Genomic DNA, 72089 nt, shown 5'->3' on the forward strand with positions numbered 1-72089 from the left:
TTCATTAAGTGTAGCACCACAAGGGCCACCTCAACGGCCAACGAAATAAGAACTTAAACCTGACCAGTGCTAGAGTGCTAGAATAGTGGAGAAAGTGGACATGACATGTAAAATTTTCCTTATGGAAGAGGTAAGTCGGGAATGCTAACTATATTCTATCATGTGACAAATGCAAGAAACCCTTGATGACAACCACTTGCTTGTAACAAAGAAACACAGAACCATTCGCTTCATGAAGTAAGGCCACCACCACCTATCAACAATGAAAGAAATATTGTTCCACCTCTACTAGACCCTAGTGTGCATGTAGTTGAGTGAGGTTATCCATCTCAAAGGAATGGGTAAGCCATAGAAGACAATGTGACAAAACAAAATTGTGATAAAGGAAAGGTGTAGGATGATAAACCAGAGTAGTAAGAAGAAGCGTAAGGAAGAGAGATCCAAAGTGAGAAGAAGAAGGCAGATAAATATACTAAAACTTTTCACTTGGTCATGTAATGGATCCATACAGTTTGATTGGAGATATGCAAGATAAGGGTCCAGCATTTCTTGGCCACAATTCTTAGCCCTATGTCTACAAGTGAGGAAGGAGATCACACGAACTATAAGCACAAGGGCAAAAGACAAGGATCCCAGAGGCTCAAGAGGATGTCACTCCAACACTTTATCGTTGCAGATACTTGTCAAAAAAGGGATTGTAAATGGAGGTGCTTATATCAATATCATGACAAAGAAATTAATTAAAAATTTGGGATTGACGATCCAGAAAACAATAGAGATTAAGGTAAAAATGGCAAATAATAGCAAGCCACCTTGCTTGGGGATTATTAAATATGTGGGGGTGGAGGTCCTTGAGATTAAACATCATGTTGATTTCTTTGTGATGACCACCAAGGGGAATGGATATCCCATTATTCTTGTTCTTCCATGACTAATGCAAGTGTACGCCTTGCATGAGTGGGAGATAGGGAGACTCGTATGAAAAGATGACAACCATAGAAAGATTGTCTACAACATGAAGGAGCAATACGAAGAAGATCTACAAGCAGAGTGACACCAATTGAGATTGAAGAGGAACTCACCACAACACCTTCAAAAGAAAAAGAGACGAACCTCACCTTTGAAGAAAATTCCTCTATAGAAGTGATGGGTATTAGACTCAGAATGTTTAGTCAGATGACAAAACAAGCACAATCACAAGAGCAGCCACAAGGAAATAATGAAGAGATGATATAGGATAAGTTATACAAGGTGAAAAAATAGATTACAAGCAAATATTATAGAAACTTTCTAACTTTTGTCAAAAAATACATTGATGTGAGAGAAGTTGACGTTATCTAATGTCAAACTAAGTTAGAATCAACAAAACAAAACCCTCCATCACAAAAGCTACAAAAGTTGGGTATTGGAAAGGAAGAGGCACTTTTGAAGAAGGTAAGAAAGCTAATATCTATAGGCTTCATCTACCTAGTGGACAATTCAAAGCGGGTATCCTCAGTGGACAGTTCAAAGTGGGTATCCCTAGTGGTGGTGACTCCAAACAAGAATGGCAAGTGAAGGGTGTGTGTGGACTATCAACCACTTAATGAAGCAATTAAGAGGGACCATTTTCCTCTTCTTTTATAGGATGAGATCCTAAATGAATTAGCAGACATGGAAAATACTTTATTTGTGATTGTTACTTGGGCTCTTTCCAAATACGCATAGCAGACTCAAGAGATCAAAAGAAAACCGCATTCATTACACCATCAAGGTGCTTTGCATTTCAAGTCATGCCTTTTGGCCTAACTAATGCACCAGCCACTTTCCAATGGGTCATAAATTATATGTTTCAAGGTTTCTTTGGAAAGTCAATAAGAGTCTTTATTGATTCCTTTTATATCTGTAGCCCAAGGTCTTTACATGTGAAAACCTTGAAGAAGGATTGCAAGGCTTACATAACCTTGGAGGACAACTTAACATAAACAAGTGCAACATTGGGAAAGAGTCATTTTTCTTGGCCACAAAATATCACAAAGCTGAATTGATGTGGTTCCATTCAAAATTAAAGCTCTCGTGGAATTAACATCCCTTAAAATCATCAAGGAGGCCACATCATCATGAAAAAGGTGAATTACATAGCAAAGTTTATTCATTTTTTTCAGCAGTGTCCAATGATAAGTTTCTCACCACCACCACCCAAAGTTCTTTCAAATACATATACTCTATTCTTTGATGGTGCTTTTCAAAAAGCCACTAGTAAAAAGGGGAGGGGGGGGGGGGGGGGGGGGGGCGCTTTTTTTTTGGTGAGCTAAAAGGAAAAAGTAGCAATGAAAGAATAAGTGACTCTAAAGGATCAACAAGAAAGAACGAAGCAAAGTATGATGTTCTACTCAGTGGTCTGAAGATGTGCTTCGCCCAATGAATACAAATACTTATGATAAAAGATGATTCTCTTCTCATTGTGAAAGGCATTTGGGCTTGTAAGGATGAAAGGCTAAGATCCAAATTTACTATCATTTGTAAACTTTTGGTCCAACTTGAGAAAGTGTAACTCTATCACATCCCTAAGAAAGAGAATCAAAATGAAGACTTGCTAGCTCAACAAGCTATCTAAACAAAAATGAAGTGCAAGTCATTATTTCAATTGCAACAATGAAAGGGACACAATATGTTGATATCAAGTCCTTTGCACTTATGGTTAACTACATCTTGGAGGGAGATTTTCCAAAGGATTTATAATGGCACAAAGAAGGAAGCTCATCAAGAAGGCAAGCTCATTTCTTTAGTTAGAGAGAGACTTATTACAAAAGTGCGAGGACCTTGTTGAGTTCCATGCAGTAGTGGAACTCCCAAATAACTAAAAGGGTTGCATAAAACATTTTGTGGGGGCTAGTTTCACATGAGCTAATAAAGAATATTTTGTTAGCTAGATATGTTTGACCAAGTATGCATGTGGATGTCAAACATTGGTATAGAAGTTGTCATTCTTGTCAAGTCAATGACAACAAGAGGTTGTTGTATGGACATTGATAACCAATCATCACCAACAACCCTTTTGAAACATGGGGGATTGATGCTACAGATTTGATGCTTAGGACAGCAAATGGTAAATTCGATATCCTTGTTTCCATCCACTACATGACAAAATGGGTAGAAGCACTAAGTGTACCACAAGTAAAGGAGAAGACTATGAGCACAACCACTTCTCTTGTAGGTTTGGTACTCGTTTGGTACATTGCTTGAAATAGTTTATGATAATAGTTCAAGCTTTTAAAATGTCTTATTCACAAAAGTTTATGAGGAGATCAAAATTAACCATATACATAGCATTCTTTACAATCCACAATAAAATGGTTTGGTAGAAAAATATAACGAAATCATTAGGGAGAGGATGTGTTTTGTTTATAGTTGTCGTTCTAGAATGGAAAGGCTTTTGGTAGTCTTGCAAGCTTATAAGAAGAGAGATGTCAATGCTGATCTCCATAGGTTTTATGAAAAGTGTGATAAAGATCTGATCTGGACAAAGGTACATAGGAAATTGGAGTATGCAAAACTTGTGAGAGCATATGAACTTGAAAATCATTAATCACCACATATTGCTAGAACCAAAACTCATTTTTTAATCCCTCTCCTCAAATTTGGGTCAAATATTTCTCTCTCTTGGCTCTCTCACATCAAAAAAGAGCTCTATGACCAATTACCATGACCCTGAGGGCTTAACCGAGCCTCTTGAGAGCCGTAAATTACACGTAGACACTCAAAACAACCCATCTTTTCTTTTATGTTCCATCTTTAGATGCACTCTTTCCATTTCACATACACATACTTCACTTTTAGTTGTATAAAAAAGAATCTCCACAAAGTTGGCTATAATTATCATGTATATACCTTTATATTCCATAGTTCCCAACCATAATTCACCTCTTCTACTTCTATCTCTCATGCATTAATTCCAATGCTCTTATTTTCCTATGAATTCCATCCATGGAAAAACCAAAAATTGAGGATAAATTTAGCAAAAGACCAACCATTTTCAATGGAAGGGATACACAACATGTGAAAAATAGGGGCCGTAATTCATCGTTTCATCAACACCAAAGCAAAAAAGGTTGACTTGCTAACTTAAATCCTAATCCTACCACCTAGTTCTCACCTAAATCCCTTATCTCCCAAAAAAAGCTTCTTCGATATAATTTAGTACGATCATCAAAATCCTTAGCACTCCAATACTTATAAAAGAAGGGACTTGCTTTGAAGAATTTAACCATAAACCATATGGAACACATGCAAAAAGCACTATGCTTGCAAAACGCCTCTGCACTATGCCAATGATAACATGCTAGTGAGCAAAATGCAAAGTGCTTTATGCTTTTCACAAAGTGCTAAAACTTGTTGCCTTAAAGTGTCTGCATCTCAAAGATAATGTTGCTTTCATTAAACAAGAGTGAAGAGAGAAATTGAGCGACCTTGCCTACAATTGTATGCTCATTTTGGTGAATTCAAAGAGGTAGTTGGGCTTCAAAGTTTCATGTTTTTCTCCTCATTTTTGTCAAAATTTTGCATTGTGGAGCCCCTACGAGAGTAAGTTGTCAAGTTGTCTTTTGGTTTTTTTTTTGTGTGTTGGTGTTTGTGAGTATGTTTGTGTAGCCTTAGTTCTTAGTAACCATTGTAAGAGGGTGGCAAGGTGGAGAGAATTTCCTTAGTCTTAAAACAATGCATGGGCATAAATTTAAGATTCCAAAATAGCATGGTTTTGTTCTCACTTTTTTTTTAATGTTATCCACTCGCTCTTCACATCCTAATTTGTGACCCATAAAACTAAGTGGTGTCCCTACATTTGTCAAATTGTATGTGTGATGTTTAAGTATGTTGTTGTTGTTTGGGGTTTGTGTGTTGTGTTTGTATTAGGTCCCAAGATCTATGAGAAATACGCGAGCAATGAGAGGTGCTTAGAAGCCATTGCTATTGTTGCTTTCCACCTCGAACCACTTCAACATGTAATCAAAAAGCTCCCCTACATTGCTACATAACACATTGTCTTCATTTGCTCATGGAGGATGTAAAAAAACTTAGGTGGGTGAAGAGGCTGATTTTTTTCTATGCCTTTCCACATTCATTGTCTTCATTAGAAAGGTAAGCGTCCTTGCGATGTTCCTTCAACATTATTCCCTTGCACTGAGGTAGCTTGCATTAAGATAATTTCCTTACATGTTGTGGACATATCAAATGTTTGTATCTTTACAAGAAAGTCACTACTAACTCTTAAGTATATCGTATTTGAACAGTAATATATATTTTCTTAGAGCAAAACATAAAACACAATATAAGAAACCAGCACATAAAAGATGACAAGTACATAAAAGATAATGATGTGCTTATACACAATATGATTGTACTAAACGTTTTTCCATTCTAAGTTTTTTCTCTTTGATCATCATCTTAGTATCAAGAACTAACTTAGATTTGAGAGACCAAACGACATCAACAATCATTGTTCTTCATCAACAATCGACAAATCCAATCGTATAGCTTCAATCCAAAGATATATTCTCAAGATTGCCTCTGCCCAAGGAGCATAGCATACTTAACAACATATTCATCTTTTGGGAGGTGATTGTCTAGAGGAGACCTGGAAGGAGCTACTGCTTCATTGGATTTGTGCCCAGGTCCCACAAACAGGAAGCCCATGGAGCCCTTCCACTTAGCTCGATCTTCACAGAGTTTTTGTAGAGTGGGCATGAGAAGGAGATGGGAGGACCGTTTCATTACGAGATTGTGGAGAAGGAGATAGGAGGACCGTTATGCTAGAAGATCGTTTTGATCTTGGGAGCAGTTGTCATATGCCCTTGAGCAGCATCATCTACGCTTCGGCGGACCAAGGCAGGGTCTTGTATTCAAAAAAAATTGAGCCCAATTCAGTAAAGTAGAATGTATACAAAAAATTCTAGCAAAGAAGGTTGCTTATATTGGCGGTCGTCTCCAAAGCTTGAAGAGTTATACCCAAATGGTCACACCAAGTTTTTCAAGCTATCAAAGTTCGGCTTGGCAGTAATGAAGGCACAGTTTTTTGTTTACTATGCAACTTTCAACACAATTACTTTGGAAGTTTGAAGCTACCCTAATTTCTTAGGGTTATTTGGCAAGGTAAGTTGGTGTAAGGGCCCTTCGAAGGATTTGTAATGTTTGTTACCGCATACATGGGCTTTGATTGTGGCAACTCATCTCGGTATGGGGCTTTGATTTGGCATGGTCAATCAACGTCCCTAGCTGCAATTTCTCATCTCAATAATCACTCCAGAAAAGAAAAGGCTTTGCCAAGAAGAATTTAAACAAGGTATTATTTTTTCTTTCTAGCACAATACTAGATTCAGAGATTGATATGCATCATCATGCTCACATATACTCTTCAGAGATTCCAAAATCTCACTTCTAAGTCCTATAAAGAGAAGAGAGTTTATCTCAAGCATTCGACTTTGACCATCCTATACCTGTTGCACCTATTGTTGCCTCACCATCCGCTACCCTCACAAAGGGTGCCCGCACGACAGCAAGCATGGAAGATAGCATCAAGCTACTTGATTTGCAAGAATTTAGGGCATTACAATCATGCATGTCTGTCACTAAAACAAATTTTTCACATTTGAATGAAAATGGCACTAAACTGTCTAATCTGGTAGTGCAATATCTACATCAATACGCCAAGGGCCCTGCAAGTGAGCAGCATGGGGTTCTATCAGGCATTGTCCCTGCAAACCCTACCCCTAGTATGACGGAAGAAGGCTCCTTGACAGGATCGTTGTCCATTCTCACCCAGAAAGAGGTGGACAAGTTTCTGAAAAACACAAACACCGACCTTGCCTGGGGAGGAGAAAGAACGCAACAAGAATGCAATGAATTTCTTCCTAAGTAAATGATGGGATGGTATCCATGATCTGCGTCGGACTCTGGATGCAATCAAGGCACTGCAAATAGTTTGACACTAGAAGGTCAATCATATAAATGGTGGATGCCATTTATAAGTTTATAAATGGTAGATTCCATTCATAAGCGTCGGACTTCGAATGTAGTCAAGGTGCTGCAAACTAGTTTGACACTAGAAGATAAAGCTCAAGGAGAAGGGCATCATGTCGCATTCATGGCCTTCCTTCGAGGATGTAGTTTGAAAGAAATTTATGCCCACTAATAAGAAGGACATAAATAAAAGTGCATGGGATAAATGTTCTATGCGCCAATGTAAGACATTGCTTGAGTATACCTCAGATCATATATATTTTATCCTCAAGCTAGAGTGTCTAGATGCCTTCCATCAAGTGAGAGGGTTCATCCATGGATTCAATCATGAGCTTAAGAAGCACGTTAAACTGTAGGATTCCAAAACGCTTGAGAAAGCTATAGTGCAGACTCATATCCATAATGATCCGAATGAAAAGACATGTCATAGCACACATATGCATGACACTTCAAATACAAGTGCATCTCATAGTCATAATAAGAGAAAAAATTTATTAGCCTCATCAATGCGTCGAAAGGCCATCTATCAAATGAGGATCTTGAAAAAACTATGTTATGCCTTTTGGCTTTAGCAACGCAGTCTGCACAACAATCTGATTTGAAGGGTCAAAAAGGCAGGTGAGCTAAGATGCTTCAGGAGTATGATGCAAAGCTCCGATACTGTAAAGCCCGATATAGTGCGGTAGTTGATGCTCTTAGTCAAATGTCTGATATCAATTCTCTTCTCTTCGTGGAGCTTAGAAGTGAGTTTTTGAAATCTCTCAAGGGCATATGTAAGCATGATGATGCATATTTCAAGGTGTGGAGCCACATCAAAAAAAAAAATCCTTCTCAGTCCAATGTTCGTAGTGTGTCCAATTCCTCCACACCCGATTCTCCTCTTTTGAGTAATGAGTGCATAGATGGAAGAACATTTTCATAGATTATGGGTACCTATTCCACAAGGGGAGAGATTTTTGTAATGACAATGGATGCATACATTCGGTTCCAAATTCTTTCTAAATGTCATGACAGTCCCAGTGCAGGGCACCAAGGCATAAAGAAAACTTATGGACTTGTAGGATGATAATTTTACTGGCCACATTTACATGGGTATGTTCAAGACTATGTCTTACACTGCCGAAAATGTCAAGTTAATAAAGCAGAGCTCCTGAAGGAAGAAGGTCTCTTGCACCCCTTGGAGATTTCCAATGGAAAATGAGAGAGTATCTCAATGGATTTCATAGTGGGTCTACCCCCCATCATACGCAGACATGACTCGGTTTAAGTAGTTATAACCAATTAGCTAAACTTTATAAGTTTATTCCAACCAAGTCTACTATTAAGACTCTAGATCTCGCCAAGCTCTTTGCAGACAATTTGTATCAATTATATGGGTTTCATAGTGGGTCTACCCACCATCATACACAACCATGACTTGGTTTAAGTAATAATAAACCGATTAACTAAACTTTATGAGTTTATTCCAACCAAGTCTACTACTAAGACTCTAGATCTTGCCAAGCTCTTTACGAACAATTTTTATCAATTATAGGGGTTTCTTAGGAACATTGTGAGTGATCGTGATCCCAAGTTTAGTGATCACTTTTAGAGGGATGTCTTTAAACGGCTAGGAAGATAATGTAATATCAATACTATAAATCATCTAAAGATGGATGGGTAGACGGAACGAGTTAATCAAGTGCTAGAGGATATGCTGTGAGCATGCATTAAGCAAGAAGCAATCTGATTGGGAAGATTATCTCTCTATTTGGAGTTTGCTTATAATAGTACTAATTACAACATGCTTTAGTCCTTTCATGCTTATGTACGGTTTTTCTACCTAAAAATTGCAATCAAAATGTTTGGCAAGCACAAGACCCGATACAAAAAGTTTGCTAATGAAAAACATCGGCAAATAACCTTCACAGGTATTCTTACACGTTCCAAAGCATTCAAAAAGTTTGAAAGTTGGGTCTATACCTAAATTATTTCTTAGATATTGTGGCCCATTTAAGATACTCAAGCGAGTTGGTGATATAGCTTAGGCAAAGCACATGGGCTCAATTCTATAAAGTGGGTCAAGGCAGGATAGGTGGAGTGTCTAGTTCCCAAAGTCTCCTTGGCATTAGCAACTGGCTATAGTTTACAACACTTCTTGAGTAGATTTAGAGCCTTCAACTTTAGTAGAGTAGAGAGCATGTGTCAAGATATTGTAGAGGCTATTTTATTAGAGCGGCACACCCCTCTTTAGGAGATTTACAACCTTCAGCTATAATTTGAGTTGAGTGGAGTGAGCATGTGTCAAGGTATTGTAGAGGCTATTTCAGTAGAGTTGTACACTCCTCTTGAGCTAGTGGCTTCCTACTAGATGGGGGCTTCCACTCGATTGGAGGTCCTCACTGCATTTAGGGCTTGCTCAAACACAGGTTTTTGCATATTTTTTGAGGTTCGGAGAGAGGGTCACCTCTACAGAGTCACTGTTGAGGCAGAGATGGGTGAGTGTTGTTTTCAGTGAGAGTTGTGGGCATCAGTGGGAGGACTTGTGTAATAGACTTTGACCCATTAGCTCTTGTCACGACACTAGCGATTATGGGCTTGGGAGTGCCGCTCTCTGGTGCGAGTATGCTATAGCCTACACCCTCACAAGACCAACACTTCGTTTCGAGACGAGGCATCCTTTTATAGATGCAAAGGAGTTTCTGTGAGCTTCTCTCTCATATGACAGGCAATCGCTCATGTGTAAACGCGTCCATTGATCACCACCCACCGACCATGTATCGATCATGCTATAGCCTACTCCACCCTGACAAGACCAACACTTCGTTTTGAGATGAGGCCTCCTTTTATACATGCGAAGGAGTTTGTATGAGTTGCTCTCTCGTATGACAGGCAATCGCTCATGTGTAAACGCATCCATCGCCCACCGCCCACTGACCATGTATCGATCGGCCACCATCCTACCAAAATATTCTGACAAAAAAAGAATATTCTAATTTTTGGTTTTTCAACGAGTGATCTTTTCCGTGCACAATGGCTTCTCCTCATAATGAGGGCCTTAAGAATATGCTTTTTTAGAATAAAAATTACAAGGGTAAAACAAACTCCTAGTTAACAGATAGCCTCTGCTTCAAGAAGCAATTTGGTAAGCGCTTGTCACCTAGGAGCTTTAAAATGGTTAATTCATTTTTTTCTAAATCTTTATTAATTTCATCATTACTTCGTTAGCGTAGTGGGCAATTCTCAATCACTGGCCTGTCATTAGCCCACGTGGCTCCAACACTGAAAAGCTCTTAAAAAAACTACGCCGTCAAAACCCCAGCGCTGAAAAAAAGCTACGCTGTCTAAAGCTACACCGTCTAAAGCTCCCTCTGTTCAGAATGTGATCTGTTTTCAGCGGATGCGAAGCGTTGGGCCTCTCTCTAGATGCAAATCACGTTTGGTACATCTGACACAATGAGCTACCATTGACCACTTGCACAGGCATGCTGACACTGAGGCGGGTTCTGTTTATGTATTTGTTGCTGCAATTGTAGAGCAAGAAGATGGTATTGCTGGAAACATAAATGGCAGTTTTGTTTGCATGCAATTGTTGCAGATCGATGGTGGTAGGGAAGTAGTTCGTGAAATTTGTTGCAGAGGAAAAAAGATGTCGTGCTTGGCACTGCCAAATGTGGTGCACTTGAGAAAGCATAAAAAGTGCTTGAAGAGCTTCTTGTACGAAATGTCGCCTCCTGAAATGCATTGATTGCAGGATGTGCAAAGCAAGAACAAGGTTGTTGAAAGAAGATGTCATGCTTGGGACTGTCTTGGTCGATATGTATGTCAAATGTGGTGTGCTTGAGAAAGCACAAAAAGTGCTTGAGGAGCTTTCGTCCGGAATGTCGCCCCTTGGAATGCATTGATTGCGGGATGTGCGCAATGAGAGGAGGGGCAGAAAGCTCTAGGTTTTTTTTAGCAGATGCAGAGCAAGTATATCTCTCCAAATTCAATCAAGGCATGTGACTCTATGCAAGTGCTCGAGGAGCTTCATGTCCTGAGTGTGGACTCTTGGAATGCGCTGATTGTATGATTTGCTCCACAAGGGCAGGGCCAGCAAGCTCTATTTTTTTTTCAACAGATGCGAAGCGAGGGCCTCTCTCCAAATGCAATCACGTATGCATGCATGAAGGCATGTAGCTCTATGCAAGAAGCTTATATCGGCACAAAAAGTGCTTGAGGAGCTTCCTTTCCAGAATGTCGCCTCTTGAAATGCATTGATTACGGGATGTGCACAGCAAGAACATGGCTATTGAAAGAAGATGCCATGCTTGGGATTGTCTTGGTCGATATGTATGCCAAATGTGGTGTGCTTGAGAGAGCACAAAAAGTGCTAGAGCGGTTTTCTGTTGGTTTTAGCGGATGCAGCAAGTATATCTCTCCAAATTTAGTCAAGGCATGTGGCTCTACGCAAGTGTTCAAGGAGCTTCATGTCCTGAGTGTGGACTCTTGGAATGCGTTGATCGAATGATTTGCTCCACAAGGGCAGGGCCAGCAAGCTCTATTCTGTTTTTAGCAGATGCGAAGTAAGGGCCTCTCTCCGGATGCAATCATGTATCCATGCATGAAGCCATGTAGCTCTACACAAGCTTGTATTGGCACAAAAATTCACAATTATATTGCTAGTCAGAGGCTGTTAGATGCAAAGAGAGGGCCTCACAAAACGTGCCTGAGGAGCTTCATGTCTAAATGCTAGGCAAGGTCTCTCCAGATGCAATCACCTACGCATGCTGGACAACAGATGCAATCGCAGGCAGGGTCTCTCTCCCGAATGCCGCCTCTTGGAGTGCATTGATTGCGGGATACACTCAACAGGAGCAAGGCCAGAAAGCTCTCGGCTGTTTTCAAAGGATGCAAAGCGGGGGCGTCTCTCCAGATGCAGTCACACACGCATGCATTTTGAAGGCATGTAGCTGTACGCAAGATGTCGATACGGGCTTCAAAATTCTCTTTAATAGTGTCTGTTGTAAAAAATTTCCGTGCTTGGCAATGCCTTGGTCGATATGTATGCCAAATGTGGTGCGGGATGTTGTCTCTTGGAACATTATGACTGTAGGATATGCCCGACATGGGCCATGCCGGAAGCTGTGGACAGTTGACATGGGCTTGAAATTCATGCTCATATTGTTAGTCAAGGGCTGTTGCAAGACATTTTCGTGCTTGGCAATGCCTTGGTTGATAAGTATGCTAAATGTGGTGCACTTCAGATAGCACACAACGTGCCTGAGGAGCCTCATGTCCGGAATGGTGTCTCTTTGAGTACATTGATTGCGGGATACGCACAACAAGAGCAGGGACAGACAGCTCTTGGCTCTTTTCAGTGGATGCAAAGCGGGGGCCTCTCTCCAGATGCAATCACACACCGCGTGCATTTGGAAGGCATGTGGCTGTATGCAAGATGCCGATATGGGCTTTAAAATTCGCTTTGCTATTGTTAGTTAAGGGATGTTGCAAAAAAATCTCGTGCTTGGAAATGCCTTGGTCGATATGTATGTTGAATGTGATGCACTTCAGAAAGCACAAAACGTACCTAAGGAGCTTCATATCCCTGATGCCATCTCTTGGAGTGTATTGATTGCAAGATACGCGCAACAGGAGCACGGACAAAAAGCTCTTGACTGTTTCCATCGGATCTGAAGTGAGGGCCTCTTTCCAAATGCAATCATATACACGTGCATCTTGAAGGCATATGTCTATACACAAGATGCCGATGTGGGCCTCTCTCCATATGGTATTACCTACGTGTACACATTCAAGGCATGTGTCTCTATGCAAGAGGCTGATACGGGCACAAAAAATCTGTTTTTCATTGTTGTTCAGAGGTTGTTGAAATAAGATGTCGGGCTTGGCACAATCTTTGTCGATAAGTATGACACGTGTGTTGCGCTTCAGAAAAATGACGGTTTCTCACCAACAGAAGTCTCTTGGAGTGCTTTTATATCGAGTTATGTCAAGCAAGGGCAGGTGAGGAAGCTTTGACATTAATTTCAAAGATGCAATATGACATGGGCATGTTCTACATGACCATTTTTCCCAAAAAATGTTGCCTGTCGAATGCATTAAATGATGGGAATGGCATCTCTTTCAATGCATTGGTAGCGGATACGCACCACAGGAGCAAGCGTAGAAAGCTCTAGATTATTTTCATCTTTCTATCTACAGTGTGGACTCCTTGAATGCACTCACTGTGGGATGTGCGCAACAAGAGCAAGGCCAATGAGCAATACAGGAAAGAAGTTGTGCTTGGCTTTGCATAAGAGTATGTGTACATCATATATGGTGCTCTTCAGAACGCACAAAAAGCGCCCGAGGAGCTTGTTGTGCGAACGCCGCCACAAGATCGTAGGAAGGGTCTCTATCCAGATGCAATCAACTACGCCTACACAAGAGTCTGGAAGACATGCGTGTCAGCATATGCAATCACGTATGCAGCCATAGATATTAGAATCCACGATATGATCGCTAGTCAACGTTTGTTGGGAGTACAATTTCATGCTTGGTGGTGGCTTGATTGATATGTATAAAAAATGTGGTGTCCTCACAATAGCACAAAAACTTCTTGAAGGGTATCCTCCCTGGGGTGTCGTCTCTTATAGCAGGTTAAGTGCACCAGATACCCAACATCGTTAATGCAAGGAAGTCCATTGGCGATAGACATTCAATCGTGCGATAAGTAAGCATTATCATTTTTTTATTTTTGACACTTAGAACGCAGTTAATGAACTCATTGAAAATTGCACGATGTCGTGGGAATGGCACGTTCCCTCGTATTATAAAAATTAGGGAAGATTGTGCAAACTCGCCCATGCAAGGAGACTTGCATGTTTCCTTTTTTTTTTGAAACATAAAAATGAAACAACAAACAATAACATTGACATCTTGTATGATCATGAACATTGAGCTTGACAAAACTCTTAACACTCCTTGTGGTTTTTGGTGAGGTACCCCTTTGAAGCATTACGATCAATAACCAACTTTTGTGGAGGTGCACCACTGAACCACGACGATCGGTATCCCAAACACTCTCAAGTAAAAGAATCACTCTTTCATAAAATCTCTCTCTTCTCTTTCTCTCTCTCTCTCTCTCTCTCTCTCTCTCTCTCTCTCAGTTTCCAATATTTTGTTCAATCTCAATTCGATGGAACATAGCTGACGTAGCACTCTAGTTATTCAATTCTAATATGGCTATTTACACATAAACCTCCTTTTCCTACTAAAAATATATGCAACAATGTACAAAAAAAGAAGATACATCTTGTGATCTAGAAAATAGCACTAAAAAGGGATTTCTAGAGAGTATGAATCAAACCCATCTTCAAGTCTAATTAAGAAAGTTGACAAATATTATCGTGCTGAATTTCCTCTTCCTAAAAGTGAGCGCTATTGTCACTAAGTGCCACGATTCTTTCTATATTCAATTCTTGCTATTAAAACTCTCTTGCAATCAATTATATTATCATGACTTACATAGTTTGCTACTATTACCTTTGCTAACTCATGTGACACGCTTGCAATGTTACAGATATTATCAAGAAAAGGGCATTTCTTTCAATAGGATGGCACTGAAAAATGACAGGAACGAGAATTGGAGTTAAGTACCGACTACAAAGATCGATGCGGACAAAAATTGCCAAGAATAGTAACTAGCATGCACGACTGTCACAAATAGAGGTCATGAAGGCAATGTTGTGCAACGTGCATAATTTAACTTGTCTCTACATGTGAGAAAAGCTTGTGATTAACAACTCACACAAAGCCCCATCATCTTGAAAAGGTGCAACTGAAGGGGAAAACTTGTTGCTAACAAGAGGTACAACTGAAATTGGCACTAGGTTATATGACCTTGTTGGCAAACAACCTCTTTCCTCCGAACTCAATTCTGAGAATGAAGGAGAGGGGGGGGCGGAGAGATTCAAGAACGGGTCAGAGGTAACAAGAGGACAGCTAAAATGAACATGAGGAAAAGGCCCCACCCATGGAGTGGCTCTTCTGTGGGAGCCGCCCCGGTAGATTGATTGTAGCCGTAAGAGCTGTTATATGCACTCCAATGCGCTGTATACGGTCTCGTCGTGTACTGCTCCTGCTGTGGATGCGTCTGGAAAAGGTGGAGGCCCAACAGCATGACAAAGGGCAGTAGCATACACATGGCCGCGAGCTGGCCTATGCTCAGTAGCTCCTCAGGTGGCTCGAGCACCATCGGTCCCATCAACAGCGCAAACACCATACCCAGCACCGCCAGCGGCCACATTGGAGATGGACTCTCTGTAGTCGGTAGTGAAGCTGCCGAGGGCGAGGGATACACATGCCCAGAGTATCTGTCATGGTTGTAGCTATGGTATGCGCAGCAATTACAGCTTCTCTCCATCATGGGTCTCTCTCTCTCTCTCTCTCTCTCTCTCACAAAGTCTAGCAGCACTTAAGTAGCCTTCCTCAGCATCGGTTCCCTGTGGGTACCATCAATGCACAATAAATTTCTCAGCAGGCGCCCTCTCTCTCTCTCTCTCTCTCTCTCTCTCTCTCTGTGCGCGGGTGAGCTCGGAGGTGTCAAAGAAATGAAAGTTTCGCTGGCCTTAAAGAAGCTTTCTGAGATTCTTGGAAGAGAGGGAAGAGAAAAAAACCCACGTAACTGCCAGGTGCCCACGCCGCCTAACTAACTTTACGACCTTAAGAGGAGAGAGAGAGAGAGAGCGGGTGTTCATTATTTCCGCCGACCCTCTTGCCCAACTTTATGCACATTGCAGCGTGCTTTTTTTGCAAAGCCAAAGACAGATGTGACCATATTCGATACCTTGGCGTAAAGAGGTGTAATGCTGAGATACAATCAGAGGCCATGTAAAGGGACTTTGAAGTCAAGGTGTCCCCCCACCTTTTTTTGAGATCTGCCTTCCCAGGTCATTGTTGATCGTGGACCGTCCGATCCATTTGGAGGAAAAATATGGATTGGGTGGGGTTTGACATAATAACCTCCCCATCACAAGGGAATGTCTTCCCAATGCGCTAACGCACTTGTTGTGTTATTGAAAAGTGGTTTCGGCACACAAATGATTCTTGGTGTAAACTCGATGTGAACTCAATATAAACTAGTTCACACCACCAAAATGCGGTGTATAATTCACATGCAAGTCTACAACAAGTTCATGTTTGCCCAAGTTTGCACTTAGTTTACATCAAGTTCACATTCAAGATCAACAGCTGTGATCGTTGCCGCACGCGACACCGATTCTCAGCCATACACCCCCTCTAAAATTGACGTGTCATTTAGTGGCGAGTCCGTGCCTAAGGCCCTTGTTCAGACTGCCTGAGTTGCACACTCTCTCATCCATAAGGGTTCCATCATTCCATGTTCAAGTTCACACTGTGTGACTAAAGGCTGGCATGACAGTTCTTACTTTATCAAAGCCCAATTTCAGTAGTGGAGAACTTGAGGCTTTGAACAGTGCCCATCACCGGCAATCAAAATGTCAGATCCCAACAGCGTCGACGGGCGTCAACTAGTCCCCCAAGAAAAGCAAAAAGAAAAACACCATGCCTACAATGCAATGCTCAAGCCCCTGCACACAAGCACCACGGACTTAGCTCGTTGCTACCACAGGATTAACCACACCCTAAATGAGCATCTACCATAGTACAAGCCCTATCAAAGATCCCACTGACAAGATGAAAGATTTGAACTCACCATAGAGTTAACAGTATCGTTACAAACATCGCACTTTTAAGACAAGCACAGACCTTTGAAACAGAAACACTAACTTCTTAAGCTTATTTCTGAGACCCAATTACTGGAAAGAACAAACAGCTCTTGCAACAAGCCATCTGCCTCTGCGGACTGTGGCACTGCCTTTCGATGGGCGCTAGAGAGAGAGAGAGGGGCCTCTTACTATTTCTTTCCACCCACATGGCAGGGTTTGAGAAAAGCATGCCATTTTTACAAGGGCTCAAAAAACCTCCACATCAACACTCCCTTTCTCTCAAAAGGCAGTGCCAACAAAAAGAGAGACAGATAATGAATTTGATTAGAGCTATCAGACAACCATAAAAGGCTATACATATAATGGAATTGAGATACATCATTTCATCTGTTTGTAGCTTAGAGGAGATGTTGCACTATCCTAAGCTGTCTTCAACACCAAAAAGGGAGACAAAATACAGATCTTTTTTACTTCCGCCTCCAGGCTTGGCTTCTCCAATATTGAGCAGAAAATCATCATGAACTTTCTTGCCCAACTTCACGCTTCATTATTCTTGTTTGCATAAAGTATACAAAGAAAAATAAGCTCTGACGGAAAATCATTCAGTCTTGCTACGATCAGCATCCAGGAATTCACAGCAGCATATATGAAGCAGTGCCTTCGAATACACTGGGGATAGGCTACCTGGCTATTGTACTCTCAAGACCCTGAGAGGTTTTGAGACCGTGAGAGGTTTTTATATATGCCAAAAAAAGAGTATAAGAAATATTGGGTAGCACTGCCTGAAGTGCGGCCCTCACTTGAGTCCCTGCTGAAAGATTGTTAAGATTCACTCAATATAGGGTTAACAAGGGGTTTCCACTGCGCCAAGTAAACAATAGCCCACCCATATTGTATGGACAAATGTCCAAAATACCCTACAAAATCTAATGACAATCACAAACAACAAAAAAACAAAGAGCACAATTTTGTCAATGTTCAAGGGCCAACTATGTTGTGCGAACGGGATGTCTGAGATACACTACACAAGATTTTTGAGGAAAACAAACAAACATTTTCTTGTGTTACAGCAGACAAGAGCTTAATAAATACCCAACTAGATAAAAGAATAATGAAACTGGAAAATGAATTGACCAGTCTTTAGGCTGCATCCGTTTAAGCTTGACTGATGTTTACACAGTAGATAGTTTTTTTCATGACCATTGACATGCTTTCTGGCCAAGGTGGTTTCATGCACAACACCTGTTCAAATAGACCAATGTTTGTATCTCAAGGATGTGAACATTATCCACAGTAAGGGGGGCCCTTAATATATCACCTTCTATATTATGCCCCTAGTCAGCTTCTACCCAAAGCAAATTGATATCGAGCATTACGAAATAAAATACATTGAGGTCACAAAGTGATCGCATGGCATGCTGACACCGGACAGGAAGAGGATTGGAAGAGTAGAGCCGAACTGGGAGCTATCTGAAGAGCCCAGCATGAGTGCAGTACGCACCGGGATTTTACGGCGCAGATGTGGGACTCTATGCCAGGTGCTAACGAGGCAACCCATATGGACAGGGCTAACAAGGCGTTTTTCCCATTGGGCTGCTTTTTTGGTCATCGATTATAAAAGCAAAAGATTTTCTGGTGCTATTAGGCTCCAGGGTAAAGATATCATATGTTATATGTGTTTTGGCACTCTGTAAAGCAACTTTGTGATCTTTAAATTGGGCTTTTTGGCCCAGTGCCTATTAAAAAAGAGGCCAGCACGACATTAACCTCAAACTGCAACTCGGAGGATGACTCAGAGGGAGAGCGTGGGCTCTCCGAGAGTCGTAACTTTGACTTCGGTCAATTAAGTAAAGAAATACCACCGGGGGGGGCACCTAGTTCAGGGCTTAGTGCTTTAGAGAGTGGAACTCCGCCACTCAATGTCTCTACATGTTTTACACTTTCAAGAAGTTCATTTCCGTTCAAGTTCCATACTGTTGCAGTGAATTATTGCCTAGTCAGCTGACTTGCTGGCCTGCTTTCAAGGCTTCTCGCTTACCATCCATCCTCTTACTCGTATTGTTGCCTTTCTTCTTACCCTTTTGCTTCCCTTTTAATGAAGAACCTGTTAGGACTTCGAGGCCCAACTTCTTTGTCTTATCGAACCGCTCCTCCTTGTCCAATACCATGGGCATAATTGTCATAATAGGCAACGGAAGATGCGATGATGACACGGACTGGCCTTAAATCTGGTGGAAATCTCGACTCTAATTGCTCAACCGTGAAAGGATAGAGGATGCACGTCTCGAGGCTTCCCCTATGTGGCTGCCCCCTAGAGGATATGGAATCCTCTGCTCTCCTAGGCCTACGCCATCAATACTCTGCCTTCGCATGTGATCACCCATACGTGGGCTGCCCTGAGGAAAATGCAAAGGAAAGAACTCCTGCCCCATTACCCTATGATACTACACTCTGAGTGAAGTCACAATGGTGGTGCTGCCCATATCCTCCATTTGAAAGAATCCATACCCTGCCCAACATGCAAGGGTGGGCAGCCCATAGTTACCCGGAACGGGAACGGGAGGGTCCAGAACGGGACGGGAACGGGGAGGAGGAGGGGGGGACCGGAACGGGAACGGGGCCGGAACGGTCCACTAAAGTAAGGCTTGAATTACCTCCATTCAGCTTAGTCCCAAATAAGCTCCTAAACAACCCCAAATCTACCCCCTAACTTGCCCTCAAAGTGCACCAAATATAATCCCCAAACAGTCCCAAATCTGCCCCCAAAAGCCCACTTTTTTTGCCCTCAAATTCCTTTTTTTTTTCTGTTCTGCCCCGCATTTCGCCGTTCCATCTCATGTTCCGCCTCGTTCCCCCCATTCCGGAACACCGTTCCGGTTACACCCCGTTCCGGAACGGCGTTCCGTTCCCATCTCCATTTCGGGAACGGGACTCCTGCGGAACGCCATTTTGGAACGTTTGGGCTATGTTCCCCCCGTTCCCTGTTACACTAGGGCAGTCCCCCCAAAAACGCCTTATGGGATCACTTCCCAAGCCTACACGAGACTATATGGCTATAGACAAATCCAAAAACCATGCTATATCTGGCTAAACATAACCCAACATAAGAAATGTCTCCCTCACTTATCCCTTGGGAGATACCAGGACCGACTCAACAAATCCACAGAGATGCCAAACTCTTAACAACAATATCATTCCAGGTGATAGCATTTACATATGTGTTATCAAGGAGGAATAGAAGTTGGTGTTGGATGACGTGGCATGACCAACCGAGCCTCAAGGGAATGGGAGAGAATCAACCGACACTGACCGACCCCAAAAGGCTAGATAAAAAGCTGAGTAAAGGATCCCGTAAATCGCAATGGATTTCCGTAGAAAATCATGGAATACATACATGTCACGTGACACATCCAACCCTATGTGTCCGTGGCAAGCTACAGCATGACCAAGGTTCAGTCAGTAAAGTCAGTCTAGAATAGGAAGTGATTTGGCACTTTTGTGAGTCTGTTCGCAAACCGTGCATGTCCAGATACTTAGATTAGATGCATATCCTCTGGTTGCACATAGCATGACCATCAGATTTCCATCAGAACTCATCAAGAGCATTTTTGCATAGACCTATTTTCCCTATTTTTGACATTTTTCACTTATTATTTTTAAGTGACTTTTGTTGGAAAGTAGGTAGGGCAAATTTACTAAGAGAAACCTAGCGCTAGCACTTTCTGGCAAAAGAGGCAGTAGGAGCACCTTACTCAACATGCAACTTCTCAGCAAGACCCCCCAGCAAGGCCTAGCGTTTTTGCAACACAGCATGAACACTAGTGTTTTTGCACCGTAGACGAGTCCTTGCGTTTTTGCACAACAGATCAGCCTCCCCAGCGACCACAGCAGACAGCAGATCCACTAGCGTTAGCAGATTCTACAGCAGGTAGCAGATTTCCACCGCAGTAGAAGATTTTCAGCCCTAGCGTTTTTGCAGATCTTCGCGACAGAATCAGCCCTAGACTCAACGTTTTCAGTTTTCAGCAGTCAGTACCCATAGTAGAACCCACGAACCTCGCAAATCTCACCTTCCCGCAGCAGATCCTCGCCGCACGGTCAGATCCGGTTAAGTTTACAGATTCAGCCCGGAAAACACAGATTTCAGCATCTGCGTTTTCAGCGCGTCGTCATCGCATCATCGTCATCGACATAGAGTCAGAATTCAGCAGATAGAAGATTTGCAGATTTCAGCCATTAACAGTTTCAGATTTCAATCCGTCTCGTCGTCGTCCACATCATCGGCAAGTCCAAAGCATTGTAGAGATTTGTGCAATCATAAGTAGACTGCTCTCGCCATAGAGAGTGGGGCCTTTGGAGGAGGGTTTGAGAACATTCTGGTGTCGTATTCTTCTCTCTCTATCTATCAGTCTCAGCACCTTCATTCACAGTGTTCATCCACTTTGTTTGTGTCCATTGCACTCTCTCACTAAAGGAACGGAAGGCTCTCCCTTCCATAAGTAAAAGGAACCTTGAGAACAGTTCGGAGCACTCATCTTGAGCAAAGTTCAACATTCATTCCGCTGCACCTTACAATACAACTGATGGCGTGGCACTTTTGGGCAACAGAGAAAAAAAAGCGGATAACTTTCGAAACTTTTGAGTCCTAAGAACAAAAAGCTTCTGAATTGTAAACGCACTGAGTTGTAAAAGTTCCTTTGGGGCCTAGTGCCTAAAAATTTGAGCCTTGGGGGTCAATTCTATTAGATAAGGTGCATGGTTACACATTGTAGAGTGACTCCCCGGAATTTAAACTATGTGGAATATTTGAAGTACTAAAAGGGGTGCCAAACTTTCGGGCCAATGCTTCTAGGCGTGGAACCCCGCCTGTCACGTGCACATGGCTCTATGTGGCATGTGGACATGTTGTCATAGGTGGCAGCGGAAGATGCAATGAAGACAAGAACTGGCTCGTGATCAGGTGGGCACCTCGACTCCGATCTAGAACACTTGCAATGCCAAACACATGAACAAGGCACATCTATGGAGAAAAGAGATCACTGAGGTAGAAAGAGACAGAACATTTGAGAATGAGAGAGAGAGAGAGAGAGAGAGAGACAAATTTGTCTGCACCGTCTTGCCTGTATCTCCTGCCTCCAATCCTCCGGTGTCAACCAAAACAGAATCCGCGCCAACAATGCCACCAAACCGCAACTCGGTGTGGCTCTCAATGTGAATCAGCTGGGAGTGGCCTGCTAGCCAAGTTGGGGGATAAGTCTATTGTAAGGTTACCAAGGGTGAGCAATCCAAATGATCAAGAGTGTAGAAGAGAAACTGCACTACCATCCAAGCCAACAAGCTCCGGGTGACTCCGGATGTAGGTACGTAATGATGCATGAACTCTCGCATCTCGCGGGTAAACTCTCCAAGAGAGTTCAAAGCACTAAAGTCCTACTCCAGTCTGTAGATCCAAGCAATGAACATGTCCAAGAAGAGATCCAAGATCCTCTCCCTAAGTCCATGTAAATGCTCCTATGTAAGCAAGTGATCTGACGTGTCGAGGTTAAGTGGTAAGTGTCTGTCCACCCAAGATGGTGGTGTCTTCTCTGGGAATGTCATAATCCCATATGCCATGAGCATGGCCATATCTCGTGTGAACTCCTCTGATGAGTGCATAGGTGTGTCCAAAACAAACCACAATCACCACCCCCTCTGGAGTGCGCAATCGCCGAATGATGGCTGGAATGAATGGATCTTCCGAGGATCAAGGAATAGGATCTCACGTCGCCGTAAAAGGTACCGCTCCAAAGCTGTAGCAATCCACAATAACCGCTCAGACAACCACCGGATGGTGTCCTGACGAGCAATGGAGTGATCGACCACACAATAGGCAAAAAATCAGCTTGCTGTCTGCCCAAAAAAATGCTGCAAAGGATGCTGAAAACGCTGCTGTAACAGAGATTTCGGTAGGCCTGTACGCCACCGATCGGTACAGGAGCATCACAGAGGTTCAGATGAGGTGGTTCTCACACTTCTCAACCGTCGTGGGGCTGAAAACAGAGAAAAAACAGCAAGTAATGAGTGCCTAAAAAGTGCCGGTTGGGTGTAGCTACCTGACAATGGCGTAGATCTGCAAATTCCACGCAGTGTAGAAGACTCCGGTGAGTGCCTTGGCTGCTCCCATGGATGCAAGAGGCCTAGCGTTTGCTGAAAACGCAGCAACCTCGGAAATATATGAGGGTGCCCGTACAAGGCGGCAGGCGGCCGGCCCAAAACTCGGGTGGCCGGACCAGGTACAACCTAGACTATGGGTGGCCAGCCCGGAGACATACTAGCCGTACAAGTATGCCCTAGACCTATGTGAAGCAGCAGAGTGATGTAAGTCTAACAGGGCTGCCCAATGAGGGCGTCCTGCATCACAGGAACTCTGCACACCGCTGCACCTAACCCTGCCCTTGCCCACATGTATATAGATCCAGTTGTACAGGCAGCCAGCACCCACAACCCTGAATAAATAAGGAAAATACACCAGATGCCTAAGGGGGCACGGGGAAAAATATCACAAGGCTGGGGAATAATATTCCCAAGTTGCAGAAGCACAAATGGCCATGGAACCAAGCCAAAACCCAAGGCTAAACGTGGCTAAATATATCCCAACATAAGAAACCTACTTTACACTGGTTGCACGGCTAAAGAACACCATCCAAAGCCGCAAGAAATGGGCAAGGAAACCAAGGACTGGAAGACACCGTGCATGGTACTCTGCTGAATGGAGCGCCGGTAGTCTATTGAAGATAATAACCTGGAAGCCCCCTTTGAAAGAGAAGCATCCTCAAATGTACGCTTTGAGGTAACAACTGACTCAATCCCACGTCGGAACTTAGCACACACTGTCACTCAAAACTCTAGAGCTAAAGCCGAGAACTCCCCCCAAGATAGTAAGTCCCCCCTCTGTCACAAATTGCTGACGTGTCAAGCCATTGAAGAATGGAGCCCACCTGCAGATCACGGCGGAGGGGTCTAAACCCTAAGAAGCAACAGCAGAAGAAGTAGAAGAAGCATAAGAAGTTTTACCACCTTGCAAAGTCTGGCCAAGTGGCCTATTTTTTAAGTCGAGTTCCCACCAACTTACTGGACCCCGTCTAATGAGGCCTAAGTGACATAAACGCATAAAAATAAAGCAAGACCACTCACACGCACTCTCCAACTCTCTAGCGTGGAGAACTGATGACGTGGCAGCAGTTGTACGCATTTTACGTTGGTTGTGTTGATCTGGCACCTGTACAGATTTCCGCGTTTTACATTGATGGCGTGGCAGCTCTACGGATTTTTGCAAAACGCACTGGTAGCTCTTCGGCAAGATGCTTTTAGAACTTGAATTTTTTCATGTAACTGCTTTTCATAGGCCAAGGGCCTTTAAATATGTGCAGAGGGCTCAGTCTCTGGCACTCTTCCAGGTGAAGGTGCAGAGCGCGAGAACCGACATTGTATTGAGTTGAAGCAATATAAAGAAATACTGAAAGGGGCGCCAAGGTTTGGGGCCAGTGCTTTCTCGGGGTGAAACTCCGCCACTCCCTGTCTCGTGTGTCGTCTATCTCTTTTAGTTCAGTTGTTATTTGAAGTGCTTAAAGTTGTTCAGTCTATTCTTTTCCATTGGCACGTGGTGCTCGTTCCCCGTGACAGTAATATCAGAGCTTCACGCGTGTGCTTTTCTAAAAACATACTGGTCCTACCAAACAGCAGACAGAGCAAGGTGGCGCTTCCAAAATTTACTGGAAATTTTACTAAAGAATTTGTGTCATGACCCCGGACTTATTAGTCACTCCCACCCTTACTCCATCGTGTATCAGGCGGCTCCCATCTATATCGCTCTGTCTTACAGGGCATAAGCCATAAAGATCACTTGCAAGAGAAGGATCAAAGATTTATTTTCTTTTTTAGCCGTTTTTCTCAGAGGCAATGCCATGCAGTGGTGGATGTCTATAGCTACCAAGCCGCACACTCCAAGGACTTGGCAAGCTTTCAAAAAATTATTCTGCCCGAAGTTACATGTCTTCAGACATCTTCCTTCGGAGTGCAGCTTCAAGCAGAGTGAGGCATCTAGAAATGCTTGCCACAGAAACCCCTAGCAGATTACGACTTAAAATCTTTGGACATCTCGCACTAGGTGTCCAATCTTGAATCGATAACCTTGGAGACCCCGTGTGATTGCTTTATCTTGGGGCTACCATCACCGCCACAGGAACACTGTCTGTCGAGGCCTATTTCGACCATTCAAGAGTTTATGGACCATGCTCCGGTCGGATACAACCTTATGGAAGAAATCTAACCCTAATTTTCGTGCAGGTTTCAGAATGGAAAGCTAGTCGACTTTCGAGCTCGACTAATGTCAAGGATGCGTTTTCAGTTTGAATTAGCACTTTTCTGAATCTGTTTGCGAGCTTGTTTGGTGATCGTGTTTGGAATTTGTTTGAAATGGATGGTATCAGTTTTAAACCTGTCTTGGTGTCGATTTGAACTGTTGGACTCTAATTTTAATATTGGTTTCAATTGGTGATTCACTCTCGGGTGGAGTAATGAGAAATGTTGTTTTGTATAGTCTGAACCTCGAAACGACGTAGATGGGATGTCTGGGGAGCGTTTTGTTGTATGTTTGAAAACCTCAGAATGAAGAAGATGGGATGTCTCGATTGTTGTATGCTGGAAAACCTCCGAACGACACAGACGGGATATCTGGGGAGCATTTGGTTGTATGCTTGAACCTCCCAGCGACGCACGCTGCGGTCTGGGAATCGTTTGGTTGTACCAGTCCTCTGAACTCATGGCCCGGACCTTTTTAGGTTATTTACCGGAGGAGTGATGAGGGAGTCGTTGAACAGCTCATGGCCCGGACCTGGGTGGTTATTTGCGGGGGGAGTGTTCATCACCGACTTTAGTTTCTATGTCTTGTAACATGCATATGTGAGCATTTGTGTTGCATTGTGATGTGCCAACCACTGAATATTCCTTATTGGATGAGATTTTTCTGGGAAACCAATGACCCACGATATTAAGAGCTCCAATCTCGAATGAGACTCCTTACTGGATGAGATTTTTCTAGGAAACCAACGACCCAGGATATCAAGAGCTCCAATCTGGGATGAGACTCCTTATTGGATGAGATTTTTCTGGAAAGCCAACGACCCAAGATATCAAGAGTTCCAATCTCGAATGAGAAAACTAATTGTCCCTCGGAATGTCCTTGGGAAATTTTTGAGCTAACTTGAGTTTTTTTGCAGATATATTGTAATCGTGGACAATTACTTTCTTTCGAGAAGGGGGGATGTCACAAATTGCTGACATATCAAGCCACTGAAGAACGGAGCCCACCCGCAGATCATGACCGAGGGGCCTAAACCCTAAGAAGAAGCAGCATAAGAAGTTTTACCAACTTGCAAAGTCTTGTCGAGTGGCCTATTTTTAAAGACGAGTTCCCACCAGCTTTTGGGACGCCGTCCGATGGGGCCCAAGTGACATAAAGGCATTAAAATAAAGCAGGACCACTCACACACTCTCCAACTCTCTAGCGGGGGGAGAACTGATGACATGGCAGCAGCTGTATGCAATCCCGCATTTTACACTGGTTGTGCTGATGTGGCACCTGTACGGATTTCCACGTTTACGCTGATGATGTGGCAGCTTTAGGATTTTCGCAAGGCTTTTGGGCTAGATGTTTTTAGAACTTCAAGCTTTCATGTGACTGCTTTTCATAGGCCAAGGCCCTTTAAATATGTGCAGAGGGCTCAGTCTCTGGCACTCTTCCGGGTGAAGGTGCAGAGCGCGAGTACCGGCATTGTACTGAGTTGAAGCAATATAAAGAAATACCGAAAGGGGCGCCAAGGTTTGGGGCCGGTGCTCTCTCGGGGTGAAACTCCGCCACTCCTCGTCTCGTATGTCGTCTATCTCTTTCAATTCAGTTGTTATTTGAAGTGCTTAAAGTTGTTCAGTCTCTTCTTTTCTGTTGGCATGTGCTTCCCGTGACACCCTCTCGCTCAATCCTGGAAAAAGACCACCAGAAAGAAATCTGAGACAACCTCGAGTAAAACTGCTTCCTTTGCGGCTCAATAGCAAAACTTGAATCTCATGGAACTCGAGACTCAAAGAGAATCACACCATCGGTAAACTCGGACCGCTAAGAATAGGAGACCTGAAAGGGAGTCACCTGAGGATCATGTTTGCCAAAGAAGCCGTCGGGGTCCAGAAAGAACCTAGCTACTCAAGCAAACTCCCTGAGATCAAACTGAATGTCCGCCGCTCCTCTGCATCTTCCAAGATCAAACCTGTAGGCACAATCCAATACAACATGCCAAACTGCATATAGACTTAGAAGAGCACATATACTCCCACTGTTGTAACTTGCTTCCTTAAAATCTTCAACAAAATTGTCCTTTGTACTTGTGCTAAACAGAATATACCCACAACCAAGTTGTGCAATCAATATCCAATACACAACATGATTCCAATACTCAAAGGAAGAGTAAAGGAACCAGCTCGAGAAACAAGCCCGTGAGGAACACTAGGGCTGATCTATAACATGCCAGAAAGCTCGGCAAAAAACTGCATTGGAGCTCTCCACAGGGATGTATGGAAGAAGCATCCAAATGTTGTTGCCTGCGGGTGTAGGAACTAGATGCAGAGTAATAGGGAACAGGCGGAATGAGCCCCTCCCGTTCCCGGAACGCGTTCCCAAAGAGGTCGGGGGCCGGAACGGAAACATGGGCGGAACGGTGTTCCCTAAATTTCGGTAGGCGGAACGGCCGCAACGGGAACGGAACGGCAGGCCGGAACGGTGCTTTTCAAAAAAACTGGCCGTTGGACAGATTTTAAAATCCGACTGTTGGGGATATTTAGGCACTTTTGAATGGTTTAGGGGGGGGGGGGGGGGGGGGGGGGGGAAAGAGAGGTTGCCACGAGGACGTGGCAATTGCTAACCTTAGTTGTTGGTTTCTTCCAATGATTTTTGTTTTATTTTTGAGACCCTCTTTTTGAAGTTGCAAATGGTCGGACATTGTATGGCCAATGTGAACGGTAGTTTCACCCGCAGACGGGAAGTTGGTCGGCACTGGAATTCGTACAGTAAGAGGATGTCTAGGCTCAGAGAAAGATCATACAGGTCCCCCCCGTCGCACTTAGCAAGTTGGTGGATACTAGGAAGTGAACTCAATAAAGGCATAAAGTCAAGGTGGGATCACCAACAGAAAGTATCCGACAGTTGGGCCACATTGCACTTTTGGATGCGGTCCCAATGAGGATAGATGGTCAGAAGACCAGCGGGAGCCCGACGGAAGCATCTCCTAAAAATTAGGGAACTGCTATTCTGGGCCGTGAAATGTGTTCGCGTCATTACCTTCGGTATGACCAAGGGAACATTTTAGTACTCTGCTGCAAAGTCAACTGATGCACAAGTTGAGAGATTTTTAAGCAGGAAGCCCAATGCGGGGAAATTGCATGTATGAGTGCCAAGTGGCACTTTGTGGTCAATTTACCAAGTCTGGGAGAACAGAACCCGTAACTGACTTTTGAGAGCAGTTTTGGAGGCTGTTAACTTGGATTTTCAGCCATTTCTCTTCATTTTTGAGCTTCCCATGACTTTGCCTAGGTCCAAGGAGCTCATTTTCAGCATTGGAAGGCATCAGATGCGTGTTTACAGGGCTGTTTTGCTGCGTTTTCAGCGATACGCAGGTTTCGGCAGCCATGGAAATCTTCTCCTTTTTGCATCTATTTGTTCACAGATGCATTACAGGTCAAGGGCAAAAGAGGAGGCGCTCGATTTATGCTGGGAGGATGCTTCATTGAGAACCTGTCACAGGTTAAGAGCTATGGAGTGCTTTCTTTCCCTCTATGTACAGTATGGTGACGGGAGTGATGCCCCGCACGCTACATACTGCTCTCTTTCTCCCCTACGTGCAGTTATGTGATGCCCCACAAGAGGGCTACTCATTTGACTGATGTACAGTTGTGTGGGTTCATGCTTTTGTGCTGAGGCAAGAGCCTCCTTGAGCAGGAACAGGGGTAGCTAACTGCTGCTCCAAAGCAGGCACTGGTGAGGGTCATAACCTCACCGTACAGGTGCAAAATCAGCGCTGTGTATGCGCTGTAATTTGACTGTTTTTCAGCCATACGGACGCCAGGATCATTGGGAATCGTGCCCCACTGACAAAGGACAGTTAGGGGACTGTTTGGGGCTGAAAACAGGGCAAAAACCAGTAAATACAGCGTGCTGAATTTACTGTTTTTGGACAGGAATCAGAGGGTATACGACAGTGCAAGCGAGTTCCAGCAGGGGAGTTGGTTTCACGCAAGTTTTGGGGCTGTTATGCTGCCGAAATTTGGCCAAATCAAATGGTATCTAGGTGGATACACGTGAAGGATTCCCAGGACCTTACCTTGTAATTTACCCTCCTAAAGAATAAAGAAATACCGAAAGGGGCGCCAATTTTGGGGCCTACAGGTTGTCGGCGTCTGCTCGGAGCATTCTAGCTTCCGAGCTGTGTGTGTGGTTAAGTGTTAATTCCCATTACAGGTTCTCTTTGCAAAGTGCTCTGTGTGTGTGTGTATAAAGTAAAGAATTTCGGGTGAAAGCCAACGCCTACCGCCCTACGGGCCGGTTTCAGAGGTCTTCTCCTCTCCTATATAAGCCAAGGGTCTCAAGGCATATCTTCAAAGTTCAATCTCCCTCAAGCCTCAAGGGCCAAGGCAAGAGCTTGAAGTTTCAACTTTCCTCAAGCCTTCAAGCCTCAAGGGAGCTCAATCATCCCCCCCCCTCCCCCCTCTCTCTCTCTCTCTCTCTCAAGCTTCCTTCCTCTCTCAAGTCTCATCACTTATGGCGCAAGCTTCCGCATCAAGTGAACATGACCCCCTTGGGTGCCAAGAAGAAGGACGAAGCATCATGGTGGGATGAAGTGCATTCCCGAGTGTTGGAAAATTCCGGTGGTGCATGTGCATGGAAGTGCAAACTATGCGGCTTTGAATGACAATCCGGCACAACCAAAGTCAGTGCTCACCTCCTTAAGCTAGAGGGACAACAAGTAGCAATATGCAAGGCCGTCAACGAGCAATTGTTGAAGGTATTTGAAGCCAACGATGCCGCCATCAAAGCCAACAAAGAAGAGAAAGAAGTGGCAAGGCCTAAGCGTCCCGCAATCGACCCCAACAACTTGGTTTTTCCCTCTTCTACACCTTCTTCATCGGTTGGTGGTAATAGTAATGCGGCAACGACGGAGACGGCGGCGACATCATTTCGATCGGCATTTTCAATGCCTAATGCTACTCCTGTCTTCACTCCCAAATCTCACACGTTCCCCCTCTCTCTCAGCAAGACCAACCCTTGGGCGATTCCTTCAAGCATCCCCTAGCGTTTTCATCTACAAGGCTTCATCGCCAACAGATTCCAGCACTTGGCGTTTTCAGCCATAGCTTCATCGCCAAGTCCTCTCAGCCGTAGCGTTTTTCATCCTAGCAACCATCGCCACAGATCTCAGTCATTGGCGTTTTCAGAAGGCCATTTTTGCCCCCATTTCCATAGCATTTTCAGCCTCATCACAGCAACAGAATTTCAGCCAATAAAGACCAGCAAACCAGCGCTTTTCCTTGCGTTTTCAGCAGCAGCAGATTTCAGCCCGCATTTTTGGACAGCAGGACAAGAGCACCTATTTTCAGCCCTTACATCGGTCTCGTCATCCCCGTCGTCGACATCGATCTAGCTTAGACTTGCATCAGTCACATGCATCCACTTTGTACCAGTTTGTGCAATCAATCGTAGACCACTCTCGCCAACGAGAGTGGGGCCTTCGGAGGAGGGTTTACAACGTCTCTGGTGTCGTATTCTCTTCTCTCTCTACATACACTTTCACGCACAGTGTCCATTAACTTGTTTGTGATCTCTGCACTCTCTCATTAAGAACGGAAGGCTCTCCCTTCCACATGAGCATACATCAACACAAAGTTCAGCGTACTGAGTTTCTGTCATGACTCCGGAGATCAAGGGCAGACTCAGCCATAATGAAGCCTAGCACTAAAAGAAGCACTAAATCGAAAAAATTAGCACAAAAACGAGGTGGTTGATAGGGCATACGCACCACAAAATATAGAAAGAACTAGCACAATATCAACTGGTCGTAACTCGGACGAAAACTTAACAATGTGAAGTCTGCATGTCCGCTATACGACTAAAAAATATACCTAGATGAATCCAGGATAAGCCCAGACTCACCCTTAAAGGAAAGTACAAGGTATAGACCCATGGTAGTCACCCACAAGACAATATAATCATCAGCTCCATCATTGCAAATCATGCCTAAATAGGATTCTACTTGGACTAGTGGGTGTGTAGAGATATAGGTTAAATCCAACCTAATTTAAGCATATTTTAAGCTTACCGTTCCGGCCCCCGTTCCCGTTCCGCTTTTCTGGGAGGGGACCCGTTCCGGAAACGTTCCGGAGGCCCCCGTTCCCGTTCCGGGTAACTTTGTTGTGTCCGTGACCCCCCTTGGATTTGCCCTTGGCATTACATTACTTTTAAAGTTAAAATTGTCCACTACACCTTGGCAGTTTATGGACTTCTTCTCTTGAAAATGCAAGTGTGAAGGTTCCAAGAATTGACCATCAACCCTTAATAAGTGATTTAGTAATCACGAGTTGGGTCTTACCCCAAAACTATACTCATATAAACACCCTTAGTACTATAGATAAAATAAGAGATCCACTGAAATTGGAATCATATTCACAACTGGATCTTTTCCATATCCAAAAATCCATAATCTTGGGTTTTTGTGAACAGCCATACTATCTAAAATGTTGGCTTCATCTAAACACCTTGGTAGAGATAAACCCTTATGAGTTTAAGATGTTCAAAAACTCAACTTGATCTTCATACTGTTTAGTGCTAAAATAATGCCCAAAAAATTGCTAATGGCAAGACTCTTGCTTGTCCAGTAGAATCGATGGATACTCAACTGAATAAAATTGTTCGATCTTGAAAGCAATCACTAATGGATTACAAACAGATGGCTCTTAGCCATTCCAAAATAGGTGGCAATAGATGGCTCTTAGCCCTTCCTGTTACCGTACTGATATAGAAAGATTTCAATAAAATCGTGCTTAGTTTCACCTTTCCCGTAGAGAAGGTGGAAAGAGAGAGAGAGAAGAGAGAATGCTAGGCTGAGGAAACCCCTTATTCTAATGTGTTGTATGCCCCTTGCATACGCTCCAGTGCACACCATGTCTGTGTCATAGCTTTTCCTATAAGCATACAACAGTGTGCGTGTACAACGCTCTTGTAGAGAGAGGTACCATAATTCACATCTGGACCCACCTAGCGTATATGTTGTCATGACTGTACCAAAGTGACTTAGGTATGGAACTTTGCCTGTGAATAAACATTAAAAAATTGTTTTAAAACATCTATAATTGACCTTGTCCTTGACAGAGTAGCTAATCTTATAGAGGAAGCGTATACAATGATGGAGTGTCAAACATCCACATACTAGTATGCCATGCATACATATCAAAAAATAGAATAATAAGCTCTTCGCTTCAATGACAGTCTCAACCATGTGAGCTCCTGGTATACGTGCCTTGCACGATTACATTCGCATGAATACATCACAGTTCGTGGTTATCAAACTTAAACTATGAGCTTATATCCATTTATTGCCAAATATCGGTGCCAGATTTAAAATGAACGGATAACACTGTGGTACATAATAGAAGCTTCACCTGAAGTCTGTCAAAGAACTTTGCTTTGCACAATGTGCTTTTCATGGAGTCTGCCAAAGCACTTTGCTTTGCACAGCCGAGAAATCTTATACAAAATGAAAGTTAAAAACAGTAAAAACAAGTTAAACTTGAAATGTACTAACCTTGTCGTCCCCTCGGAGCCAAGTTACTTGCTCTTGAGTCTGGCTCTTAGCCATGTATGCTAAGAAATTTAAAGATATCGGATATCTGTGCATACCCTTTTGGCGCGGTTCAATCCGATCGCTAGTGAAAAAACATGCAGACATGTTGCAAAGTTTCCCCAAGTTTGTATGCTATTATCATATTCTAAACTTCGGAAACCGCTATGCCAAATTTCGGAAGGGAAGCCTTCTTCACATAAGTACTCATGCAATTTTGGTGCTCATATCTAATACATACTCTTGCCAATTTACAATGGCATAACAAAAGAAAGTCGACCTTGTCAAGTATTCACAAATAATTGACCTTGTCGAATTGTGAAATGTATTTGAAAAACAGAAAAAATACTTGCAAGAGATGTACCTTGTATTTGCTTGGCTTGATGTTTGTTATTTTGAGGATTTGTAGACGGAGCCTTGCTCTTCTTGGAATTGTAGTTAATGGCCGGCCTTGCCAAGTAATTGTACCTCCTTCAACAAGGCTAGAAACAGGCCGTGCCGATCTCCATGAGATTCTGAAGCACTACCATGCCTGACCTTTGACAGGCATGGGAAGAAGCCATGCTTTTAAACAAGATCATTTCTCACTCAAGAATTGCTTGACTGTGAGTGGTTGTTGCGCGCCGTGTGTTCAAAAACAAAAATATCATGCTTTTGGTAATGCTCAGAAGCCTTGCTTGTGCCGTAAATGCTGAAATTGCACAAGCATGGAAAATAAAATAAAATTCATGGCAGCATACATACCTTTTTACGTACTCCTGCCAACTAGCCTTGCCGTCGTAATAATACATCTATAGTTTGTCAAGAGATGTCCTACTTCCTGATGTCGAAGGCCTTGCCCGATCCGAATCTATAGCAAGATGTACTATGTTTGAAACAAAAACGAAGTACCTCATAGTGTCACGTGACACATCCAACCCTATGTGTCAGTGGACAAGCTACAGCATGATCAGGGTTCAGTCAGTCTAGTCAAGTTTAGATTAGAAGTGATCTGGTACTTTTGTGAGTCTATTCGTAGACCGTAGATGCATATCCTCTGGTTGCACATAGCATGATCATCAGTATTCCCATCAGAATCAGTCAAGGGAATTTTCCAGTGATTTTAGCCTATTTTCCCTATTTTTGACATTTTTCACTTATTAGTTTAAGTGACTTCCCAACAAAAGTAGGTAGGGCAATTTTGCTAAGTTTGTATATAAGCAAACCTAAGTTAGCACTCAATGGCAGAAGAGGCAGCAGGAGCACCTTGCTCAACAGGCAACTTCTCAACAGAACCCAAGGACTTCTAGCGTTTTTGCTTCACAACAGCTTGGCTAGCGTTTTTGGACAAGACCACCACAGATCAACCAGCGTTTTGCTCTTGCAGATCCCTGGCGACAAGACCACAACAGATCAGCCTAGCATTTTTGCATTTGCAGAACCACGGCGACAGAAAGACCAATTTCAGCCCCTAGCGTCTTTTATTTGCAGCACCAACTCAACGTTTTTGTAGATCATCGCAACGGAAAGTCAAGGAACATCAGCGTTTTCAGTTTTCAGCAGTTAGTACCCACAAATCAAGTCCCGAACCTCGCAGACCTCACCTTCCTGCAGCAGTTCCTCGCCGCACGGTCAGTTTCCACAAGGTTTACAGTTTCAGCCCGGAAAACGCAGATTTCAGCATCTGCGTTTTCAGCGCATCGTCGTCGCATCGTTGTCATCGACATCGTCATCGACATAGAGTCAGAATTCAGCAGATAGAACATTTGCAGATTTCAGCCCATAGCGTTTTTGGACAGCAGTAGAAAGATTACAGATTTCAGTCCTTAGGTCGACTTCGTCATCACCGTCGTCATCGTCGACATAGCCTAGACTTGCATCAGTCTCATGCATACCATTTGTACCAGATTGTGCAATCATAAGTAGACCACTCTCGCCGACGAGAGTGGGGAATTCGGAGGAGGGTTTTACAACGTCTCTGGTGTCGTATCTCTCTTCTCTCTCTATCTCTCAGCCTCATACACTTGCACGTACAGTGTACATTCACTTTGTTTGTGATCATAGCACTCTCTCATTAAGAATGGAAGGCTCTACCTTCCATAAGAACAAAAGGAACCTTGAGCACAGTTCGGAGCACTCATCTTAAGCAAAGCGCAAACAATCATTCCGCTGCACCTAACATTGGTATCAGAGCTTTGGCAGTGTTCTGTATAACTCAAGGAAAGAACCACAAGAATCACAAGAATTTTTTTTGCTTTTGTTGAGGTCGCACGAACCCAAGTTCACTTGGGCGTGTCGATTCCTAATCGTGTTTTTGAAGAGTGACAGGAATCCCAAGAAAGAAGGGCTTGTCCAGCCTCCCCTTGTGTCTCTTTTCACTCATTGAGAGCGGACCGTGCACTTAGCGGCCGGCCAATCGACGTGAGGTGGGAAAAAGCAACCTTGGTGTGAGCGCAAGGCCGCCAAGGGGTGCGCCCGTAGAAAGGAGTAGAACTCAGGTGAAGAGAAGATCCTTCTCAAACGCGGTTTGCAAGCAAAAGAAAACCTCAAGAACTCAAGAACCCCAAGACTCCCAAGAACCCAAGTTCCTCGTGAACTTAAGAACCCAAGACCCGCAAGAACCCAAGTTCCTCGTGAACTTAAGAACCCAAGACCACAAGAACCCACAAGAACCCACGATTGCAGAATGGTCATCACTCGAAGCGGAATGAATACTTCGCTTGGAGGTGATGAGCATGAGAGAGGCGAAGAAGAATTTTCCCCACCAGGAGGTTTTTCCAACCCTCCCCCTTCCCCATCTACGACAACGATTGCACTAACTCCTATGGAGGAGTTGAAGCAGTTGTTTATGGAAAGGAAGTTAGAACGCGAAGAACGAAAAGCAGAAAGAGAAGCAGAAAGAAAGGCCTACGAAGAACAAAGGGCAGCCATAGATCATGAATACAAAGAAGGAATGGCAGCCATACAGCGTCAGTACGACTTGGAAGAAAAACAAAGTGACGCAAAATTTGATCGTGAGAACAAAGCAAGACAAGCAGAATTTGATCGCGAGAACAAAGCCATCAAAGAAAAGAGCGACCAACACATGAAAGAGTTCTTGCGACTCTTTTCTCAAGTTCAGACACAGATGCAAGAAATTCGGGAAAAGGAGACTCTCTCAGTCTTTTCTTCTCCAACGCATGATACACACGATTTGCATGATTGTGTGAAGCATGATGATGATTTGATTGACAATGACTTGCATGATGATAAGCACAATGATTTGCATGATGATAGGCATGATGATTTGTTATGACAAGCATGATGATTTGGATGACAAAGATAAGCATGATGATTTGAATGATATTGCTAAGCGTGATTATTTGGATGCCCATGACAAGCATGATGATTTACATGATCAAGATGTGATTTCTCACAAGCATGATGAGTTGCATGAAGATGACGTGATTGTTCACAATGATGATGTGTTAGTGGATGCTTTTTCTAGCGAAGCTAACCTCGTTACAGATTCGATCAATCACGAAGAATCGATCTTGGCTTTCGAGTCGAGGTCCACAGATCCCCCACAAGAAGATTCGATAGATCCCGAAGAACCGATCTTGGCTCTCGAGCCTAGGTCCAAAGAACCATCACAAGAAGTATTATATCACAGGAAGTATTATGTGTTCGTATGATTGATGCGCACACATTGTTTGAGTGTTTCATTCGTGATCGTTTCCTGTATTTTAGTCAGCATCTTTATATGATCCCTGTTCCTAGGCATGACATTGTATGTTGAGCACATTTCTCTCATGGATGAGCACGAATGTATGCGGATCTTTCATAAATATGTATGTAAGGAAGTCACATTCCATGTCTCTTCCTTGGCATGACACAGTTTCCAAACGAGCACATGAAAGTATGAGCACCAAGCGTGGGTATTTCCATTGTGTTTTGCCATAGTTGATTGCTCTAGATCATAAGAGAAAGATTCGATCTCATTGTTTGCATGTGTTTGATGACAAGTTGTCACTCCATCTCTAAGTTCATCTACATTGCATACACAGTCTTTAGCGAAGACAAGATTTTTTCCATGTAAAGTTTCCACTCACTTTACATGGAATAGGTATGTTCATGGTTTTGTGTTGGAAATGGTTTCAGGAATTTTCAGCCATGGAGATTCTTGAAGAAGAAAGCAGCATGACTCTAGACGAAGTTGAAGCATCGAAGGAGCCACAGAAGACTTTGTGTCGCTTCCGGCGCGGCCCAAAGAAGCAAGCGTTGCAGACCTTTATGAAGTTCAAGTACCGCACGACCCACACAGCAGAGTGGGCCGGCGAAGAGTCCCTCCCAGGATTCCGGATGTTATTGGCGATCTCCCTCGACGCCATACAGTTCGGTGCCAGTACCTCACTTTGAAAAGGAGAGGATGTCACGTGACACATCCAACCCTATGTGTCCGTGGACAAGCTACAGCATGATCAAGGTTCAGTCAGTCTAGTCAAGTCTAGATTAGAAGTGATCTGACACTTTTGTGAGTCTATTCGTAGACCGTGCATGCCAAGTCACTTAGTGTAGATGCATATCCTCTGGTTGCACACAGCATGATCATCAGTATTCCCATCAGAATCCATCAAAATCATTCAGGGGAATTTTCCAGTGATTTTAGCCTATTTTCCCTATTTTTGACATTTTTCACTTATTAATTTAAGTGACTTCCCAACAAAAGTAGGTAGGGCAATTTTGCTAAGTTTGTATACAAGCAAACCCAAGTTAGCACTCAATGGCAAAAGAGGCAGCAGGAGCACCTTGCTCAACATACAACTTCTCAGCAGAACCCAAGGACTTCTAGCGATTTTGCTTCACAACAGCTTGGCTAGCGTTTTTGGACAAGACCACCGCAGATCAGCCAGCGTTTTGCTCTTGCAGATCCCGGGCGACAAGACCACAGCAGGTCAGCCTAGCGTTTTTGCATTTGTAGAACCACGGCGACAGAAAGACCAATTTCAGCCCCTAGCGTTTTTTATTTGCAGCACCACCTCAGCGTTTTTGCAAATCATCGCGACGGAAAGTCAAGGAACATCACCGTTTTCAGTTTTCAGCAGTTAGTACCCGCAGATCAAGTCCCGGACCTCGCAGATCTCACCTTCCCGCAGCAATTCCTCGCCGCACGGTCAGTTTCCGCAAGGTTTACAGTTTCAGCCCGGAAAACGCAGATTTCAGCATCTGCGTTTTCAGCGCGTCGTCGTCGCATCGTCGTCATCGACATCGTCATCGACATAGAGTCAGAATTCAGCAGATAGAACATTTGCAGATTTCAGCCCATAGCGTTTTTGGACAGCAGTAGAAAGATTACAGATTTCAGCCCTTAGGTCGACTTCGTCATCGTCGACATAGCCTAGACTTGCATCAGTCTCATGCATACCATTTGTACCAGATTGTGCAATCATAAGTAGACCACTCTCACCAACGAAAGTGGGGCCTTCGGAGGAGGGTTTTACAACGTCTCTGGTGTCGTATCTCTCTTCTCTCTCTATCTCTCAGTCTCATACACTTGCACGCACAGTGTCCATTCACTTTGTTTGTGATCATAGCACTCTCTCATTAAGAACGGAAGGCTCTACCTTCCATAAGAACAAAAGGAACCTTGAGCACAGTTCGGAGCAGTCATCTTGAGCAAAGCGCAAACAATCATTCCGTTGCACCTAACACATAGAGAGTTCCACTTTCGGAAGCGTAGAAAGTTGCCTTCCTTGTTTCTATCAAGGATTCCAAATTTGCCAACTCTAATTGTGGTCGTACTGCTACCTTGAACACATTGAAGCTTTTACTTTGGCCGTCGGCGCAATAAACTTGTAATTTTGGTAGGACTCTATTACCAAGACCATGAGGGAATAACTCCAACGCATATCCTCGGTGACGTGGCCTTGCTACAGTGCACTTGCTGACATTCGCTATGGTGTGTATAGAAAAATTCAGCATGCCTTGCATCATTTTCCTACAAGTTGGAGTCGACACGATTGTTGCGTTCCTCATAGTTCTCCAACTTTGGGCTTCATAACCGAAGGAAGATGGAATGCCCGCAATTGTGCCAAATTTAAAACTATTTTGCGTAGCTCTAAAACTGTCTGCAATTACCGAGAGTCGGTCCGTGCCATTGTTATTTTCTGCATATCATGCAATAGTATGCCTTGCATGTGGATGCATGGCATGGATGGCTCATACAAATGCACAAGAAGACAGCCCGTGCCAAGGCTTTGCCACAACCGTGGGATAATACCCAAAATGTCCAAAATAACCTTTTTTCTTTTTGTGAAGCTGCCATGGCTTCCTCAATCGACGGTGCAGACGACACAACAGTGGCTCGCGCTGCTTCGTAGAAGCCGTTTTGGCCCAGCATGCAGAGACGAACTCTGCTCCCACTGCCGAGGCGATCCATTTTGGTGCTATCTACCACCGATTTGGTGCAGGGCGCCAAGCCGAATCAGCCCAACAGAGAGGCGCTTCCCACGTACTTTGGCTCGACAAGCAGACTCAGTCCGTCTTAGAGGTGTTTCCCGCCACTGCTACCTTGACGTCCTCGACGAGATTGAGGTTCTTCCATGCTGAGAGAGAGAGAGAGAGAGAGAGAGAGAGAGAGAGAGAGAGAGAGAGAGAGAGAGAGAGAGAGTCACGAGGACGTGGCAATTGCTAGCTTGAGCTATTGGTTTCTTTCCGATGATTTTTGTTTAATTTTTGGGACCCTCTTTTTGAAGTTGCAAATGGTCGGACATTGTATGGCCAGTGTGAAACGGCCGACGGCCAAGAGTTTCACCCGCTGTTGGGAAGGGCACGTCACCACGAGTTGGTCGGGCCAATCGGCACTTGAATCCGAGCAGTAAAAGGATGTCTAGGCTCAGTTCAAAGTCATTTAGGCCCCTCGCTACACTTATAAGTCGGTGGGTACTAGGAAATTAACTCAAAAGAGGCATATGGGACACATGGCGGCTCCAGATCATTCTGCCAGATCTGCATGAAGAGGGGGCGCCCAAATTGAGAGAGGAGGCTGATTTTGTTCATTAAGTGCTACTGTGTGTCTGAGTAGTGGGTGCAGGTGATCACAGCTTTAATGGAAAGCTTGCCTTCTCCCTTGCTTTATGTAGCGCGATGATTTGCTCTCGCGCATCTCTCTCTCCCTTTGCACACATGGTAATGCCCTCTAGTTGGGCTTCTCAGATGACCATGTACAGTTCTGGGGGTTTTATGCGTGTTTGCCAAGGCAAGAGCCTTCTATACAGGAACCGGATTAGCTAATTGCTAATCCCCTTCAGATACACACAGTTCCATTGCGAAAGAATGCAAAAACGGAGAGTTTTCTCGCGTGAAAACTTGTCCGATTTATAGGGGAACTGTCCCATTGCGTGCAGGAGCACCAAAGACACGCGTAGGCGTGCTCGCTCCGCTCGAAACGGTCCAAAACAGAGAATTACAACTTGCTGTGTTTTTTTGCAGGTTCAGCATTTCGTAGCTAAACTGCAGGGAATTGCCAGGGAGCCTCGGAAAGGCCTTGGGATGTGTGTACAAGGCAGTAGGCACCTAACAGTGGCAAAACAGAAAATTACAGCATGCTGGAATTGACCTGCAGCTCACTGGAAAGCTTCCATACCGCAAGGGAAAGTGTCCTTGACATGTACTTTTGACCTACAGAGATTTTTGCGCCGTTATGCTGGCGAAATTGGGTCAAAAATCTGCAATTACAGCCATGGACAGGTTTGGACAGCTTGGTGAGGGTTAGGTGGAAGCGTTCGGATCGTTTATTCGCAAGGGGAGCCTCGGGAAAGCATTGGGTGTCACGTGACACATCCAACCCTATGTGTCCGTGGACAAGCTACAGCATGATCAGGGTTCAGTCAGTCCAATCAGTCTAGATTTAGAATTGATTTGGCACTTTTGTGAGTACTATTCGTAGACCGTGGATGCCCAATCACTTAGTGTAGATGCATATCCTCTGGTTGCACACAGCATGATCATAAGCATTCCCATCAGAATCCATCAGAATCTTTTAGGGGAATTTTCCAGTGCATTTAGCCTCTTTTACTTATTTTTGACATTTTTCACTTATTATTTTTAACTGACTTTTGTTGGAAAGTAGGTAGGGCAAATTGAGTAAGTTTGTATATAAGCAAACCTAGACTACCACTAAATGGCAGAAGAGGCAACAGGAGCCAAGCTCAGCAGGCAACTTCTCCAACAAGAACTCGGTGGATTTCCTCCAAGCAAAGACCATCCCCCACCTAGCATTTTTGGAGTGCATCACCCACCTAGTGTTTCTGGAGTGCATCAGCCTTGGCGTTTTTCATCAGACACAAGCCACAGTACCCCTTGACCTAGCGTTTTGTATCAGCCCGGAAAGACCAGCAAGCTAGCGTTTTTGGAGACACATCAACCTAGCGTTTTTGCAGATTTGCAGCCTTTGCAACCTCAAAATGCAGCGTTTTTCAGCCATGAAGAACCTGAGTTTTCAGCCCCTAACGAGTTGCAGATTCAGCCCTTAAGAACCTCAATTTTCAGCCCTAAACCTGCAGATTCAGCGACAAAGATCATCAGAAAACAGCCCCCAAAATCAGCAACAAAGATCATCAAAAAACAGCCCCCAAAATCAGCGTTTTTCGGCACCAGCAGATTTCAGCCCATAGCGTTTTTGGACAGCAGATACTCACTTGCAGATTTCAGCCTTTAAACCAGTGTCGTCATCGTCAACATAGCCTAGACTTGCATTAGTCTCATGCATCCTGTTTGTACCAGTTTGTGCAATCAATAGTAGACCACTCTCGCCGACGAGAGTGGGGCGTTCGGAGGAGGTTTTTACAACGTCTCTGGTGTCGTATCTCTCTTCTCTCTCTATCTCTCAGTCTCATACACTTGCACGCACAGTGTCCATTCACTTTGTTGTGATCATAGCATTCAATCATTAAGAACGGAAGGCTCTCCCTTCCATAAGAACAAAAGGAACCTTGAGCACACTTCGGAGAACTCATCTTGAGCAAAGCGCAAACATTCATTCTGCTGAACATAACATTGGTATCAAGCTTTGACAGTGTTCTGTATCACTCAAGGAAAGAACCACAAGAACCACTGATTTTTTTTTTTGCTTGTTGAGGTCGCACGAACCCAAGTTCTCTTGGGCGTGTCGATTCCTAATCGTGTTTTTGAAGAGTGAAGGAATCCCAAGAAAGAAGGGCTTGTCCAGTCTCCCCTTGTGTCTCTTTTCGCTCATTGAGAGCGGACCGTGCACTTAGCGGCCGGCCAATCGACGTGAGGTGGGAAAAAGCAAACTTGGTGTGAGCGCAAGGCCGACAAGGGGTGCGCCCGCGGAAAGGAGTAGAACTTGGGTGAAGAGAAGATCCTTCTCAAACACAGATTGCAAGCGAAAGAAAACCTCAAGAACCTCAAGACCCCAAGAACCCAAGACCCTAGTGAATGGTCATCACCCGAAGCGGAATGGATACTTCGCATACAGGCGGTGAGCATGAGAGAGGCGACAAGAGTTCTCCCCACCAAGAGATTTTTCCGACCCTCTCCCTTCGCCATCTACGCCATGAGTTGTACCAACTTCTATCGAGGTGATGGTCAAGTAGATGTTGGAGATGATGGCACAACAACAAGAAACGAATCGAGTTACGTTGGCACAACTAGCAAGAAAAGCAGAACAACAGGAAGCCAAGGACCGCGAGCGCGAAGAAAGAAACGAAAGAATTGCCGCACAACAAGAAGCAAATCGCATTGCTTTAGAATGCGAGCGCGATGAACGAAACGAAAGAAAAGCAGAAAGAAAGGCCGAGCGTGAAGCTCAAAGAGTGGCCTCGGAGGTCGAGCGTGAGGCTCAAAGAGAGCTACGAACTCAAGAATTGGTTCGACAAGTACTTGCCTCGAAGTCCGAACTAGCCAAAGATCATGGGAGTTCCTCAAGTGGCGCAAGCCACGATGCGGATTCCAACAATCCAGTCACAGAGAAGTTGACTTTCAGTAAGTATGATGGTAAGATGGATGCTACCGTTATTCATTCTTGGTTGCATCAATTTAATGCTTATTTTGCGACAACTAAGAAGACAGGAAATAGCAAGAAGACAGGAAATAGCAAAGTTTTGACGGCAGCCATGTACCTTGCCGGTGATGCCATCAATTGGTACCACGCATGGCAAGAGGCACAGTTAGCCGCGCACATAGAAGAAGCCGACGAATTTACGTCTCTTTCCTTCAATTGGGCTGATTTCCAAGACAAGCTCAAGGCGCGGTTTATGCCACCTCAGTACCTCGCACGATTGAAGGACGATTGGCGCGCTCTCAAGCAAAATGGTATGCCGGTTATGTCTTTTTCTAATCGTGTTTTGTAGCTAGATACCCAATTACACAAGTCGGATGATGAACGCAAAGAGGCATTCCTTTTTGGATTAGACGACTATATCAAGTTTGATGTAGAAGTCTTCGATCCAATCGATCTCAACAAGGCGGTAGCGATTGCTCTCGCACAGGAGATGAAGCACAACAAGGGAAAGCCTAAGGAGACCAAGACTTCCACAAGTACCTCACAGACTTCTCAGAACGGTAAGAACGGTAAGAATGGTAACTCTTCTAACCAATCTTCCAATAGTCTCTCATAAAAGAATTCTTCCAATGAACCTAAGGGTAAGGCTAACACAATTGCTAAACCTAAGCTTACTCTAGATGAAAAGGTAGCACAAGGAATTGTAGGAGGATACATCACGTCGGAAGAGCAAAGCACTTATTCTAAGGAAGGTCGTTGTTTTCATTGTCACATTAAGGGTCACATAAAAAGAACAAGTCCTAAGCTTAAATCGAATGAATCTAAAGAATCCACAGAACCCACTTCCTCTGTCAATGCAATTAATGATAACACGAGTATCCCCAAGTTTCTCTCGACCCTCCCATTGATGATTCTCTCATTAAATGTTATGGTCAGGTGTTGGGGCAGCGTTTTGTCATATTGTTTGACCCAGGTAGTATGCATGATGTGATCAATCCCTCTCTTGTTGAGAGAGCCCGCCTAGAAGTTAGTCAGAAATCTCCTCTCGAGGTCTTTGGCTTTGTTCCCGGTATGGACTCTCTCATCACGCAGGAGTGTCTTGGTGGTGGTGTTTACAATTCAACAAGCTGCCTTCACTAGAAGATTTTTTGTCTCTCCTCTCTCAGGATATGATATGATTTTGGGCATTCGATGGTTTCGTGATCTTAATCCTCTCATTGATTGGGAGGCTAATACTTTCACTCTCTATGCCAAAAGTGATTCTCCCATTGTCATTCGTAAAGAGGGCATTGTTCATTCTCCCTCTCTCATTGTTAATATGCAGGACAAGATTGAAAGGATTCATGAGAAGGAGACTCTCTCAGTCTCTTCTTCTCCAAAGCATGACACCCATGATTTGCATGATGATTTGGATGCCAATGACAAGCATGATGATTTGCATGATCAAGATGTGATTTCTCACAAGCATGATGATTTGCATGAAGAATATGTGATTGTTCACAAGAAGGATGAGTTAGTGAATGCTTTTTCTAGCAAAGCTAACCTCGTTGCACATTCGATCAATCACGAAGAATCGATCTTGGCTCTCGAGTCGAGGTCCAAAGAACCCCCTCAGGAGGAATCGATCTTGCCTCTCGAGCCTAGGTCCAAAGAACCCTTACAGGAAGTACTATGTATTCAAATGATTCGTCAGCTCGCATTGTACAAGTATTTCATCCATGATCGTTTCCTGTATTTTAGTCAGCGTCTTTATGTAATCCCTTTTCCTAGGCATGACAGATTGTTCGTTGAGCATGATTCACTCATGAATGAGCACGAATGTATGCAGATTTTTCATGAAAAGCTGAAAAGTATGCATTCAAGGAATTCACATTCCATGTCTCTTCCTTGGCACGACACAGTTGTAGAAAGAGCACATGGAAGTATGAGCACCAAGCATGGACATTTCCGTTGTGAATTTGCACAGTTGATTGATTTAGATCAGAAGAAAAAGATTCGATCTCATTGTTTGCGTGTGTGTGGTGAACGGTTTGGTACTCCGTCTCTTTGTTCATCTACATTGCATGCACAGTCTTTAAGGAAGACAAGATTTTTCCAGTCACTTTACATGGAATAGGTATGTTCATGGTTTTGTGTTGGGTGTTGGAAATGGTTTCATGAATTTTCAACCATGGAGATTCTTGAAGAAGAAAGAAGCATGACTCTCGACGAAGTTGAAGCATTGAAGGAGCCATAGAAGACTTTGTGTCGCTTTCGGCGTGGCCCAAAGAAGCAATTGCAGACCTTTATGAAGTTCAAGTATCGCACGATCCACACATCCGAGTGGACCGGCGAAGAGTCCCTTCCAGAATTCTGGATGCTATTGGCGATCTCCCTCGACGCCATACAGTTCGGTACCAGTACCTCACTTTGAAAAGGAGGGGATGTCACGTGACACATCCAACCCTATGTGTCCGTGGACAAGCTACAGCATGATCAGGGTTCAGTCAGTCCAATCAGTTTAGATTTAGAAGTGATCTGGCACTTTTGTGAGTCTATTCGTAGATTGTGCATGCCCAGTCACTTAGTGTAGATGCATATCCTCAGGTTGCACACAGCATGATCAGAAGGATTCCTGTCAAAATCTATCAAAATCCTTCAGTAGAATTTTCCAGTGCATTTAGCCTATTTTACTTATTTTTGACATTTTTCACTTATTATTTTTAACTGACTTTTGTTGGAAAGTAGGTAGGGCAAATTGAGTAAGTTTGTATATAAGCAAACCTAGACTAGCACTAAATGGCAGAAGAGGCAACAAGAGCCAAGCTCAACAGGCAACTTCTCCAACAAGAACTTGGTGGATTTCCTCCGAGCAAAGACCATCCCCCACCTAGCGTTTCTGGAGTGCATCAGCCACCTAGCGTTTCTGGAGTGCATCAACCTTGGCGTTTTCCATCAGACACAAGCCACAGTACCCCTTGCCCTAGCGTTTTGTATCAGCCCGGAAAGACCACCACGCTAGCGTTTTTGGAGACACATCAACCTAACGTTTTTGCAGACCACAGCGTTTGCAGATTTACAGCCTTTGCAACCTCAAAATGCAGCGTTTTTCAGCCATGAAGAACCTGCAGTTTTTAGCCCCAAACGAGTAGCAGATTCATCCCTAAACCTGCAGATTTTCAGCGACAAAGATCATCATAAAACAGCCCCCAAAATCAGCGTTTTTCGGCAACAACAGATTTCAGCCCATAGCGTTTTTGGACAGCAGATACTCACTTGCAGATTTCAGCCTTTAGACCAGTGTCGTCATCGTCAACATAGCCTAGACTTGCATCAGTCTCATGGATCCCGTTTGTACCAGTTTGTGCAATCAATAGTAGACCACTCTCACCGACAAGAGTGGGGCCTTTGAAGGAGGGTTTTACAACGTCTCTGATGTCGTATCTCTCTTCTCTCTCTATCTCTCAGTCTCATACACTTGCACGCACAGTGTCCATTCACTTTGTTGTGATCATAGCATTCTCTCATTAAGAACGGAAGGCTCTCCCTTCGATAAGAAAAAAAGGAACCTTGAGCACAGTTCGGAGCACTCATCTTGAGCAAAGCGCAAACATTCATTATGCTGCACATAACATTGGGTGCTTGTACGAGACAATTTAGAGAGATTTCCCGCGAGGAATCTCGTCTAATTCAAGGGGCAAGTGACCCTACAAGTGCGAGAATTCGAGGGCTACCTAGAAAAGTGATCGGCACGCAGATCGGAGCGCAAAACAGAGAATTCAGCAAGCTGCAATTTCTCGCCAGGTTTTGCAAAGAGCTCTAAAGTGCGTGGAAAGTCAATGTTTCCTTGGGATTTTTTCCGTGGAGACTTCTACTGTGGTTATGTTGCCGAAATCGGGTTGGAGGAATTCCAGCCCGATAAAAGTGGAACAGCTTGTAGAAGTTTACAGGTTTTTCTCAAGTATATTAAGAATACAGAAATACCGAAAGAGGCACCAGTCTTTGGGGCCAACAGGGTGTCGTTGTCTGCTTGGTATCGCTCTAGCTACCAAGCCGTGGTTTGTCTTGAAGTGTTGAATTCCAATCATTTTGTGGCGTAGATTCCGCTGACGTGGCAGAGCGTACGGATTTCCGCAAAAAGCGAGCAGCTGTACGGAGACTTTGCTTTAGCGCTGGCTGGCTGAATTGGCAGCTTTTGGTTACGGTTGCTTTATTTTCAAAGAGCTTTTAAAAATTACCTGCTTTTGGGGCTCTGCTTTTGGGCATCCCCTGTAAATTATAAATAAGTGGGCAGGGCCCTCATAACTCAGAGCATCTGGACGCAGAGTCTGAGAGTGAGCGCCTACCTACTCTCTTGTACTTTGAACACAGATTAATATAAAAAGAAATACCGAAAGGGGCGCCAGTCTTTGGGGCCAACATCTCTAGGCACGGAGCTCCATCGGGCCGTGTCGAATCAATTGTGAACTGTGAACTGTTTTGAGTGAATCTTTGATGTGTCGCGGTAGAATCTTGTCTTTGAGTGTCCAAGTTTGTTACAATTTGCGGATCAGCCGCCATATACTCTGCTTCATGTGAGTGATGGCTCATGCTGGTTTTCTCGTGGAGACATATGGGCTGGCAATGTTGTCCATGTCCAGACCTGTTTGCACTACACCTTACATGTAGATAAAACTATTAGCCACTGTTTTGGGTTACTTACATGTAGATACAGTCCGGCGTATAGTTTGTGCCTTGCTCTGTCGGCTGGGTGTTCACACTGGCTTTGTCCCTTGGGGCGGGGCACATTTGATATGTTGCCAGATACTATACATGCTTTTGAGTCACATCTCCGCGAGCTCATTTCAACTAGATGCTTGGAAGTTATTGAGGGTGAGAGTTTCGATTCCATGGATACACTCAGTGGTATCTGGTCAGAGCTCATTCACACTCTCCGCAGTCAGTGACATACTTTAGTCGGCTCCACTAGGGCAGTGGAAGAGCACTGCCAGGCTTTCTTGAGATGGTGACTACGTTCCTTACAGTAATGTCACACGGCTGGATAACCTGGTACAATTCTCCACCACCCTGGTTCATCATAGAGGACTCCTACAGACCGGAGTCCTTGTACATATGTTTCGATGTGTACAGCTCCTTGAGTAATCGATCTTGCCTGATGAATGAAGAGCTCCTGGAGACCACTAGTCGCAACAATCTCCAAGATATTCGCAGTAAGGATGCAATGCTACACAAGTTCGTTAGTGCAGAATTGGGGGCTACATTGGGTGTGGTTGAGGCACTCACTAAATTAGTATCTTACATAGATGGCTTGTAGGAGCTTCCAGGTCATCGTTATGTAAGATTGGCCCTCAAGTCATCTGGATACCTAGCAATGGGAGGAGACTCTACATGTTGGTTTACTCTCAGGTGTGCTGTTATCAATCCCAAAGACGTGATCAATTGGAAACTGTGAGGGTGCATTGCAGCCATAGATGTACAAGGTAAACGCGTGGACACAGAAAGAAAGAAGGAAAAGAGATGTACCGATTGGTGTAAGGGCTTTTGTTGGAGACGATGGCGACCAAAGATGCCAGCAGACCCACAGCTGCGAATCCCAGGGTGATGATGAAGAAGAGAATGCCTGCATCCATATTTTCCTTGATGAGCACCAACAAAATTTAGACAAAACACCTGATGTAATAAACAATCTCTTTACTTGATGAGCCAAAGGCTCACGCGAGGCTTGCTTATCCCTAAGCCTGACCATGGAAGGTACGGACGCTCAGAGTATGACAGGCAGCAGCGGAGAGAGAGAGAGAGAGAGAGGCGCAGCAGGAGAGAGAACACGCAGTTGACCGTCAGCTAACGGGCATAGTTGGTGTAGGCTAACTATGCTTTTTTTTTTTGGCATAATTAAACAACTAAACCAGTGAAAAGCTGCTTGTGTCAGAGTTGATGGGGCGTACCTAAGCCTCGCGTGACCATCGCCTGACAAGTAAAAATAAGGGAAAATTACCAAAATACTCCTTTAATTTGTGGAAATTTCCAAAATACCCTTCAAATTTCAAAAATTTTCAAAATACCCTCAACATTTTATCATAAATTTCCAAAATGCCCTTCAAATTTTTCAAAATTCCCAAAATACCTCTGGTTGTGAAATTAAATTTCTTCAAAGATTAAAATATTTGTAGCTTTTCATAAGAAGACTCATTGCTTATCATATAAGATGCTAAATCCAAAATTTGAGTTGATTATGTAGGTTATGAAGATGAATTGTTTCATTATCTTTAGACATAATTGCCTTTTTTTGCGAGGTAATTTGTGACAAGTCACAAATTACATTCTAAGCACGCAAAGCGAATCTCAATTGTCAAAAAGGAGTAAAGATAAAAAAATCTTGAACTATCCAACCAAAATAGATACAAAGCTATTTTGGGAATTTTTGAAATTTGAGGGATATTTTAGGAATTCCCACAAATTAGAGGGGTATTTTGGTAATTTTTCCTGAAAATAAAGCATGCTATTGTAGTGTACACTGGAATAAGACCAAATTGAGTGTCTCCTCTCTATGAGAGTGAACCTCCTTATATTATGGAAGAGATTGGTTACAACCATAACGTGTTCGACCACACTAGGTGGCCAAACTCTACCTGCACAACCACACACCACACCTCCCCCCTTAGGGAGAAAAAGATGGACATCTTTTTAAAGTTTTGGACTGAGAAAGAACTCGATACAAAGGGATCAACTCCAACGCCTCATCCGGAGGGAGTGATCATACAACGGCTTCGGGGCTAAGGGACTAAGCTTGGGGGCTAGACTCGTCATCATGCCGACATCAAGGCATGGAACTCATATATCTCGCTCATGCAAACATTAGGTCGCTATCCCAATGAAATGGACAAGACGAGGAAGGACTGACTGAGGATTGGGACATGCATCTCTTCCCGAAGGAGCTTGGTGTGATGGTAACGGTTATTCAACAAAAAACTAGATTGCGAAAGAAACCAAAGATGAAAAGACTACCACTAAACACAATGAAAACTGAAACTTCCAAGAACTGAAATCATTAGCAAAAGACACCTCTGCAACTTGGTTGCAGTAACTCCCTTTGTCAGCGCAATATGAGTGCATTGCATGTTGCACTTGGACCCTAACGAGCAACACGGGACTAGCAGCGCACGAATGGAGAACATTATTGTCTGGATCCCCTTCACTGCCGTCGACATCATTGTCGTCGATGGAACAAACGGAGCACAAGCTACTGCTTCCACATAGAAGACCAAGATGGGGGGCTGTCTCCCGCTCCATGAGAATTGGTCGACTCTACTTGACGTGTGCTTCGGGCTTGCTGTCGGGCTTGTTGCTGATAATACTGCTACTGGCAGGTCTGTTGGTTGGAGTACAAATCCCTCTAAGATCTCCGGCTTTGTATCCATGAACATTGTAGTCGATGCAGGAACTACTTTGTTTCCGCCAAACATTATCGCTGTGGGCATCTCTCCGATGCCGAGACAGGAGCTTTTCCGCCCCATGGTTGCTTTTCTACAAATTAATGGCAAGGTATGCCTGCTTGGCGATTGAAAAGCGAGCATAAGATCGCATAAGATCTTGCAACAACCTTGGGAATGCAACACAGGGCGCTTAGAGCGATTGCGAGAGTCTTTTGTTGTTGCCAAGAAGCTTTCCTAGCAAGGGACAGAACTACTGTCAAGGGCGAAGACAACCACAACAGCAACGATGAGCACTCTACTGCTTCAAGATAGCGTTGCGAGGCTTCAACCAGTGCAAGGCTCATGTGGTGTGTGGTGTATAGGAAGAGCAAGAAAACAAAGCTATGCAGCTTATGAAGGCAAACGTTAGGAGAAAATCTGAAGGGCTGATGAAGCTCTAACGAAAAGCAGCAGTCGCATCTTCAAAGAGTTTCGCCTTCATGGAAGGAATTTCCTGAAAGAGTTCCTTCTCCATTTGTGTGGTTTTGAAATGCTTCTTGACAACCTTGGGGTTGTGTTTCCTACTAGATAGCACCTTGATCGGAGCCCTCAGCAAGTGCAGGTTCGAAAGGCCACGTTTTTGCTGCGGCTCGATTCTGGCTATGGTAGAGAGAATGTGGACGAGATACCAACTGCTGCAGCTCAATACCTTTAGCACTACCAGGTGAAAAGAACGAACGTGAAGGGAGAGGTGTTCTCTTGCTGCCAAAGAAGGAGCTTCCAATAGCTTCGTACGTACAAGAAAGAACGTGTACGAGAACTCTCTCTCTCTCTCTCTCTCTCTCTCTCTCTCTCTCTCCCCCGTGTCAAGTATCATTGTCGCAGGGATTCCCCAAGAAAATAAAGAAAAGGTTTCTAACCAATCTATGCCCGTCAACTCCACCAATGTAGTGTACACTGGAATAAAACCAAATTGAGTGTCTCCTCTCTATGAGAGTAAACCTCCTTATATTATGGAAGAGAGTTGGTTACAACCATAACGTGTCCGACCACACTAGGTGGCCAGACTCTACCAGCACGACCACACACCACACTATCCAAAGCAATTAGAGATAATGATACATAAAAAAAAAAAGTGAGTCGCAGCTTTGGAAATAACACAGAATCATCGACGACCGGCATTGCGGAGGTGGACTAAGCCAACAAAGGGTGGGAAAGCAAGCTCGACTTGGGGAATCAAGGTCGATGTGCAGTAAAAGAGATGACAAAAAGCAAGTGGAGGGCGGCCTTAGCAGCAGCGACAGTAGAAGAAGGCTGGGGTGGCCAAGTTTAGGGATCATACCCCCAAAGACTAACGATTGAGCGATTTCAAGGGTCGTCTGTAGAACGACCGTATGCAAAAGAGAGGATCGGTGCTCTTATAGAGAGAGAAAGAGCTGCAGAAGGTTGACGATAGTGACGAGAGAAGGAGGTCGATGTGCAAAAGTTGACGAGGGCGCAGCGTTTTGGGAGGGAGGCAAGCTCTTGGAAGAGGGGATGAGCTAGAGCAGAAGAAAGAGAGTCAAAGAGGCTTGGCCTTTGCAATGCAGCGAGCCGAGTGCAAGAGAGCACGGAGCTTGGGAAGCGGGCAAAAATGGACCAGTGGGTGATGTGCAGAGCTATTAAGAAGGAAAAGAGCGTTGAGCTACAACGTTTTTCTTGGAGAGTGGCGACTAGAGAAAAGCGTTGGCGAGCTCTTGGAAGGAGGGATGAGCTGCAATTAAACAGAGAAAAGGAATTGTTGAGCTCATTGCCTGCAGGGTAAAAATAGCGGGCAGTGCCTTGCAAATACGGAAGGTTGAGTCTGAGCGGATGTGTTGGTAATAAAGACAAGACGAGCAGCGTCGCTTGTAGAAGGGACGAGCCGATCAGAGTAGGAAAAAACAACAAGCGTTGGGAAATAGAGAGCGAGGAGCAAAGCTATTGCAAGGGAGATCAGGTAGAGCCGGGATAAAATTATCAAGCAAAAGGAGCGTTTTTTACTTGGTAAGCCTCGGTCACTTTTCTCAAACGAGGCCAAGCGATTGATCAGGATGATGCTGTTTTTTTTTTTCTTTCTTAAATCTTGATCGGCTTTATGATCACCTATCAACAGCATGAAAATCTTGTAGCCTACGTCGATTGACTATGGCTCACGTTGCCTATTGACTCCATGAAAAGCTCTCTTGCATACCCTTTTAATTAAACAGAAATGTTGATGATCCTTATAAATAAAACAGCTTCTCTTCGTTCTCCTCCGATAAGTCGTGAGAACAAGTCCTACGTGCTCCCTTCATGTAGGTCATGATCAACAATCCACGAGAACAAGTGGACATCTCTCTCTCTCTCTCTCTCTCTCTCTCTCTAGAGATGGAGACATCGTTCTCTTAGGAGACTTTAATGCCAGAACGGCCAACTCTCAAGCAGTATTCTATGATACTTCTGAGGAAATGCTCAGAGAAGTGGATCTATTACAGAGGGGGCTCACTAGAAACTCAAAGGATAAAGAACACACTGAATATGGGAGACATCTCATGGAGATGGCAACTATACATGGTTTGGCCATACTTAATGGTCTAGAGAATTTCCCTTTATTTGGGGGATTCACATGCTTCCCGCACAGGCATGGGGCCAATACTGTGGATTATGTCATGACTTCACCAAGCTTTATTTCTAGTATCGAGGACTTTAAGGTGGGACCCAGATCGGTTGGGATTGCAGTGGATCATGCTCTCTTGACCCTATCAATCTCCTTCCAATACAATGCCTCTCAAGCACAAAGGAAGAAGACACACACAAGATATACTTTCATGCCAGAGACTGATTCAGTCTATGTGGAAAGATCTATAATAGGATGTGGGCAGCCGAGCCAGTATATATTGTAGAGGAGATTACTTCTAAGTTAACAGAGATGCTACATGGAGCAGCACAAGAGGCATACCCACATACTCAACCTAATCAGAAGAGAGGATCTGGGAACATGCCTCAAAACAGTTGGTATGACGAGGAATGCAGAGAGACGAGAACCCAGGTCCAGAAAGAGCTTACACTTGGGATCATCACATATAAGCAGTCTCGGATTGCTCTTCGGCGTATAGTACGTCACAAGAAAAGGGCATTCTTAGCCAAACTGGAGAAGGATTTATATTAGCTCTTCTTGAGTCAGGACTCACATGAGGCCTGTCGTTTATTTCACGAGCACTCACCGCCTCCGACAATTACTTCTCCTGAGATTTGGGGTCAATATGTAACATCATTATATATGGTATCTGGACAGCCTCCATTACCGTATCCGCTAGAGCCATGCCCTACTACTAGTACTTTCTTTACTACAGAAATGGTAAAAAAATCCATTGACAAGATGAAGACAAGAAGAGCATATGATCATGATGGTTTAGTAGCAGAACATTTGATCCATGCCAGGGATCTACTTTCAGAAGTCCTTGCTCGTCTGTTTAATCGGGTCATGTGTACGTGAAGAATTGCCTGAATCCTGGAAATTATCTACTATCGTACCTATTTTCAAATCAGGGGATCCTATGATACCTGGGAACTACCGTACCATTATGGTAGGTCACACATTGACCCGACTGTACACATCCATTCTTGAACAAAAGTTGAGTAGATGGGCAGAGAATGAGGGCATAAGGGCAACGGGACAAGCTGGATTCACGAGGGGTTATTCCACTTTAGATCATATTCTTACGCTCAGAGCCATTATTGAGGAAGGAAGAGCAAGCGGGAGAAGGATGTATTGTTGCTTTGTGGATTTTCGAAAAGCTTTTGATACAGTACCAAGGGCCAGATTGATGTGCAAGATGCAAGAGTTAGGGGTCCCCAAAGAGATGATTTGGGGGATCATGGCCTTATACGGGTCAGTAATTGGTTATGTACGTACTCCAGAAGGGGATTTCGACATTGTTCATTCCATCGTTGGAGTAAAGCAGGGATGCCCACTGTCCCCTACTTTATTTGGTATGTACATAGATGAGGCATCAGATTACATTGATAGAGAGGGTGACAGAGGTGCTCAACTTGCAGGGTCATGGATCCCTCTGTTGTTGTATGCAGATGATATTGTATTGATAGCAGAATCACCAGATGGAATGCAGAGGCAGCTAGATGCATTACATAAATTCGTAGAGGATAGTGGACTGTCGATAAACTTGGGTAAAACCAAAGTTATGGTGTTTAACACCACACCGCAGTGGGTTAGGAGATCGGCACCTACATTTTCATATGGCCAGGATACAGTAGAGTACACAGATGCATACACATACCTTGGTGTGGTATTTGCAGGACCAAAGTTTACTCTTAAGAAAGCAGCGGATGCTAGATTGTCCAGAGCCTCTGCGGCCTTGGGAGGGTTGGAGAGGATGTGTTCACAAGTGCAGTTTCAGGAACCACGAACAAAACTTTGGCTCTTTGATACTGTGGTGGCTTCGGCTATGCTTTATGGGTCCAAATCTGGGGACCATCTGTGGATCAGGATAATTGGAAGTCAACGGAGAGACCTTTGGTATCTATGATTTCCCGAATGATTAGAGCCAAGGCCTCCGTACCACACACGATCACCCGAGCGGAACTAGATACCCCTCCGATAGAAATTGAAGCTCTTACCAGATCAGTGTCCTTTATACATGGTTCGTGGGATACAAATAATTGCCGATATACTAGAGTAGCCCTCGAATCCTCTCGACAATTAGCAATGAAAGGAGATACATCATGCTGGTATGCACAACTGTCCTCGTGGTTTCAGAGACACAGGTTCAGTATGGAAAGATTACCCCCCTTCCAATACTCTCTTGAGGCTCCATCACTGGAAATTACATGAACGGAGATTAATAAAATCATCTGTCAGGATCTTATACAGTTGGATACTAAGAGGACATGGGTAGACCCTACACAAGAATTGGGCACGAAGATGGCCGACTACAAAGAAAACTTCCTACAGCTATCTGAAGATGGATTTGTGATTCGCCCGAGCTACATGGATACCCACCTGTCTCATGGTTTGAGATGTGCTATTGGTCATATTCGTACATCCTCACACCAGCTGGAAATTGAATTTGTCAGATTTAGGGGAATCCCACCTGAGAGGAGAATTTGCAAGTTATGTGGAATGGAGCCGGAGACAGAATTACACTGCATATTCCATTGCACCGTATACTATGAGATACATGGGCGTTTCCATTGCCTATTTAAAGAAGGCTTTGGACCTCTAGAAAGATTCATGCAATACCAAGATCAAAGATGCTTAGGCTTGTACCTACTGGAAGTACATCTGCACAAGGATAATCTAATGAAAAGACAAAGAGCACTACAGCCTCAGAGGCAGATCACAAATTTCTTCGGATCGAGAGAAGCAGGAGTGGAAGGAGAAGCAAGAGGCCAGCAGCCAGCACAAATGAGTACCCACATTCATACCAAAGGCAACCTCATTGACAGGGCGATTGAGCTTAGGAAATCGAGACGACCACGACCGAGATGCAGAAGCACACTTCACCGGAGGAGACTACAACAACGGATTAGAAGCATTCTAGCTAGAAACCCAGAATGCTCCTAAGAAGTTTATTTAATACTTTGTATTTAGTTTTTCACATTTATTTTCACACTTCCAACTTTTCACTCTTAGTACTTTAGTACTAAGGTACCCAGACATTGTAACAGATTCACCCTTTTGTATCAGTTTGGTCTCATAGGTCATTCTGGACTTTTGAAGACGTTAATATAACATTTCATTTCATTCTCTCTCTCTCTCTCTCTCTCTCTCTCTCTCTCTCTCTCTCTCTCTCTCTCTCTCTCTCTCTCTCTCTCTCTCGCCTTCCCTCCAAATCAAAGCCTACTACCTACTCTACCAGTTTTAAGCTGAGGAACGGTGTTTCATATGTTATGATGGTAGCTAGCAATACGTTTGAAAAGATGCAACACATGATTACTTGGTAATGCTAATATGGTTTTTCGGATTCTTGAGTAGTGATCATGGTAGACATGATGGCAGACACGAACGTGTTGACATGATGGTAGAAGTTGTAATAGACACATGATTGACCCTACCATGATATTGATGGTGCGATACTCAAGGTTTCTTGGTTCAAGTTGCAATGAGCGTCTAAGCTTCCTGCCACCCTACGTATTGAATAGAGATTTCGACAAGAAGCCATTGTGAAGGTCCAACATGAGCCATGTCTGTGGAGCTGGACCACCTTATGTGTTGGAATTAGGGTTTCAAGAAAACACACATAGCTTGGAGAAGACGAAGGAAGCTCAAGGCACACAACAGAGAGTATATTACTTAGTGTGCAATGGAAAGATATGTTAGCCCTAGCATGATGGGTGTATATACAATGCATGGGGGGCAAAAACCTCCCAGTGAGGGAAAAAATGCCCCGGCGGTCCTAAGTGTGTTCACACACATCACTACCACATGTATATGGTAACAAATCCCCCCCTGGAGTGATGCGGTGAACGAGAGCTGGCACATAGAGTAAAAGGAAGTGCCATGCCCTGAGGACATGATCAGTCCACAAAGGGGAGTAAGCCCAAAGCTTTGCGGAAAGCTTCAAACTTCTCACGAGACAATACCTTTGTGAAAAGATCTGCAAGGTTGTCCTATGTTGGCACATAAGACAAGCTGATCTCTCTTGCTGAGAGCCTCTCCCTGACATAGTGGTAATGCACCTCAATGTGCTTTGTGCGAGCATGAAAAACTGGGTTCCTCGCAACTGCCAATGCGCTCTGATTGTCAGTGTAGATATTGTTGGCAGTGTCATATCCAACCCCCAAATCAGCCATAAGGCGTTTGAGCCATATACACTCAATCATAGCTGTGAAGACTGCCCTGTACTCAGTCTCACAACTCGAAGAGGTCACAGTAGGTTTCTTCTTGCTCAACCATGATATACATGAACTGCCAAGCATGAAACAAAAACCACTTTTGGACACTCGCGTGTCAAAACAACCAGCCCAATTTGAGTCCCAAAAACCATGTAGGTCTGGCGGAAATAAAACAAGCCAAGATATAAAGTGCCACTCAAGTAGTGGAAAATCCTCTTGACATCGTGCAGCTAATGCTTAGACCTTGGGCTATGCATAAATTTGTTGACCTGTGAGACTGCAAACTGAATATCCGGCCTCATGTTGCATACATAAAAGAGGCATCCAACAACAATTTGGTAAAGACTGACATCTGCAGGATCACCAGCATCATGAAGATTCAATTTCAAACCTGTTTCCATGGGAGTGGCAATAGGTTTGCAATCCTCAAGTCCAAACTTACATAGCAACGTCTCTATGTAACTTTTATGACACAAGGCAATACCACCATTACACTGCTTAAATTGTATACCCAATTAATGATGCAACAGCCCTATATCTTTCATCTTGAAAGTAGCATTCAACTCAGCCTTAAATTCAGCAATATGTCTCTCATTTGGTCCAGTGATCATCAAATCATCCACATAAAGAACCAAATGAGAAGTACATCACCCTCACGCTTTACATACAATATGCTTTCTGTTGGACTGTTACAAAAGCCTCGTTTGACCAAATGAGTGTTAGCCTTCTCATACCAAGCACAAGGACATTGCTTCAACCCATACAAAGCTTTGTTACATTTTCACACCTCATCCTCTTTTCCTTTCTTGACAAAACCGCGAGGCTGCGTTACATAAACTTCCTCATGTTAGGTAAAGGCGGTGTGCCTCACCCTGTGTTGCCCGTGTCTGCCGGCCAGTGTCCAGCCGATGTCGTTCTGTGGCACGTGCATAATGTGAAAATAAAAATATCGCCCTCACTCTTAATTTTTTTGATGTGTGGGACCAAATGCTACGATGTACATAGTGTGATATATACAAAAACGGATGCCATGGTTGTAGGCGTGTACATACCTTGTCGGGCACACAAGGCCGAGAACGTGGAACCCGTGCATGTTTTACCACATTAAAGATGCTTAATTTGCTTTAGGAATGTACAAATGTCAAGTTTTTTGAAGTGGCACGCTCGTTTTGCTTAGAAAGTTCAATGCGGGCGATCTTGGCCAAAAATAACAGGTTTCATGTGCGGGCATAAAAGACGTGTTCAAAGTGCTTACCAAGTGAAAAAATGAGGCTCAACATGCAATTTGAGCCCAATGGGATTTTTCCGTACATTTAGGAAATTTTTGCAATTGTTTGGGTATTTTATGGACAAAAAGGGGCATTTCTGGCAAAAAATGACTAAAAATGGTAAAAAATTAGCCCAAAATTAGCAAAAATGGCTCAAAATGCCAGATCAAAGATGGAAACATTGATCAAGCTGAGGGGAAGTTTTAGAGCCAAGAATGAGCTCATTTGGGCATATAAGCAAGGAGATACATCCATTCCAATACAGGGTGCTAGTGCAGTCCCGTGCTGCTTCCACTACATGTTCGAGGTTGTGAGGCCTACAATTAGGGTTTCCCCTCTTTGAATAACTACTTGGGCTTCTCCAATGGAGTTCTTAAGCTTCCATAAAATAGTCACGATGAAGAATCGAAGCACCCAATTTAGGGTTTTGAACATACCGAAAGAGCACTGTATCTCTGCAATTGGGAGCGAGGCTACACCTAAATCTTCACACACACACACAAGAGTTTTGAGTTAATCTTGGTTCTTTTTCAAAGTGGACCTTTCATGGCTGGAGTTTTGTTCTTTTTGAGTGTGTTTTTAGCTTCAAATCATCTACGTCTTGCTTGATTTTGCTACGAACCCTCACAGTCAGAGGCCCGACGCTTTCCCAAGCCGCACTGCGCACTTATTTTGGTGAACCTGACGCAAAGTAGGCTAGGGTGAGGGTTAAAAAGCTGCATTGAAGGTTTCAAATTAAATATTTAAAGCTATGGAGCAACAAGAGCAATAGGAGGTTCGGTTTGATCCAGTTACAATGCAAATGTTTCAAGCTTTTGCGGTGTTTATGCAGCAGCAGCAAGCTGCGGAAAGGAGGGAGATTTCCTCAACCAAAGCACTTCAAACTGTGGTGAAAAAAGTGGACCAATTTAAAGTTAAATATGTAACAAAGTATCTTTGTGGATATGCAAAGGACATGGAGCTTCATCGAGTGCCTGAAGCAGAGATGGTACAAAGTTTTGAGCTAGCTGTGGTTCCTGAGATCAGAGAGCATGTAAGGGCAATTAGAAATGAGCATCGAACAACTTGGGAAGCATTGAAATTATCCTTAAAAGAAGAGTATTTCATGGAAGACTCCAAAACGGTGACAAAGGGGACTTTTTTAGAGTGGGTAGTTCGGCCAAAAGAGGGACACCAACTGAACTGCTAAGGGAATTTGAACGCCACTATGATCAATTTTCAAGGACTAAAAAGGCTACCCTAAACTCAGAGAAGATAGAGCTATTTTTACAGGTAGCAAGTAAATAAATTCAAGAGCAGCTAGAGTTACTACTTGAGGACAATGATGCTGAACAAGGCTTAAAGACTGATTGGAATGAGGTCGAAGACGCCATTTCGTTGCTAGCTAAGCGACAACGACAAAGAGACAAGATGATAGTCAACCTTACTCAAGTCCCAAGTGTTCCCAAGAGTCCTATAAAGCCTATGATTGTGGTTCCAAAGAGTGGCAAATACATCCTTGATGATATTGTTAAAGGAATGTAAGAGCTAAAGTTAAAGCTTACAAGGCTAGAAGAGAAGTGGCAACCATCAGGTCAACCTACAGGGCAACGACCTCAAAGAAGAGAAGGTTTTGTAAATAGATGCATATGGTGTGATAGTACTGACCATGCAAGGAGGGATTGTGAAAGTTTTAAAGACGCTTTGACAAAGGAACTTGTTTTCTTTAAAGATGGAAAAATTCACTTAAATGAAACAGATAAGCTCTTGGGAACAAACTTTGGCAAAGGTGGGATGAAGAAGCTAGTTGAGGACATGGCTACTAGCCATGCCATCTTAATGGTTGAGGCAGCCGCCTATGGGTTGAAGGTGGAGCCTATAAAGCAAAAAAGAGTCAAGGCTGGAGAAGAAGCATCTAATGGGATTGGAGAATTGTGGCCATGGGCAATAGAGTCTGCTATGAAGGTAAAATGACTAAAGAGGTCTTGCATGAAGCTAGAGATTGCATTTGGCTAGAAACAGGTTGGAATGACCCTGTAGACTCATTGTCAGTGCTTGCTTACATTGCCAAATGTCAAGCCAATGAGGCCATTGTCGAAGAGAAACGTAGGCGTGAGAATGGAGATGAAGGGCCTTCAAAGCGGGCCACAAGGAGTGGAGGCAAAAATGACACAGTGCCTCCTAGATTAGCTTCCTTGCAACAGGTGCCTGTCCCCAAAGTGCCTATGCAAGAAGCCTCTAAAGAGAAGAAGAAGGAAGCAATAAAATCCAAAGCAAAGGGTCCCACCTACAAACTCCAATCTGATGTAGAGGCTGCAATTGATCTCAAAAAGGTTTTGGAAGAGAGTATTTTGAATAGTAAGGTGGAATTTACCTTGGGTGAGGTCCTTGGAATAGCAAAGAGAGAGTTCCATGAAGAAATAATTGATATCATCAAGAGGAAGCGGCAGTCTCTTACTGAATCTATCCATGTATAGGGTGAAGGAGATACTTAAATGCACAAGGAGTACAGGTCTATGGCGAACAAGGTGATGAAACTATTGTTGGATGCTACAAGTCTAAGGGAGGAGTAAAACAGGTTCGCTTCTTGTATGATGAAGATGAAGTCGAGACCACTCACAAGAGTTACTACTTGAAGAGTCACTGGGCAAGAGCAACTACTGAGACCTTGGTAAAAGTGGAAGACTTAGAAGAGCCATATATTGCGTTGATAGATCATGGGTCACAGATTAACCTTATGTCAAAGAGTTATCAAAAAGGAGAATGGTCAATTGATATAAATCATGGATGGATGATTCGTGCAGCAAAAAATTCATCAGGGAGTTGTACGGAGCTTGTCCAAATGTAAAAGTGACTATAGGGGATGTGAAAGATGATTAGAATTTCTTTGTGCAGGAGATGTCTACATGCCCTCTTATCCTTGGCCAGCCATACATCACTGCTACTTGCATGGAAACCAAGGTGATGGATGATGGGTCAGCTTATGCAAGTATAAGGAGCAGGGATGGGAAGCGTGCAGTACAGTTCCTTATTGTTTGTGTGGACCGTGAAAGGAATAAGTATTAGAGAGCAACCCTTGCGAAAGACAAACAAAGAATTCAAGGACTATAGAGATATGAGGGGTTTTGGCCATGTACCATTGAAGAGAAGGATTGCATTGGTACAAGAAGAGAAAAGTTCTCGCATGATGTAAATGCAAAGGAAACATTTTCTATAGGTTTTGTAGGATTAACAGACTATGGATCTATTGCTTTTACAAAGTGTGAGGACTTGAAGCGGTGTGAACGAAAACATATAAATAGTGTACAAAGAGGTTTGAAGATGAATGGTTTGCTAGAAGATGGTGAATGCATTGCAGGTGTGCTTGATGAGTGTTCGTTTGTGGATACTATGCAAGAATTGGAGTCTTTAGTGGATTGCAATTTGCACATGGGAAGTGAGGTCGTGAAAGTATGCTCAATAGAAATATACAGTGTCATTGAGGATTTCAAAAATGCTCAAGGTGTTGATGTACGAGTGGAGACCAAGTACAAGTCTGTGGCAAAGAAATTGAAACCAGTGGCATTACCTCTACCAAAAGACTGTACGGATAAGATGGATCAAGCTGATTTGCAACCTAGTCTTCGTGACTCGAGCAAGATTGGACATAAGTTTACACATGATACTTTGAAGGAGTTAAAGATTGGTTTGCAAGGACAGTTTGACAGATGTTGAAAGACTATGCTTTGAAGGAATGCTTGCCAAACATGGAAAGTCTTTTGCATTTGAGCCACATGAGATAGGGTGTGTTGCTCCATCCATTGTTTCTCGTATGGTGATCTTCAATATCCCTCATGTACCTTGGAACTTGAGGCCTATTCCGATTCCAAAGTCCCATTTGCCAAAACTCATTGAGTTGCTTAATGAAAAGATCAAGATGGGTATTTTGGAGCCTTCTTGTGCTCCATATTCAAACAGGTGGTTCACAGTTCCGAAGAAAAATGGTTCTTTACGCTTTATCCAGGATATGCAACCTGTCAACAAGGTTACAATTAGAAATGTGGGTACGAGGCCAATAGAAGATGAGTTTGTAGAGGCATTTGCAGGAAGGGCAATATATTCTATGGGGGATTGTACTCAGGGTATGATCAGTTCCAACTAGCTATGAAAAGCAGGGACTTGACTACCATGAGAACACCTTTGGGCTTGGTAAGGATGTGCACCTTACCTCAGGGAGCAACTAATTCAGTTGCACATATGATGAATGGTATGAAAAAAGTCCTACGTGACTTCATACCGCAAACTACAATTCCTTTCCTTGATGATGTGCCAATCAAAGGATGTGATGTAAGTGATATAGGTGTGTCTTTGGACTCGAGGAGATGCCGAAAGTATGTGGCAAACCATATCAATGATTGTGGTTGGAAGAGGTAAACCTTACCTTGTCTGGCCAAAAATCAGTGTTTGGTGTGAGCAAAGTTCTTATTGTGGGACATATGTGTGGTCCATATGGTAGAAAGCCTTGTCCAACAAAGATTGATGTGATTCAAAGAATGAAAGAGACATGTATTAATGTAACTGAGTTCGAAATTTCTTGGGTGCATGTGTGTTCTATGTTATCTAGATTCCACATTATGCGCATGTGGTAGAACCTCTATATCAACTTTTGAGAAAGAACCAAAAGTTTCAATGGGAAGAAATGCATACCCATGCCTTGAGAAAATTTAAGAAGCTGCTGCTTATGTCTCCAACTTTGAGGAAAGTAAACTATGAATGTGGAAGATCTGTAATTGCGATAGTGGATACTAGCCCCACAGGAATTGGATGGGCGATTGGGAAAGATGATGATGATGGAAAGCGATATGTGGTGAGATTTAGAGCAAAAGTCCTAAGTGCTCATCAATGCAATTATCCACTAGTAAAAAGAGAGTTATGGGGAGTAGTCACAGCTTTGAAATGTGACAAAAGAGTATTTGATAGGAGCAAATGTAATAGTGGAGATTGATTGTCTACCCCTTCTTGGAATGATCGCAAACTGCTCAACTCCTGACATTGCTATGTTGAGATGGATTGCCTACATAAAGTCCTTAAATCCAGAATTTGGTATGAAAATGAAGAAGACATGGTTGTCGAGGGCGATGATGTAGGCACACAGTTCTATAGTATCTCTCATGCCAAGGGTGATTGTGTTTGCCTATCAAATACACTTGAATCATTTACAAAGGACCTATATCAAGGTGACTGGTTGCTCATTGGATGCTATCTGAGCACTTTGACAAGGCAAGAAGGGTGGACTGACCAAGAGTTCAAAAGAATATGGAGAAAGGCCTATGGATACTTTTTGAAAGATGGGTACTTATGGAAGCATCCAAAACAAAGAAATGGTGCCATTGAGAGTCGTGAATGATAAGGAAGCTCAAAATGAACTTATGAAAAGTTTCATGAGAGTCTTTATGCTAGACATAGAGGTGTATAGGCCACATTTATTAAAATGAAAGAGAGGTATTGGTGGAAAGGTATGTATAAAGATGTATGTATCTCACTTTGTGGAGTCTTGTGAAACCTGTCAAACGTATTCAAATGTACGTCACCGTGATGGGTTTTCACCCTACTTACCCATTGGCCATGCACTATAAGTGGGTAGTAGATCTGGTTACAATGCCATTGGGCTTATGGCAAATGAGATACATAGTTCTTTCACGGGAAGATTTAACCAACCAAGTTGAAGGCCGTGCTCTAAGAAAAAAAAGCACAGAAGGGGTATGTAAGTTCCTCTTGGATGATGTAATTAGCCATTATGGATGTGTTGGGAAAATAACAACGGACAGGGGTGATTGGATGCTGATAAAGCAAGGGATTTTTTCTCTAGATTGGGCATTAAACTTTCTCTCACTACTGTATATAATCCTGAGGGAAATGGTAAATTAGAGCCTGGGCATCCTCCTATCATTAAAGCTTTGGCTAAGGCCTGCAAAGGTAAAATGGGAGAGTGGCCTACGTTATTTCCTTATGCTTTATGGGTTGATCGTACAACTCACAGTGCAGTTACTGGTTATATGACTTTTGAGTTGATGTATGGTCAGAGACCTATAATGCCAATTGAGGATGTGATTGGAATGTATTGCCTTGGGAAGATGGAATGAGTAGGAAAGACCTTCTTGCTTTGCGCATACAACAATTAGAAAGGAGGCCTCAAGATATTGAGATTGCAGTAGCACGATTGAAAGATGCAAGGTTAAAGGATAAAGACAGATTTGATGAGAGGCATAGGCTCATACCTAAAGCTATCGAGGTAGGTGATTGGGTGTTGGTGTATGACAGTAGTCTTGACAACCAGCATTCAAAAATAAGAAAGCTTTCAAAGAGATGGTTTGGTCCTTATGTGGTTCAGCATGTACATGGGAATGCAACTTATACCTTGCATATTGGACGGGACAGAAATGAAGATTCCCATCGCAGGGAAAAGAATCAAGTTATTCAAAAGAAGAGGTGATACATATCACTTTGATTCACAGGAGAGTCAAAATGAAGGCTCTGAAGAAAATTTCATGGATGTGGATGAAGAAAGAGAGGATGATGCGTTAGATTTTGTTGCAAGTGATGATAAAATCGACATGTATGTGGACTTAAATGAGGATTGACCTGCTGCAAAAAGATATGTGTGGCACATGCCGGAGGATGTGTAGGTTTAGAGGGGGTGGATGTTGTGTCGTGGCACGTGCATAATGTGAAAATAAAAATATATATCTCTCTTAATGTTTTTGATGTGTGGGACCAAATGCTACGATGTACATAGTGTGATATATGCGAAAACGGATGCCGTGGTTGCAGGTGTGTACATACCTTGCCGGGCACGCGAGGCCGAGGACGTGGCACCCGTGCATGTTTTACCACATTAAATTATGCCTAATTTGCTTTAGAAATGTACAAATTTCAAGTGTTTCAAAGTGGCACGCTCGTTTTGCCTAGAAAGTTCAATGCGGACGATCTTTGTCAAAAATAGCAGGTTTCATGTGCGGACGTAAAAGACGCGTTCAAAGTGCTTACCAAGTGGGAAAATGAGATTCAAGGGATTTTTCCACAAACTTAGGAAATTTTCCCAGTTTGTTTGGGCATTTTACGGACAAAAAGGTGCATTTTTGGGCAAAAATGGCAAAAAATGGCCATGAGATAATAAAAAGTAGCCCAAAAATAGCAAAAAGTGGCTCAAAATGCCACATCAACGATGGAACCATAGTTTCTCAAGCTGAGGGGGAAGTTTTAGAGCCAAGAACGAGCTCATTTGGGCATATAAGCAAGGAGATACATCCATTCCAATACAAGGTGCTAGTGTAGTTTCGTGTTGCTTCCACTACATGTCGAGGCTGTGAGGCCTCCAAGTAGGGTTTCCCCTCTTCAAATAACTACTTGGGCTTCTCTAATGAAGTTATGAAGCTTCCATGAAATCGTCTCGAGATGAAGAATGGAAGCGCAAATTTAGGGTTATTAACAGGCCGAAAGAGCACTGCATCTCTGCAATTGGGAGCGATGCTACACCTAATTTTCACACACACAAGAGTTTTGAGTTAATCTTGGTTCTTTTTCAAAGTGAAGCTTTCATGACTAGAGTTTTTTTCTTTTTGAGTCTGTTTTTATCTTCAAATCATCTACGCTTGCTTGATTTTGCTACGAATCCTCACAGTCAGAGGCCCGACGCTTTCCTAGCCGCACTGGACACTTCTTGACACCGCCCACATTTATCTCCTTATTCTTATACATACAAAGAATAAGGGGCTCTCACTTATTCTCACGCTGTACTCATACAGTGAGATATGGAAGCTCCACCCCACATCCCTGTGTCGTGCTCTCTCTCTCTCTCTCTCTCTCTCTCTCTCTCTCTCTCTCTCTCTCTCTCTCTCTCTCTCTCCATCTTCGCTACACACGCACGCCTGCGATCCATTCCTTCACAATTGGTATCAGAGCTTGGTCGAGGAGGCGGCGCATGCGCGGATCCGCAGCGCTGTGGTCGTAGCAATTGTTGGAGATCTTGGACAGATGAGCAATCATTCAGAGAGCTTATAGAAGCTTTCTACTACTTAAAAATCAACCCACAGTGCAATAGATTTGTAGAAATTGATTTTTGTAGAGCATTTTTTGAACCCGAAAATCACGTTTTGACCATAATTTACTCATACGGACTCAGATCTGCGTAACCTAGGACTCTATTCTAGGGTTTTGGCATGTTTTGGACGCAATGGTGTCTGTTTGGCATGTATATACAGACATTTCAAGTTAGAGACGATGCGACTGACATGTTGGCAATGCGGCCACGATGGGCATATTAGGCGCCGTTGCTTCAGGCGTATGAGGCAGTGAAAGAGGCAAATGCAAGGTGGTACTATGAGGATAGATGCAAGAGAGTATGCATGTGACGGGCATGTCACTTTTGAGTCTAGCTTGCCTTCAGACTACTTTGTGTCTTGGGATAGCACATTGTCTACGCGTTTTCTACTAGACGAGCATGTAGTTTTTCACGTGATGCCACATCGTGATTTGTTTTGCTCTTTCTCTAGTGGGAGACTTGGTTGTGTGCAGTTTGCTAATGGTTCAACATATGACAGAGGTTGCTGGAGATGTATGCATGTCTTTACCTAACAGTGCATTGCTTACGCTACGAGATGTACGTTATATACTAGGACTCAGCCAGAGTCTCATTTCAGTGCGTCAGTTGCAGAGTAGTGGACATTGTGTATTGAGGGGAGAGTGGTCATTAAAGATGCATTGGGAGTGGTCTGGTATACCCTTTGCATATTCGTGACACATGAGGCGGTGTACTCTCTGTGTATTTGCAGCCATGTTTTGAGCGAGAGATGAGGCGTGTCTCTTTTACGGATATGCTGCATGGAGAGAAGGTTGTGCATTTGTCTTGTGGTGACGTTCAGGCAGACATCGATATCTTTGGGGATGCACAACTTGGTCAGTCACCAGTTGAGGTGACATCAATTGAGCTAGACACCGATGCATTGTTCTATGACGTGTTTGATACATTTGAGGGTGATAGTGTCCTTCAGATAGCTAGCTATGTGTGATTACAATGGTGCTGATTTTTCAATTTTGCAGTCATTTCTCAGCAGATACGCCTTTGCCAGACGATGCTGACATGGTGATGCATAGTCAAGTGGTTCCTGATGAGGATGCATATGGCATTGAGGTTGCTGAGACAGGGATAGGTTGGCACACGTAGTGCATGTTTCGTCGGCTTTCGGGTCTCTCATGTCTGACCTTTTGGTCTTGAGACTTGATCTTGCTTATGCGGTTGGTGCATCTGCAGTGGGAGTTGTCAGTTGTGTGATGACTGACACTGGCATTGTGCATTGTGGAACCATGCAAGTCGTAACTCGATACATGCTGTGGCTCTAGCCCTAGTGGTATGCATGTTGCATTTCCACTAGAGTGGTTACAGGTGCACTCACGTGTTTGGAGTGAGCCAGTGGGCATAGGTTGAGATTCGTCTTCTCTCACCTCTTGTATATACTAGTTGTAGGCTAGTCTTCTTGCCACTTATCGGCACACATCCTTTAGTGGAAGAATGTTAGGTAAAGGTGGTGTGCCTCACCGTGCTTTGCCTGTGTCCACCGGCTAGTGTCCGGCCACCCACATTTATCTCCTTATTCTTTATACATATAAAGAATAAGGAGCTCTCACTTATTCTCACACTGTGCTTATAAAGTGAGGTTTGGGAGCTCCACCCCACATCCCTGTGTCGTGCTCTCTCTCTCTCTCTCTCTCTCTCTCCATCTTCGCTGCACACATGCACGCCTATGATCCATTCCTTCACACCTCAAACATGTCACCATTCAAGAAAGTAGTAACAATGTCTGACTGATGTACATCCCAACCAAAATGAGCTACCAATGCACATAGAAAACGTACACTAGTTATACCACAAGTGGGAGAAAAAGTCTCTTCATAATCTATGCCTTTTTGTTGTGCATAAACTTTTGCAACAAGTCGAGCCTTATGGAGATCAATTTCACCATCCGGATTGCATTTCAACTTGTAAACCCACTTTGTACCAATGGCCTTTTTGCCAAGAGGCAAATCACATAAAGTCCCATGTGTCAGTTTCTATAAGTGCATCATATTCTGATTGCATGGCAGCCATCCAATTTTTTGAATTTTGTGCTTCATCAAAAGATAGAGGCTTCTCAACATCATGTAAGCTAGACACAACCAAAGCATAACAATCTCATGCATAAGATGCATGGCAAGAACCTGAACGAGTACAACTAGACAAAGGTGCATCCAAATTATTGTCATGCAATGTATGCACCAACCATTTTGGAATACCTCTAGCCTGCTCATTTTCAGCCCTTTCCTCATCAAGTACATCATGTACATTTGCATCATCAGTAATAGGCTGATCTGTAACATTTTCAGAAACCCCCATAAGCTGCAGATTTGCCTCATTGGAATTTACATTCGAACTTCCACCATTGAAAAGAGGCAACAAAGTGTCATAAATGTCATGTGAGCTTACATTATTGTCTCTAGTACTACATGACAGCAAGGGCTAAATAGAATCTTCCACAAACACAACATCCCGTGAAACCAGAGTACACTTTGTTTGTGGATGATACAACCTATAACCTTTGCTTTCAACACTATAACCAACAGAAATACATTTGATAGCCTTATCATTCAATTTTCCGCATTGTGTTTGTGGCACCAAAGCATATGCCAAACAACCAAAAACACGCATATGCTCAATAGACGGCTTTCTATCATGCCATGCTTCATATGGAGTCATAGAATGCAAAACTTTTGTAGGACACCTGTTAGGTACATAAGTGGTACACATGATGGCTTCAAGCCAAAACGAATGCGGTAAAGCTTGACTTTTGAGCATACATCGTGCCATTTCTGTAAGTGACGTGTTTTTCCTCTTAGCAACACCATTTTGCTAAGCGTATAAGGCACTGTACATTGGTGTTTTATCCCACGACTAGCCAAAAATGCATTAAATTCATGAGACATATACTCCCCCCCTCGATTGGAACGGAGGGTGCCCATAGTACATTTCGAGACATTTTCAACCAAAGCCAGAAATTGTTTGAAGCACATAAACACTTCGGACTTTGATTTAAGCGGATATACCCATGCATACGTGGAGTAATCATCAATAAAAGTCACGAAGTAATGTTAAGTATGGAGCCTGATTTACCCTTGTAATTTGCTGTGGTAAAAGCGCACATTTGTAAGGCCCCCATTATGAGGAGAAGCCATCGTGCGTGAAGGAAAATCACTCACCGGAAACCAAAAATTTCACGGACAAGAATCAGGGGCAACTTTAAAGGCCTCGGGGGCGGAGGCCCCCGAGACTTTTTTTTTCGCCGGAATATTATGGCCGGACGGCAGCCGAAAAGTGGTCGGAAAACAACCAGTCGGTTGGCCGGTGGCCGGTAGTCAATGGCCGATGGCCGGTGGTCGGAAGTCAATGGCCGGTGGCCGGTGGTCGGAAGTCAATGGCCGGTGGCCGGTGGCCGAATTCAAAAGCGGCCTTGTCTTCTCAAGGGCGGCCACACATGGGCGGATTGGAGGGTCCGATTTGGACTTATTCGCACAAGGGCGGCTACACATGGTTGTCTCTCATAAGAGAGGGCAGCCCTTTTGGCCTATAAAAGGAGGCCATTTCTACACACATTTCATAGTGTGAAGTTGATGCAACAAGGTGAGTGTGAGGTGGTGAGAGTGAAGCAAGGCGGGAGCTCCATTAAGGGTATAATCCCTTTGTAAACTACTTCTTGTTTTGAAGTACTAAAGCCATTGAGTGGCTGCTTTCCCGTGGACGTAGCCCACATTGGGTGAACCACGTATATCGTGTGTACTCTCTCTCTCTCTCTCTCTCTACTCTATAATCTCATGTATATAAATCTGTCTCTCTCCATTAAGTAATCTACTCAATTATCTATTTAGCTACGTCTTATTTCCTAACAACTGGTATCAGAGCAAGGTTTGCTCGTAGCTAAATTATCTCAAGGAAAGGATTCCTTGAATTGAGTGGGAGTTATGGCGGAGGAAGGGAAGCTCAAGATTGAGAAGTTCAACGGCAAAAACTACCAACATTGGAAGATGCAGATTGAAGACTATCTCTACCAGAAGGACCTCTATTTGCCACTAGGCGGTCTTGCGAAGAAGCCCGCAACAATGGCAGACGAAGCATGGATTGTCCTTGATCGAAAGGCACTGGGAACAATCCGGTTAAGCTTGGCGTCAACGGTGGCCTTCAATGTTTCGGAGATGAAGACCACGGAGGACTTGATGAAGTCACTTGACGACTTCTACGAGAAACCATCGGCATCCAATAAGGTATTTCTTATGAAGCGCTTGTTCAATCTAAAGATGGCAGAGAATGGTTTAGTTGCAGAACATCTAAATGACTTTAACACAAACATAAGTCAACTTCGATCGGTGAAAATCAATTTCGATGACGAAGTGCGAGCTCTCCTTATACTATCATCTCTACCGGATAGTTGGGACAGCCTTGTGATGGCTGTAAGTAATTCTATCTCTGGCACAAATACTCTTAAGTTTGATGATGTTGTGGGTGTTCTCCTAAGTGAGGAAATGCAAAGGAGAAGCACAGGAGAATCATCAAGTGCTGCACTGTCAGTGGAAACAAGAGGAAGGCCTAAGGAAAGGTTCAAAAACCAAAAGGGTCGTGATCGCTCAAGGCGGAGCAAGTCACGCACAAAGTTAGTTCTTGAATGTTGGAACTGCGGCAAGAAGGGCCACGTCAAGAAGGATTGCTGGTCCAAGAAGAAGAAGGAGACAGAGTCTCAAGACAACAAGCCAACATCGGAGGCCAATGTGGCAGGTAAAGTAGAGCAAGATGCTCTAATTCTCTCATTAGACAATGTGTCTAATTCGTGGATAGTAGATTCGGGGGCTTCATTCCATGCGACACCACACAAGCAACATTTCCAAGACTACACCAAAGGTAATTTTGGGTATGTATACTTGGGAGATGATGAAGCTTGTGAGATTGTTGGCAAAGGTACAGTTTCTGTCAAAACTGCTAACGGAAATGAATGGAAGCTTAAAGATGTTAGGCATGTTCCTTCTCTTCGCAAAAATTTAATCTCTACAGGACAATTGGACGATGAAGGTCACAACATTGCATTCGGAAACAAACGGTGGAAGATCTCAAAGGGATCTTTGGTGGTTGCCAAGGGTGAAAAAGTCGGGACACTTTACTTGTGTACTGTTAGCACGCAACCTTCAGCTTGTGCAGCAACTATAGAAGTTGACAGTGCGGTGTGGCACTACCGACTTGGGCATATGAGTGCCAAAGGAATGCAAATCCTTCAAACAAAGAAGCTTCTACCAGGTTTGAAAGAAGTGGACTTAGAGTTCTGTGAAGATTGTGTTTATGGTAAACAAAAGAGGGTAAAATTTCAAAAATCAGGAAATGAAAGAAAAAATAAAAAACTTGAGTTGGTTCATTCTGATGTTTGGGGTCCTGCAAGTACACCATCACTTGGTGGCTCATTGTACTATGTAACATTCATAGACGATGCGACTAGAAAAACATGGGTTTATGTCATGAAGAATAAATCCGATGTATTTTCCATATTTCAAAGGTGGAAAGCCTTTGTGGAGAATGAAACAGGTACCAAGGTTAAATGCCTCAGATCCGACAATGGAGGCGAATATTGCAGCCAAGCTTTTGAAAGCTTTTGTGCTAGCAATGGCATTCGGAGGCAAAGGACAACCCCAAGGACACCTCAACAAAATGGGATTTCGGAAAGGATGAACAGGACAATCATGGAGCGAGCACGAAGCATGCGGCTACATGCAGGCCTACCGCTTGAGCTTTGGGCGGAAGCTGTAAGTACGTCTGTGTACTTAATCAACCGGTCACCCTCAACAGCATTGGATGGGGGAGTTCCAGAAGAGGCATGGACAGGTAAACCGGTGAATTATGCATTTCTCAAAGTGTTTGGGTGTGAGGCTTTCATGCACATAGATAGAAGCCTAAG

The 72089-nt window shown here is 43.6% G+C and overlaps 1 long non-coding RNA gene across 4 annotated transcripts; it reads right to left on the bottom strand.

Annotated features, from left to right (window-relative positions):
• Positions 1-14581: 14581 nt before the first annotated feature.
• Positions 14582-48472, bottom strand: LOC147436444 (uncharacterized). 4 transcript variants are annotated; one of them, XR_015185188.1, is made up of 4 exons: positions 48271-48472; positions 48099-48195; positions 16401-16562; positions 14582-15455 (listed from the first exon to the last, which is right to left on the bottom strand). It is a non-coding gene; the product is annotated as an uncharacterized LOC147436444 (long non-coding RNA). The 4 variants fall into 4 exon arrangements; XR_015185187.1 differs by lacking the exon at positions 16401-16562 and having other exon boundaries at positions 48271-48455; XR_015185186.1 differs by lacking the exons at positions 14582-15455; positions 16401-16562 and adding an exon at positions 16753-17508 and having other exon boundaries at positions 48271-48465.
• Between the last annotated feature and the right edge of the window lie 23617 nt (positions 48473-72089).

This window comes from Adiantum capillus-veneris, chromosome 18 (genome assembly GCF_014529385.1).
Source record: "Adiantum capillus-veneris isolate H3 chromosome 18, ASM1452938v2, whole genome shotgun sequence".
NCBI classification, from domain to species: domain Eukaryota; kingdom Viridiplantae; phylum Streptophyta; class Polypodiopsida; order Polypodiales; family Pteridaceae; genus Adiantum; species Adiantum capillus-veneris.